The sequence below is a fragment of the Aulostomus chinensis genome, chromosome 4, assembly GCF_037954235.1.
Source record: "Aulostomus chinensis isolate RoL2024-O1b breed Wild chromosome 4, RoL_Achi_v1.0, whole genome shotgun sequence".
Taxonomy (NCBI): domain Eukaryota; kingdom Metazoa; phylum Chordata; class Actinopteri; order Syngnathiformes; family Aulostomidae; genus Aulostomus; species Aulostomus chinensis.
In genome coordinates, this window is record NC_141323.1 from 27123348 (window position 1) to 27192165 (window position 68818).

The 68818-nt window shown below is 43.3% G+C and overlaps 19 non-coding genes and 18 pseudogenes across 19 annotated transcripts; 36 read left to right on the forward strand and 1 right to left on the reverse strand.

Moving 5' to 3' along the window:
* The first annotated feature begins 18674 nt into the window (after nt 1-18674).
* On the forward strand, nt 18675-18783 carry LOC147264731 (5S ribosomal RNA; annotated as a pseudogene).
* A 309-nt stretch (nt 18784-19092) lies between these two features.
* Nucleotides 19093-19211, forward strand: LOC147264732 (5S ribosomal RNA). Its single transcript, XR_015112672.1, has one exon. It is a non-coding gene; the product is annotated as a 5S ribosomal RNA (ribosomal RNA).
* Nucleotides 19212-19522: 311 nt separating this feature from the next.
* LOC147264733 (5S ribosomal RNA) lies at nt 19523-19631 on the forward strand (annotated as a pseudogene).
* A 311-nt stretch (nt 19632-19942) lies between these two features.
* LOC147264734 (5S ribosomal RNA) lies at nt 19943-20061 on the forward strand. Its single transcript, XR_015114930.1, has one exon. It is a non-coding gene; the product is annotated as a 5S ribosomal RNA (ribosomal RNA).
* A 309-nt stretch (nt 20062-20370) lies between these two features.
* LOC147264735 (5S ribosomal RNA) lies at nt 20371-20479 on the forward strand (annotated as a pseudogene).
* Nucleotides 20480-20790: 311 nt separating this feature from the next.
* Nucleotides 20791-20909, forward strand: LOC147264736 (5S ribosomal RNA). The gene has a single exon (XR_015112831.1). It is a non-coding gene; the product is annotated as a 5S ribosomal RNA (ribosomal RNA).
* Nucleotides 20910-21218: 309 nt separating this feature from the next.
* On the forward strand, nt 21219-21337 carry LOC147264737 (5S ribosomal RNA). Its single transcript, XR_015113417.1, has one exon. It is a non-coding gene; the product is annotated as a 5S ribosomal RNA (ribosomal RNA).
* Nucleotides 21338-21646: 309 nt separating this feature from the next.
* Nucleotides 21647-21765, forward strand: LOC147264738 (5S ribosomal RNA). Its single transcript, XR_015114943.1, has one exon. It is a non-coding gene; the product is annotated as a 5S ribosomal RNA (ribosomal RNA).
* A 311-nt stretch (nt 21766-22076) lies between these two features.
* Nucleotides 22077-22195, forward strand: LOC147264739 (5S ribosomal RNA; annotated as a pseudogene).
* Nucleotides 22196-22504: 309 nt separating this feature from the next.
* Nucleotides 22505-22613, forward strand: LOC147264740 (5S ribosomal RNA; annotated as a pseudogene).
* A 310-nt stretch (nt 22614-22923) lies between these two features.
* On the forward strand, nt 22924-23042 carry LOC147264741 (5S ribosomal RNA). Its single transcript, XR_015113310.1, has one exon. It is a non-coding gene; the product is annotated as a 5S ribosomal RNA (ribosomal RNA).
* Nucleotides 23043-23351: 309 nt separating this feature from the next.
* LOC147264742 (5S ribosomal RNA) lies at nt 23352-23460 on the forward strand (annotated as a pseudogene).
* Nucleotides 23461-23769: 309 nt separating this feature from the next.
* LOC147264743 (5S ribosomal RNA) lies at nt 23770-23888 on the forward strand. Its single transcript, XR_015115199.1, has one exon. It is a non-coding gene; the product is annotated as a 5S ribosomal RNA (ribosomal RNA).
* A 311-nt stretch (nt 23889-24199) lies between these two features.
* Nucleotides 24200-24318, forward strand: LOC147264744 (5S ribosomal RNA; annotated as a pseudogene).
* Nucleotides 24319-24627: 309 nt separating this feature from the next.
* On the forward strand, nt 24628-24736 carry LOC147264745 (5S ribosomal RNA; annotated as a pseudogene).
* Nucleotides 24737-25046: 310 nt separating this feature from the next.
* On the forward strand, nt 25047-25165 carry LOC147264746 (5S ribosomal RNA). Its single transcript, XR_015113311.1, has one exon. It is a non-coding gene; the product is annotated as a 5S ribosomal RNA (ribosomal RNA).
* Nucleotides 25166-25474: 309 nt separating this feature from the next.
* LOC147264747 (5S ribosomal RNA) lies at nt 25475-25583 on the forward strand (annotated as a pseudogene).
* Nucleotides 25584-25893: 310 nt separating this feature from the next.
* LOC147264748 (5S ribosomal RNA) lies at nt 25894-26012 on the forward strand. The gene has a single exon (XR_015113384.1). It is a non-coding gene; the product is annotated as a 5S ribosomal RNA (ribosomal RNA).
* A 311-nt stretch (nt 26013-26323) lies between these two features.
* LOC147264749 (5S ribosomal RNA) lies at nt 26324-26442 on the forward strand. Its single transcript, XR_015112832.1, has one exon. It is a non-coding gene; the product is annotated as a 5S ribosomal RNA (ribosomal RNA).
* A 309-nt stretch (nt 26443-26751) lies between these two features.
* On the forward strand, nt 26752-26870 carry LOC147264750 (5S ribosomal RNA). The gene has a single exon (XR_015113418.1). It is a non-coding gene; the product is annotated as a 5S ribosomal RNA (ribosomal RNA).
* A 309-nt stretch (nt 26871-27179) lies between these two features.
* LOC147264751 (5S ribosomal RNA) lies at nt 27180-27298 on the forward strand. Its single transcript, XR_015115200.1, has one exon. It is a non-coding gene; the product is annotated as a 5S ribosomal RNA (ribosomal RNA).
* A 311-nt stretch (nt 27299-27609) lies between these two features.
* Nucleotides 27610-27728, forward strand: LOC147264752 (5S ribosomal RNA; annotated as a pseudogene).
* A 309-nt stretch (nt 27729-28037) lies between these two features.
* LOC147264753 (5S ribosomal RNA) lies at nt 28038-28146 on the forward strand (annotated as a pseudogene).
* Nucleotides 28147-28456: 310 nt separating this feature from the next.
* On the forward strand, nt 28457-28575 carry LOC147264754 (5S ribosomal RNA). The gene has a single exon (XR_015113312.1). It is a non-coding gene; the product is annotated as a 5S ribosomal RNA (ribosomal RNA).
* A 309-nt stretch (nt 28576-28884) lies between these two features.
* LOC147264755 (5S ribosomal RNA) lies at nt 28885-28993 on the forward strand (annotated as a pseudogene).
* Nucleotides 28994-29303: 310 nt separating this feature from the next.
* On the forward strand, nt 29304-29422 carry LOC147264756 (5S ribosomal RNA). Its single transcript, XR_015113386.1, has one exon. It is a non-coding gene; the product is annotated as a 5S ribosomal RNA (ribosomal RNA).
* Nucleotides 29423-29733: 311 nt separating this feature from the next.
* Nucleotides 29734-29842, forward strand: LOC147264757 (5S ribosomal RNA; annotated as a pseudogene).
* A 310-nt stretch (nt 29843-30152) lies between these two features.
* On the forward strand, nt 30153-30271 carry LOC147264758 (5S ribosomal RNA; annotated as a pseudogene).
* Nucleotides 30272-30580: 309 nt separating this feature from the next.
* Nucleotides 30581-30699, forward strand: LOC147264759 (5S ribosomal RNA). The gene has a single exon (XR_015114228.1). It is a non-coding gene; the product is annotated as a 5S ribosomal RNA (ribosomal RNA).
* Nucleotides 30700-31010: 311 nt separating this feature from the next.
* Nucleotides 31011-31119, forward strand: LOC147264760 (5S ribosomal RNA; annotated as a pseudogene).
* Nucleotides 31120-31430: 311 nt separating this feature from the next.
* Nucleotides 31431-31549, forward strand: LOC147264761 (5S ribosomal RNA; annotated as a pseudogene).
* A 309-nt stretch (nt 31550-31858) lies between these two features.
* On the forward strand, nt 31859-31977 carry LOC147264762 (5S ribosomal RNA). The gene has a single exon (XR_015114886.1). It is a non-coding gene; the product is annotated as a 5S ribosomal RNA (ribosomal RNA).
* Nucleotides 31978-32287: 310 nt separating this feature from the next.
* LOC147264763 (5S ribosomal RNA) lies at nt 32288-32406 on the forward strand (annotated as a pseudogene).
* Nucleotides 32407-32714: 308 nt separating this feature from the next.
* Nucleotides 32715-32833, forward strand: LOC147264764 (5S ribosomal RNA; annotated as a pseudogene).
* Nucleotides 32834-33144: 311 nt separating this feature from the next.
* On the forward strand, nt 33145-33263 carry LOC147264765 (5S ribosomal RNA). The gene has a single exon (XR_015114477.1). It is a non-coding gene; the product is annotated as a 5S ribosomal RNA (ribosomal RNA).
* A 7948-nt stretch (nt 33264-41211) lies between these two features.
* trnaf-gaa (transfer RNA phenylalanine (anticodon GAA)) lies at nt 41212-41284 on the reverse strand. The gene has a single exon. It is a non-coding gene; the product is annotated as a tRNA-Phe (tRNA).
* A 3587-nt stretch (nt 41285-44871) lies between these two features.
* Nucleotides 44872-44953, forward strand: trnas-gcu (transfer RNA serine (anticodon GCU)). Its single transcript has one exon. It is a non-coding gene; the product is annotated as a tRNA-Ser (tRNA).
* Nucleotides 44954-68818: the final 23865 nt, after the last annotated feature.

Consider the following 68818-nt stretch of genomic DNA (forward strand, 5'->3'; position numbering starts at 1 on the left):
TGATTTTCCCTTCATACTTGAAACAACTTTCAATTCCTTTCACAATGCTCACAATGCAACCTAGAGTGTAGAGATCATTTGTTTCTATGTCTGCCTAGAATCAGCAAAGAAACTGGTCATCGCACATTCATATTTTCCTCAAGTCAATTTTATCATTTGGAAACCATCCATCCATCATTGTCTTCTGCTTATTCCTTACTAGTAAGGGTCGCGGGGGGGCTGGAGCCTATCCCAGCATCTACGGGTGAGAGGCGGGGTTCACCCTGGACAGGTCGCCAGTCCATCGCAGGGACTGCGTACAGAGTCGAACAACCATTCACACTCACATTCATACCTACGGTCAATTTAGAGTGTCCAATCAGCCTAGTCCCCAAATTGCATGTCTTTGGACTGTGGGAGGAAAGCGGGGTACCCGGAGAGAACCCACGCAGGCACGGGGAGAACATGCAAACTCCACACAGAAAGATCCCGCGCCCGAGCCGGGACTCGAACCCGGAACCTTCTTGCTGTGAGGCCACAGTGCTGACCACTGCACCACCGTGCAGCCCCATTTGGAAACCATCTTGAGGATATTTGGAGAAAGTTCAATCATTCAGCTGCAGTTACAGTGACTTACAACACTGCAAAAAAAAAAAAAAAAAACACCCCTCCACAAACACTCTTGTCCAACTTTTGTGCCCAAATTTTCTCCTCATGAGGCACCAAATCAAGTCAAGTCATTTTTATTTGTATGGAACCAAATCACAACAAAAGTTCTCTCATGACTCTTTACTAGTAGAGCAGGTCCAGCACCAAACTCCTTCAATGAATCTACACCCAACAATTCTCCATCAGCAAGCACATCCTGCAACAGCGGTGATGAAAACCTTCCTTTTAACAAACAGGAATGTCGAGCAGATCCAGGATCAGTGGGGACGGCCTTCTGCTTTGTCCGGTTGTATTTAAAGCTCCATCAGATTGGAACAACCTTTCCTCCTCACTTCGGTCTCTCACTTCCTTTCTCATCTTGAAATCATCAAGCATTTTCAAACATCTGCTCTTGTTTCTGATGCACCTCACCTTTTCTCTCCAGGATTCACTCTGTACTTGTTCTTGTTTGTTCTCTGTACTGTGCATATGTGGATATTTGTGTATGAATATGCATTGTGTACTTGGTGCATGGAAGCAGAATTTATTTAGATGGGTGTTTAAATGTATGAGTATGTGAAGACTTTACTTTGCAATGGGATCTCTGATCATACTTTGTATAATGCTGGATGGTGGCTTTGGGGAACATTGTTGACAGCATTCACCACTGGAGCCTACTTTGATTGCCAGTCAGGACAGGACAAAAAGAGTCTACACATTCAGATGTATGACAGAAAATGTAAATGATATGGCGCCATTTTCGGTTTTTGTGCTGTCTGATTTTCTAAACATAACATTTATAAATATTTGTAAGACGAAAATAAGAAAGACAACCTGCATCACCACAGTCATGAAGACCTCAACACGGTTAAAGAGAAAGTCTTGGGGTGGATTCTTGTGTTTTGCAGCATCCTTAATGTGTCTGCATAGAAACATTGGTGTTGTGGACCCACATCCACCAAGAGTGGAACCAAGAAAAGCAAGTGGAGAATGTTTCTGGAGCAGCTGGGAAATTCCCTGGTCAAGCCACACATTGAGAGAAGGGAACGGATGCCCCGAGACCCAGACACTTCAGCCTTGCTCAGACAGCTGCAGAGCTCACCCAGCACTCCATCCATGCCATCAGCAACACAGAGAGCATCCACGCCAGCATCCTCCTCAGCAGCCCTGCCTCAACACCAACCAGAACAGCCACAACCCACCAGATTCCAGAAGAAAGTAGGAGTCAGGTCTGCCCAAGCAGTCAGGACAGCAGGACAAACGGATTGTGGTTCAACTGCAAACGCACACGTTTTTGCACCAAGAGACTTTTCCTCAGTTTGTTTTTTACTGGTTTTGAACGAGTAGTTGGTTTGATTTGCTTGACCTTGCAAATCCATATTTTGGGTTCTGGCTTGTTCTGCTTTTCATGTTGTGTTTGTATTAACGTTCTGTTGCTGAGAAAAAATATTTGTCTTTTTCTTGAAGTAAATATATGAGGGTGGAAACTGACTGTCACACCCCGGACACGGGTATGGGTAGTGTGAGACCCAGACATTAAACCATTGATGGCAAAACACGACAGAGTTGCATAAGTTGTAACAATATTTATTTCCCCAGTTGTGATACACAAATATAATAAAGCAGCTATATACAGAAGGGACCAGAGGTCTGTAATAAAAATCATCAAAACTAAATAACGAGCTCAAAACAAAAGCATAACTCAGATACAAAGTAATTTAGCAAAATGCAAATCAAAATATTTAACGTTGATCAAACGCGTACATTCTATGTTTTAGCAGTATACTTTCAACAAGAATAAATCAAATATGCATATTCTATGTTTTAGCAGTCACAATACTTTCAACAAGAATAAGTCAATGCACATATCAACCATGGTTTACTCTTAACTTAATCAATAGAAAGAACATCATAACTTGGAAACAATAGAACTTTTGAGAAACAATATTCACCTCTGGACCTCAGCAATGAGGTCCCTAACCTAGCAGAGTTAACAGCAGACTGCCTTGTAAGCCCACTCTCACCCATTATATACTCTCATGGCCCCTCCCACCAGACAGACCAAAGACCAGTTAAGGGGAGTTGTATTGTTTTCCCAAATTGTTCTGTGTACCTTAACATACAGCAAAGAAACACCATGTCCTTCAATGACCATATATATCTGCTACTTTGCAATAAACAAATGTCCAGTGTCCTTCATTGACCAAACCCATTCACATGTCCATGTACTGTTCGAGTTCCCCTGTCTCCGGACAGGGAATGGTTCGCCCCAATTTGGGCGTAGCCTTCGACGCCTACTTAAAGGCTCCAGCCCCACCCTGACTCTTTTAGGATCCAGTTCAGAGCCCTGGTGAGGGAGAAGGCCGTAACCTGTTTGATGCATGGCCTTGCCGAACAAATGTCCTTCAACGTTGCTGGCCGTCTCCGGGTTTGTCCATGCTATCCCACCAAACAACTGTGCACTCATTGAGGTGGGCCAGGGACAAACAGTGACAGTGGGGTCTAGACTGTCACACTGACCCATAACACCATGGATGTTACAATAGTTAATAATATTAAAATGAAACAATAAATCAAACCAATCCATGTCAGAGATGTGTTCTAACACCCCTCAGTAATGGTCAGGAAACACAACAACCTTTTGTTTATTTCTATTATTTTCTTGAGGTTCATTTGAATATTTTTTAAACTGAAATCGAGGGTTTACTGACTAAAAAAAGGTCCAGAGGCCCACAACAAAATATTCCAATCAATATTTCCATGGATAAGGAAGCCTAACAAGGAAACCAAGAGATGGAAACAACTTGGATGATAGAAAATTGTTTTTAGTTTATTTTACAGCTGATTGAAGACGTGGGTCAAAACTGACCTGTTAACATCAGAGATGGGAACAGAAAGCTAACACAAGAGGAAGGTTGAAGCTATGAAAAAGGAGTTTGAGAAAAATCTTGAACTGACAGTAGAAATATCCTTTTGTATGTTTACCTTTGTTGACAGAAGTCACTTTAGCTTGGCAGTGAAAAGAATCACTGCTAGCTTGACAAATAAGTGGCACAAACTGGGTTCAAGCTGGACTTTGGACACTGGTATCTGCAACAACTCCCATCAACTCCTAATTTGTGTGTACAAAAAAATCATTGAGAAATCAAGGTGAGATCAAAGAAAGAATTCTAAGATCACCCAGGGATGATGAACAGGCTCTACTGGTGCTTAGGACTCTGTTGATCAGCTGCTGAGTTGCTACTTGATGTCAACATTGGTCTGTTTCATCCTGAGTAGTTTGATCATAGCAGAGTCTTTGCATCAATGAGCTGAATGTGGACGGACAGATTGACCCTCCACAGCAGACGCACGTGACAGATCTCTTGATGAGACGCCTCAGTCTTCAATTTAGTCGTCGTGTGTCATGCAGTGTTGAGGAGGCCGGCTGGCTGTGGGTAAAGTGGGGCTCATAGTTTGTGGAGTCGGCTCTGGGTTGAAGGGGGTCACTGATTTGTTCTCAGATGCTACAGCTCAGGTTAGTGAGGTGGTGGAGAAATGAGTGAGAACTCTGCCAGCTGGAGCCTCTTGGGTCCCGGGGGGCTTCACTCCTGGAGGTGGAAATGATGAGGAGTTTTAAAATCTGCTCCTCTTTCACGCTGACTTGTTTTCTTGGGTTCCCTCTTTCCTCCTTGTCTGCTGTAAACATGAACACATGCAAGGATCCTGCTACCTCTCACGTTAAGCTGGCACTTGACAGTGACAGCAGGAGAACAAAAAATCCCAGAGTGTCATCAACATTTCCTGTAAACTAAATGATAGAAGCTGTTGAATTTCTGTGTCAGAACAAGGAGAAAGGAGCCCCAATGAAAGAGTGGTGTGTGTGTGAATGAGAGGACATTGTTCAGTCCACAGACCTGAGCATCGCTGCTCTGACTACCACGTTACCTCCTGGTTATCAGTGTGAAGTCAATGGTGAGGTAGTCAGTTGTTCCTTGTGTTTTATTCCAGAGGCCTGGTAGTAAAACGCTGAATTAAATAATTTTAATTCTTTACTTGAATTTTCATGCTGTTTTGCTGGAAATGTTTGACAACTTCTTGCATGTTGGTGCCCCATCACACAAAAAAGGTGCAGTTGTACTCTTTTCACCTCTGACCCACAAACATTCCACCAGTGAACGTCCAGAAATTGAAGCATAAACAGTTCAGCAACAACAAATTCTTCAAATCATCCTCTGAACCGAGAGCCACAGGCTCCTCCCAACATATGCAACACTGCCATTGAACTCTGCTTCAGTGTAACGGTGGTCGAAGGGTCAACATTGAACCTGTTGTATGACTTGAAAATTGTATCAGAAATCTGTGAGCAGGGCTAAATATATGAAAGTGTTGTCATTAACAGGTTGTGCATTTCTGTAGGTCCAAACATATCCTGGAGTCCACCAATGCCAGTTGTGACCTTGTGGGCTCCGGCTCCAGCACTGTCAGTGAAAAATGACTGACAATCCATTGTCTCCTGGTGAGTCCTGCTGTGTTGGTAGGATGCATCAAATCACTGTGGGAACAAGAGACACAGTGACTGAACTGTAGCCCATCCATCCATCCATCCATCCATCCATCCATCCATCCATTCATCCATCCATTCATCCATCCATCCATCCATCCATCCATTCATTCATTCATCCATCCATCCATCCATCCATTCATCCATCCATTCATTCATTCATTCATCCATCCATCCATTTTCTTCCACTTATCCTGTTAAGGGTTGTGGGGTGGGGGGACCTGTCTCCCCAGCTTTCAGCGTGAAGTGGGTTCACCCTGGAGGGGTCGCCAGTCCATTGCAGGGCCAACACATAAAGACAGACAACCATTCACACTCACAGTCACACCTAGAGTCAGTTTAGAGTATCAATCAGCCTCGTCCTCATTCTCATGTCTTTCCCACTGAAAAACTTCCACACCTGAAGTGTGAAGCATCGATAAAAGTTAATTTGACAGCACAACAGAAAATCCTAGTATATCACTGACATATTCTGTAAAAGAAATGATAGAAGCTGTTGAATTTTTAGAATGAGAAAAAATGTCCCCCAATGAAAGAGTGATGATTCTTTATTTTGATTTTGTTCTTCACTCCTACACAAGAGAGGGAAAGTGTCGGCTGGCCAGGAGCAACTGCCTGCTTCAGAATGGGAGGAGCCTCAGGACTTTCCAGTGAGAGCTGCAAACTTCCACCAGCGCCCACTGCCAGCACGTCTTCATGATGGAGCTGAGAAGAACACAACAACACAAGAGCACTGGAGAGGAGCACAACACTTCTTTGCTTCCTTGTCACTCTCATATCTGTCTGTACCATCTGGAGCTGGGGGGAGGAGCTTCACGTTTTTTTTCTTGTTTTTTTTTCCAAAAGGGAATGACATGACTTACTCTGTATATTAGTATATGAACTACTGAGAATGTTCATCCCCAGTTTTAAGTTAGAATTAAATGTTAAGTAGAAAAATCTTCCCTCTTCAATCCTGTCACTCAGTGTTGTAAACTGTTTCAAACAAATTCGACTGTTCAACAGTTCAAGTGTTTCTAATGAAGCTGAATGTGCTCTCTTATACTTTCCTCAATTGTGTTTCTTTCATGTCCTCCTGAGATCAAAGACAGAATTCTAGGTACTGTCAAAGCCCTGATGACATCATCAGGAATTCTGACTTTGATCTGGAAACTCTTGCTTTAATCTGAATTTGATCTGACTGAAGTTTTAGTTTAGGTTGCATGAGACTGATGCCCCCCCCCCCCCCCCCCCCCCCCCGTGACCCTTAAAGGATAAGAATAGAAAGAGGATGGAGGGATGGACTGAACACTGAAATCAGCTGATCTGATCCACATTCTAATTTTTCCTTTCCCTCTTTAGGAGTCAATGAGAATAGTAGTGTATATAATAATGTATATACAACCTTGGAGTATCTTTCCAAAGCTTTTAGTATTTCATCTTGTTTCTACTTGTAGTTTTAGTGTCTGGATCTTTTCTTTTTATATCCTGCTGTCTGCTCTTTGCTTTTGGAGCTTCCTTCAACAACTACCAAGCCTCCTGGGTACTGTAGGAAACATGGTCAAGTTCTTCTTACTTTTGCAGTCACGTCCTGCTCACATTGGTCTGTCTTCATTTTGACTCCTCCCACTGCCACAATGACCAGCCTTTATACACTTGGTGACTGGGGCCCTGGTTGCTGCAGGCCTCAACACCAGCCTGTGGTTGTGAGCAGGGCAGAACAGAACTGACAGTATCTCACATGCAGGACCTGGGTCAGTGCCTGGTGCCAGCTGGGGCACCGCTTTAACCTGGACGCCCTGGAAGATCTTCTCCAGGAAGTTGCCTTTTGGTTCCATCAAGGCCTGTGAGGATGGTGAAGAGTGATCCACCACCAGGCAGCAAAGTCAGCAGCAGCCATTTTGTTCCACTAGAATCAAGTATGATAGTGAAAGACTGGTGAGTACTTGCTAACTAACACTTCCTGTTTTTATTGCTATTCTTCCATGAATGTGCTCATGTTGGCTTGTCCCCAACCACAGTTTCAAAGCCATGATGACATCTTTCATTAACAATCAGACTTATTTTTTCTCTATTTGGACAAATAAGGTTTCAACTGACACGGCTGGCCAACGTCCTGGAGTTAATTCAGCCTGTAGAACCAGGTGCTGGTTCCTTCTTTTACCAGGCAGGAACAGGCAGCAGATCCAAGATCAGTAGGCGAAGATGTCTGCTTTGACTGGTAGGAGGAAAGAGAGCAGGAGAGCTGGTCAGAGACAAAGACAGATAATGAAGAAGGACTGCTGTATTCTGCTAGCACATGCTAGTCACAGTCAGAGATAATGAGTCTCAGCAGGTAAAGATTCATCACTGATTTCAGAAGATAATTGGACGTTCACTGGAAGATTATGAATGTTTGTGGGTCAGAGGTGAAAAGAGTACAAGTGCACCTGTTGTGTGTGATGGGGCACCAACATGCAAGAAGTTTTATACATTTTGAGCGAAAAAGCGTGAATCTTCAAGTAAAGAATTAAAATTATTTAAGTAACAATGAGGTCTCTGTAATAAAACAGAAGGGACAATGACTACCTCACCATTTCCACCCCTCTTTAACAGATTCACATTTCAAAACAACCAAGTTTATTTATTCCCTTCTTTTAGTAGAGGATGGTTTTGATCCATCAACCTCTGGGTTCTGAGCCCAGCACGCTTCCTCTGTAAATCCATATTTTGGATTCTGGCCTTTTCTGCTTTTCATTTTGCGTTTGTATTAAAGTTCTATTGCTGAAAAAAGGTTTTTTTGCCTTTTTAAACACACACACACACACACTTCCAGTGACTAACCCATATTTTCATCACTTAAACCACCACTGGAGTATTGAAAGAGATTCCACATGTTGGTCAACCAGAGAAGTTTCACCTGGTGACGCTCATCCAACCATGCATGAAGGTCAAGCTGCATTATCGGCTGTGCTCATTAGCAGGGGAATTAGCTGAAATGGTCAGTAACAGTAACAGGGTGACACTTTATCACAGCAGTGGACAAACATCAGCATTCATCACACAGCAGCTCCTCTGATCAACAGAACAAGCTGAAGTATTCTGGAGAATGAGGGCATGGATCCCTCTACCTCTCACATGCTAAGCTAGCACTCTACCATTGGAGCTAATTCCCCTGCTAATGAGCACTGCAAATAATGCAGCTTGACCTTCAGATTTGAGGGAAGAAAACCTTGAAACATTCATTCATCTTCTTCCACTTATTCCTGTTCAGGGTCGTGGGGAGCTGGAGCCTATCCCAGTGTCAACGGGCAAAAGGCAGCGTTCACCCTGGACCAGTCACCAGTCCATCACAGGGCCAACATACAGGGACAAACAACCATTCACACTCACATTCATACCTACAGTCAATTTAGAGAATCCAATCAGCCTTTTCCCCAAATTGCATGTCTTTAGACTGTGGGAGGAAGCCGGAGTACCAGAGAGAACCCACACAGGCACGGGGAGAACTTGCAGACTCTACACAAGAAGATACTGCGCCCGAGCCGGTACTTGAACCCAGAACTTTCTTGCTGTGAGGCCACAGTGCTAACCACTACACCATCCTGCAGCCCCCTTGAAACATGATGATGTTATTATTTATGTCTTTAATGCACCCAAACCTTTATTTTTCAGGGGTTTTGAGTGGTTCTGGGTCATGAATCAAAATTTGAATTGGACAAAAATTTCATGCAGGGTCACTGGGGCCACACGTTTCATGTTCTCAACAGATTGAAACTGTAGAGTGTGGGACATGTGGTGTGTTTGTCAAGTTCATCAAGGACAGTAAACATGAGCAGGTCTAGATTCACCTCCATCTTTGGAGGTTGTTGAATTTCCTCCTGAGGACCGTCAGGCTGTTTCCTTACTTTGCTGTGACACAACAGCAGACAGCAACAAGGACTGCTGTAGTGCACTTGGTAAAATCACCATTGTAGACTGGACCAATATGCTGATGTGATCCTTTGATTAGTTTCGGATCAGTCTGAGATCAAAGACTGAAGCAGGAGATCAATGCTCAGCATTCAGAGATCAAAGACTCCTGGAGCGTTGCCCTCTCTTGTCTTTGGTCCTGCATGTTAATGAATGTTTTACACATTTCTTTTTAAGAAAAAACTTGCATGACATTTCAAGGAGTTTTTCCTGCCAATACAGGACAACACCCACTCACAAACCAGTGCTGGACAAGTTCCTTCAAAGCTGTAATGCCTTATTTCTTACTTGTTACTGTCATTTTAAAATAATTGGTTCCATTACGATTGTGTCTGCCAGCGCTTGGTGACTGTACAGGAGGTCTGGGGACCGCAGGGCCACAACAAGCCCATTCCCTCAACTCTCCATTTAGTACAGAGGTCCCCAAGTACGGACCAGTGAGGATAAATGTGATCGTGGAGAAGTCTGTTTGTTCTTCAACTGGTCCAACTTGATGGTGAGATCTGTGACGCCATCTTGTGATAGTGGATTCATTCATCTGCTATTTCAACACATTCAAGTTCATTATCCCTACATGTCAAAATACATTTGGTGTGGAGTTTTACTTTCTGGCCTCAATCATAATGTGTGCATTTATTCTTCATGAACATTTCTCAGCTTTGTAAGTTTATGATATTTTGTCTTCCTCTGTTTTCTATTCCATTGTTGTTGATGATTCTATTGCAGGTTTGAGTTCCCTGTTGACTGAAGCAGAAACAGGAACAAAAAGCTGGAGGTGGTCAGAGCTCCAAGTTGGGACGCTGATATTAAAGTAGGAGATGAACACATCCAGGTTAGCCATCACTCTCAGAACCTGCTACTTTACCTCTTCAGAATGTAGCAGCATAGCATAGCTTCATCTCACCGGTTAGTGGCCCACTTTGATGTCTGGGATATGAGGTTAAAGGTTCTTTACAGCTCTGAATGAAGGGTTTATAAAGTGTTAACAATGCCATAAATAACACAAGCATTCAGTAATCCTTGATAAAAGGAGACTCACCATCAAGTTGGACAAGTTGAAGAACAAAAGGACTTCTACACTATCACATTTATCCTCACTGGTCCATACTTGGGGACCTCTGTACTCAATGGAGAGTTGAGGAAATGGGCTTGTTGTGGCCCTGCGGTCCCCAGACCTCCTGTACAGTCACCAAGTGCTGGCAGACACAATCGTAATGGAACCAATTATTTTAAAATGACAGTAACAAGTAAGAAATAAGGCATGACAGCTTTGAAGGAACTTGTCCAGCACTGGTTTGTGAGTGGGTGTTGTCCTGTATTGGCAGGAAAAACTCCTTGAAATGTTTTTTCTTCAAAAGAAATGTGTCCTTCTCATGTTGAGCTGTGGACATCAGCTGACTGCTTTTCTTGCCACTGCCTTGCTGGCAGGAAAAGCCTGAGCAGAAATGAAGAGTGAGTTCAAGGCAGTAGATTTCACTCCATAGTTTAGGCCTTCATCCAGCAAGGAACCATAAATGATGTCAGCACTCCTCCAGCACTGCGATGCAGCTTAGAGAGGTCGGAGAACCACATGACTTCTCTCACTGGTTATTGATGTTTATCTGTGTCTATATATAATTTATGTCATGTATATATTTGTATATTAATATGTTATTCATGTTACATAAAACATGTTAAACACGGAACGGTGTGGACACAACAAATGAACTGGTTCAGAGACACGAGGCAAAAAAAGCTGGATGAACTCTTCTTCATTCCAAAAATGACTTCACCCTTGAACACTGACGTCAGGTCATTTTATAGGGTCCTCCATTTTTTCATTTATGTGACGTTGCATATTGGGAAATAATTATAAAAAAATATATATTTTGATGAAAACTATATTTGATCAAGAAAACTACATTGGGTCAAATATATCCATCGTTAGTGACGGTGTTACTAATTTTAACTTTAGTGCTCTGGTGCTGATTGCCTCATTAAGATCTTCATGAAGTAATAAACTGAGATTTGTAAAAAAAAAAAAAAAAATTTTTTTTTTTTTTTTTTACAGAGTTGGCAGTTGTCTGAGCATTGAATCTTTCTTTGTGTTGAGAACAAACCCTCAAAGCCTTCATGTTTCAGTTTGCTTCACAGCTAACAGACAAACACCTCTTAGCCTGGTTCTGGTAGTCCAGGTTTAAACACCAACAAGGATTTTATGCTGATTTCTTCACATGCAGCTGAAATCTAGACTTCGAGTGTTCATGTGAGGTTCCAGCTTCACGCCTATTTAGTTTTCAACAAATATTAAGTCACTTTAATGCATTGAGCTCACGAACGAACTTTAGTCTCAGTAGCTGAATCTGTTAGAGGGAAGGCAGTGTGGACTGGCAGGAGCCTCCTACAAAATGCAATGGAGAGAAGAAGAAATCCTGAGGAGTCGCTATGAGATTGAAGTGTGAAAGACGTGGCTCCTTTGGTGGTGATAGGATTTGAGCTATTGACTCTATTTTTAGTTTATTTCAATGTTATTGCAAACATCAGCTGCTCACTTATCAGCTAGCAAGTAAACAACAGTATTGTTCAGTGTGCTAGCTGAAGTAGACCGAGCGGTCAGTTGAGTCTTTATTTCCATGTGTGCTCATGGTAGCAGGGGTTTAGATTTCTAAATGTAACCCTTTTACCACCGGCTCCAATATTAAAACCCACCTTAGGCTTACAGGGAACACTTTAACTCATTTCAAATATCTTGTATGGTAAAAGTCCCATCTGGAATAATTAATATCAATCTCGGGCAATGTATGATTCTCACTCTTAAATATTCAAATGGAGGCTATGGGGAGTACACTTGACCTTTAAACTCTGCTGTAAAGCTTCAGTAACAACACACAAATTCAATGAAACAACACAAGATTTCAGTTTAGAAAATGTATTAAAAGCTTGCAGAAAAACACATTCAACAAACAAGACTATAGAAAATAAAAAGAACCCCGGGGTATATTGTTTGTCTTTTTTTCAACTGTCTAATTTTATTTCGAGTGCACTCATGTTTACTTTCGTTGGCCCGCTTTAATTGGAGCTCATGATGGAAACCTTTACCAGATCCCCCCGTGTGTCGGTGAAGTCAACAATACCGGACCGCAGCCGATGAATCCCTCGCTCGTTATGGCAGCAACCGTCCCGCTCGCAGCAGCCCGCAGCAACAGACCTCCGTGACTCGGCAGCAGCGGCACATCCTCCGTTAACGACTCTCTCCCGAGGCGACTATCCGAAGCTCCTGTCCCGTCCTTGCAGCGGCGTCTCCCTTCAGCGTTGACAGCGTTAGCCTAGCTCCCGCTAGCTTCTGTAACTGGACTTGCCTGGTGCTCAAAACACAATCGGTGGCGGAGAATCCGACTCACGCACTCCGATCACGTCGGTCAATTACAGTTCACAGTCCGTTACCGATAAAAACTCCTCTCCGACGACACACAGTCACGAAACTCCGATAACGTTACGCCATTACACGATGCTCCTTCTTCCTCGCGCGCGTTTCTCCCGGAAGTGTAAACACTGAAGGTCATGAACTCACGCACGTAACCTAACGTAATAGAATTACTTTAACATTTTTTAAAGACATTCACACCCCGTGAAATGATGTTTTTTTGAAAGTTACTAATTTTAAACAAATTTTATTGACAGTTTAATATCTTCTTCATAACAAATACTTATTTATGTAAATTTTAAGTTAACCATGAACTGGCATTTTATTCTTAATTTATTCCTGTGAAAATCATGAAATAAATACCACTGATTTATCAGTATTACATCAACCTAGGATTAAATTAAAGCTGCAGTCAGCGTTGTTTGGGCCTGAGCCTCCTCCCGCCCACCGGGGCCGAGTAGCAGGGGTCGTCCTGAATCCAGTGATGAATTTTATGAAAGCGGTGGGACTTGTACACTGCAAGCAACTGCTGTAAATTTACTACAAGATTTCAATAGTATCACCGTTTATAAAAATACAGTACTTTGCTGTTAATTCTAATAGGAATCTGTTAAATTACACCCCATGACTGTTTAACAGAACTATGCTGTAATGCTAAAATACAGTTCTTCACTGTAAATAAAACAGTATCATGCAGTATCTTTGCCTTATGGACGCAAGGAGAATCTCCGGATCTGCACGTGAGGCCAGAGCCTTGGTTTACGCCATCCATCTCAATCTCAGTCATTTGGTGAGTAGCGATTGCATTTATTGTAGACACTGGCGCAAAGTCTGTAGGCCAGTGGAGGCTAAGTGAAGTTTCCAGTTTGTGTGGAGACACACACGAGAGGGGGGTGCACTTATTAAAATATAATAGTGACCAAAGCCGGACAACGCCACCTTGGGAATTTTGCCCAAGGAAATAGTTAACGTACCGACCAAAAGGCACTCACAGGTTCATTTACTAATTGGCAGGAGACGTGGTTCCATGACAAAAATATTTTATTGTAAACAGGCCAGCAGATTAAAAAGAGAACAAGAATAAATCTAAACAAGTCTGGAGCTTACCAGTGGGGGGGGAGGGATCCCAAGGCAGAAGACACCCTGATCAATTGGGACATCATTTAAAAACACACATGATTAAAGCAGAACAGGGGTGCACAGCACACAAGAGGAAAAGAGACGCCAGGACCGTGAGCTTCCAGTACCTGAAATGAAATGACAAGAATTATAATTTAACACCAAAACTAAAAAAAACACAAAAACCAGAACCAAACTCAAACCACAATTTAAAAATTAATTCGAGAAACAAGATTTAATTATTAAACACAAATTAGCAAGGAAAAATAATACAACCCAAAATAACCAGAAACGAGTTCATTTCTCCATTGCTAGACCAGGGAGCGAACAGATAGCCGTCCAGCAGCTTGCTACACCCTGAAGCCCAAGCGGAGGAATGGGAAACAATGCAGATCCAAACCTTCAGAGCACCATGAAGTACAGTTCAGTGGCGCCACACGGTGGACATCAGGATCTGGCAGACCCTGGTTAAACAAGGTGAATTACTGAAACAACCTCCAGTTCAACACACAGCGGATTCCAATTCGTTAACACAGAAGCAGAGCACTCCAGTGAACACAGTAAACAGTGAACAAACAAGCAAAACATGTGTAGATGGCCAGTAGGTCGCAGAACAGGCTAGTAGCAGAGCAGGCTAATAGAGCAGGAGCCTGTAACAAAGCAGGACAGTCTGTAGCCAAACAGTAGCCAGAGCAAAGCAGGATAGTCTGTAACAAACAGCAGCCAGAGCAAAGCAGGGTAGTCTGTAACAAACAGCAGCCAGAGCAAAGCAGGGTAGTCTGTAGCAAAACAGCAGCCAGAGAAAAGCAGGGTAGTCTGTAACAAACAGCAGCCAGAGCAAAGCAGGGTAGTCTGTAACAAACAGCAGCCAGAGCAAAGCAGGGTAGTCTGTAGCAAAACAGCAGCCAGAGCAAAGCAGGGTAGTCTGTAACAAACAGCAGCCAGAGCAAAGCAGGAGCATCTAGCAAAGCAGGATAGTCTGGCAAGACAGCGCCCGGTAGCAAAGCAGCAGCTAGTTCTTCCTCAGTGTCACGGCTCACCAGCTGTGCCAATCAGGTGTAGATCGCACTCATGCAGAGCAAAGGGTTTCACAGCTAGTATGCTGTGGCAAACAGCCTCTGCACGTCAGATCGGCGGGGGGGGGGGGGGGTGTTTCCCCACTAGCGGCGATTAAGGGACCGTGTCCCAAAAGCCGGACGCCTACAATTAAACATGTGAATATGAAAAACGTGCATGATCAGCATGCAACACGAGCTACAGGGAGCTACTGCTACATACCAGCAAAGACGGTGGCGAGAAGGCAGACGTGAGGCGATCAGAGGCGGAAGCGAGGTGACCAGGAAGTGGGAGGACCGCGGACCCCAAGAGCAAGAGATTGACCAGGTAGATGCTGCCCCTATTTATAGAGCAGCGCCACACACTGGTTGGCTAATGATGGTACAAGCCAAGTCAGGCATCACCAACCAGTCTCACTGCTAGGATGGGACCTCTCATCCTGCCACATTTGCATTGATAATTACACTCGGTGCACATCATGCTAGCCAGATTTAGCAGCTAGCCAAAATGTTGAAAATGCTTGCAAATTAATCCAAAAAACACAGAGAGTTGACTTTACTTTTTACATCTCGAGCCTCCACAAATTAATGTGTGCGACATCTGTATTTTGCCTGTGAATTCATGAAGCTTTCTGATAGTCTGAACCATTTTACAGTACACGCAATATACGTGTCACACAACAGTTAAGTCGGTTCATATTAAGATGAGTGCACACTGACTGTGTTTACATGCAATTACGTTCCTCCATCTTGTGCTAGGCTACTGCTCTGGCATGAGTCTGTCTGATGGCATGATTACAGTGTAGTTAAGGCCATAGATCAGAAGCTGTGGTTGTATTTGTTTAAAAAAGAGTGGTTTTAGCATCGTTCAAGTGCCTGCTCATTTGTGTTGATTTTTCTTTGTCTCTGATATTGCCTACAGATGCAGGAGCCTATTTTCCAGCTGCCCTGATCCTAGTAAGTACTTGCCTGTCCATCACATTTCACAGTTAATCAGTTATTTTTTCAGACCTCAAACATTGAAATAGACAACTGTGTTATCTGGTCAAAGAAGCTGTTTTTTTCTTCTTCTTCTTCTCTTCTCTTTTCTCCCTGTTTTTTTGGATCTCCAACACTATATCTACATGTATATATTTGATGGCTTATAATGTCTCATTCATCTGAGTGAGTTCCAACACTCCTTTTTTAGGTGCTTCATTGGAATAAATCCTGAGAGTGTCTGCATGTTTTCCCTGTGCTGGTTCTCTCCAGGTACTACAGCTTCCTTCCACAGTCCAAAGACATGCAAATGGAAATGCAACTCTAAATTGACCGTAGGTATGGCTGTGAGTGTGAATGGTTGTCTGTCAATATTTGTTGGCTGCGGTGGACTGCGATGGACCACTGACCTGTCCAAGGTAATGTCCCCTCTGGGATAGGCTCCAGCCCCACCCTGTGACCCTTAACAGGATAAGCGGAAAAATGGATGGATGGATGGATGGATGGACGGATGGATGGATGGATGGATAGATGGGTGGGTGATCACTCACAGGACTGTGAGTCTCTCACTCTGACCGCTTCATGCTATGGGACTTACACTGACGTAACCTGATTAGCTCAGTCAGTCGAGCATGAGACTCTTAGTCTCAGGGTTGTTGGTTCAAGCCCCATGTTGGGTGTTGATCTTAAACACCACTGCTTGTCCTCTCAGTTTTGAAAGCTTTGTTTGTAAATTGTCAGAAAAATCAGTGAATAAACAATACAAACAGAGGCTTTGTCAGAAATTCCATGCTTCCAAACTAACCAATATGAAAAAAACAAAAGGTGAGACTTTTTCGTGCATTCGAAAAATTTGTATGCCCTTCATTGTATCCGCTCTCTATACTTCCATGCATCCCAGCTTATTTCTGTTAAGGGTTGCAGGGGGAGGCTGGAGCCTTTCCCAGTGGCTTTCAGGTGAGAGGCAGGTTTCACCCTGGACAGGTAGCCAGTCCATTGCAGACAGAATACCCACGCAGGCACGGAGAGAACATGCACACACCACACAGAAAGAACCTGTGCTCGAGCCAGGACTTGAACTTGCTTTGAGGCGACACTGTTAACCACGGTACCACCGTGCCACCCATTGACTGTAACACATTGTAAACAATATTCACTCTTGTTATCATACAACACGTAGCCCTGTACAAAAAATCAAATAAATTACATCGCATAAAAAGCATAAAAAGATGTGTTCAAAAGTTCAAAAATAAATAGAGTTCATGATCTTTAAAATTGGTTATAATGTGAGCAGGTTAAAAGCATAAATATAATATGTAACATTTAAAAAGTAAAACTATTTACAGTTAAAAAATAAATTCATATAAAGGTCTTTAAGTTCTCTGAGTCTGTAAAAGATCAGTGATCTGAGAATAAGGAGAGGGGAAGAAGCCGTGTTTATATGTAACCTCAATTGTTACCTGTCAATCATTTCATTCCTGTCTTATCTTTGGGTGTATTAAGACCGCAAAAGCCAATGAGAGGAAAGTTACTGTGTAAGGGGTGGGACTAGTGGCGCAGGTTTGTGAGGTGAGTAGTTAGCGCGCATGGGGAGAGAAACAGAGGCAATGATCAGAGAGTTAAGAGGGGAGGCATCGTTTGTGTGGAGAGCATTTAAGTTTATTTTGGAGGTCGACGACTGGTGGTCCTGATGTAAACTTCTGTGTGACCTTCGAGAGGTGAATATTTATGCCTGTATTTGCGCTTTATCTAACTGTTATAGTGAAAAGAGACTGGATGTGTACATGGATAGCGACGTGCTAGCTAGGGATAGCATTCCGTGCTAATGTGCCAGCAGATCGTAGCTTTAGCGTTGTAATATTTTTGTAGCGAAAGTAAAGGTAATGCGAATTCGACACGAGATAATGTTTGATAATTGTGGCTAAATTAAGATAATATGCTTGAAGGAGACGGACATTGGAGAGAGAGAGACGGGTTTCCATCCGATGGCTCTGCTGTTCTGCTGTGCCCTGTCCTGCTGTGTTTTCTTCTTCGTGACTTTCGCTGTCCCGCCATTGCTTGTGAGTGTTTGGATTGTGACTTCCACCGCCATTGCCATTACCATTCAGACTCTCATCCTCCATTCCCGTTCTCTCCCTTCTAATAAAACCCTGGATTTGTGAGGAATAACATACACATGCACTTGCTTTTATTGTGTGCTCAGCTGCGAGTGAAGCGGCCATTACAGTTGTGAAGCCCCGACCGCACACGAGCTTCAATAAACAGGCCTGAAACAGGTAAAAATTTAATTTAAGGTGTTTCATATGAATGTGTGTGTGCCCACAGGTAAAATATTGAGTTTTAGTTGTTGTAAATTAAAAAATACCGTTTTAGAAGGTAACTTAAGGATTCTGAAAGGGATTAAATATGATGTATATTTTAAAAAAACTAAAGGGTTATCTTTTGTAGAGGAAACTTTTTCCTTACAATTGAGGTGTAAAGGATGACTTGAGGGTATTTTATGTGAAACTATCTAACTAAAAAAGATTTTTATTTTCATTGAAACGAAAGTTCAGAACCAAGAAAGACACTGTTTATTTTGTTTTGAAAATCCTCTTACTCATTGTTAATAATTTTGTTCGTTGTATTTTTATAATACTAGAATATATTCAATTTTTATTTCATCCATCTCTGTGAACAAGTACCTGTGAAGGATTAATTTGCAATTCTTTTAACTTCAGCTTGAGGAAAGGGCAGCTTTGAGTCTTTGGGGACCAGCATGAGCGACCTTCCCTCACACACTTCTTCTTGAAGCACCTTTCCGCAGCTTTGAAATTGAATGTCATGCAGCGTGTAATTTGAAGTCGACAGATGGCAGATGCAGTACTTTTCTCTCGATGACATCAACATTCTTTTCTTTATATTGACAGGACACCTATTTGGCGTGTGAGAAGTCCCTGAGGCTGTTGCGCATCACGTTTTTTCTGAGGTTGTAAAGTGAGTGAAATGGATATAGAGCCCATGTGTGTCAGAGTCAAGGGCTTACGGCCATACCACTCTGAACACGCCGGATCTCGGAAGCTAAGCAGGGTCGGGCCTGGTTAGTACTTTGATGGGAGACCGCCTGGGAATACCAGGTGCTGTAAGCTTTTTTGTTTCTTTGTGAGGAAAGGGCAGCTTTGAGTCTTTGGGGACCAGCATGAGCGAGCTTCCCTCACACACCTTTTCTTGAAGCGCCCTCCGCAGCTTTGGAATGGAATGTCATGCAGTGGTTAATTTGAAGTAGACAGATGGCAGATGCAGTACTTTTCTCTCGATGACATCAACATTCTTTTCTTTTATTGACAGGACACGTATTTGGCGTGTGAAAAGACCCTGAGGCTGTTGCGCATCACTTTTTTTCTGAGGTTGTAAAGTGTGTGAAATGGATACAGAGCCCATGTGTGTCAGAGTCAAGGGCTTACGGCCATACCACTCTGAACACGCCCGATCTCGTCTGATCTCGGAAGCTAAGCAGGGTCGGGCCTGGTTAGTACTTGGATGGAAGACCGCCTGGGAATACCAGGTGCTGTAAGCTTTTTTGTTTCTTTGTGAGGAAAGGGCAGCTTTGAGTCTTTGGGGACCAGCATGAGCGAGCTTCCCTCACACACCTTTTCTTGAAGCGCCTTTCTGCAGCTTTGAAATGGAATCTCATGCAGCGTGTAATTTGAAGTAGACAGATGGAGGATGCAGTACTTTTCTCTCGATGACATCAACATTCTTTTCTTTGTATTGACAGGACACCTATTTGACGTGTGAAAAGACCCTGAGGCTGTTGCGCATCACTTTTTTTCTGAGGTTGTAAAGTGAGTGAAATGGATATAGAGCCCATGTGTGTCAGGGTCAGGGGCTTACGGCCATACCAGTCTGAACTCGTCTGATCTCGGAAGCTAAGCAAGGTCGGGCCTGGTAAGTACTTGGATGGGAGACCGCCTGGGAATACCAGGTGCTGTAAGCTTTTGTGTTTCATTGTGAGGAAAGGGCACCTTTGAGTGTTTGGGGACCAGCATGAGCGAGCTTCCCTCACACACCTTTTCTTGAAGCGCCTTTCTGCAGCTTTGAAATTGAATGTCATGCAGCGTGTAATTTGAAGTAGACAGATGGCAGATGCAGTACTTTTCTCTAGATGACATCAAGATTCTTTTCTTTTATTGACAGGACACCTATTTGACGTTTGAAAAGACCGTGAGGCTGTTGCACATCACATTTTTTTTAGAGGTTGTAAAGTGAGTGAAATGGATATAGAGCCCATGTGTGTAAGAGTCAAGGGCTTACGGCCATACCACTCTGAACACGCCCGATCTCGTCTGATCTCGGAAGCTTAGCAGGGTCGGGCCTGGTTAGTACTTGGATGGAAGACCGCCTGGGAATACCAGGTGCTGTAAACTTTTTTGTTTCATTGTGAGGAAAGGGCCGCTTTGAGTCTTTGGGGACCAGCATGAGCGAGCTTCCCTCACACACCTTTTCTTGAAGCGCCCTCCGCAGCTTTGGAATGGAATGTCATGCAGTGGTTCATTTGAAGAAGACAGATGGCAGATGCAGTACTTTTCTCTCGATGACATCAACATTCTTTTCTTTTATTGACAGGACACGTATTTGGCGTGTGAAAAGACCCTGAGGCTGTTGCGCATCACTTTTTTTCTGAGGTTGTAAAGTGTGTGAAATGGATATAGAGCCCATGTGTGTCAGAGTCAGGGGCTTACGGCCATACCAGTCTGAACTCGTCTGATCTCGGAAGCTAAGCAGGGTCGGGCCTGTTTAGTACTTGGATGGAAGACCGCCTGGGAATACCAGGTGCTGTAAGCTTTTTTGTTTCTTTGTGAGGAAAGGGCAGCTTTGAGTCTTTGGGGACCAGCATGAGCGAGCTTCCCTCACACACCTTTTCTTGAAGCGCCTTTCTGCAGCTTTGAAATTGAATGTCATGCAGCGTGTAATTTGAAGAAGACAGATGGCAGATGCAGTACTTTTCTCTAGATGACATCAAGATTCTTTTCTTTGTATTGACAGGACACCTATTTGGCGTTTGAAAAGACCGTGAGGCTTTTGCATGTCACTTTTTTTCTGAGGTTGTAAAGTGAGTGAAATGAATATAGAGCCCATGTGTGTAAGAGTGAAAGGCTTACGGCCATACCACTCTGAACACGCCCGATCTCGTCTGATCTTGGAAGCTAAGCAGGGTCGGGCCTGGTTAGTACTTGGATGGGAGACCGCCTGGGAATACCAGGTGCTGTAAGCTTTTTTGTTTCTTTGTGAGGAAAGGGCAGCTGTTAGTGTTTGGGGACCAGCATGAGCGAGCTTCCCTCACACACCTTTTCTTGAAGCGCCCTCCGCAGCTTTGGAATGGAATGTCATGCAGTTGTTAATTTGAAGTAGACAGATGGCAGATGCAGTACTTTTCTCTCGATGACATCAACATTCTTTTCTTTTATTGACAGGACACGTATTTGGCGTGTGAAAAGACCCTGAGGCTGTTGCGCATCACTTTTTTTCTGAGGTTGTAAAGTGTTTGAAATGGATATAGAGCCCATGTGTGTCAGAGTCAAGGGCTTACGGCCATACCACTCTGAACACGCCCGATCTCGTCTGATCTCGGAAGCTAAGCAGGGTCGGTCCTGGTTAGTACTTGGATGGAAGACCGCCTGGGAATACCAGGTGCTGTAAGCTTTTTTGTTTCTTTGTGAGGAAAGGGCAGCTTTTAGTCTTTGGGGACCAGCATGAGCGAGCTTCCCTCACACACCTTTTCTTGAAGCGCCCTCCACAGCTTTCGAATGGAATGTCATGCAGTGGTTAATTTGAAGTCGACAGATGGCAGATGCAGTACTTTTCTCTCGATGACATCAACATTCTTTTCTTTTATTGACAGGACACGTATTTGGCGTGTGAAAAGACCCTGAGGCTGTTGCGCATCACTTTTTTTCTGAGGTTGTAAAGTGTGTGAAATGGATATAGAGCCCATGTGTGTCAGAGTCAAGGGCTTACGGCCATACTACTCTGAACACGCCTGATCTCATCTGATCTCGGAAACTAAGCAGGGTCGGGCCTGGTTAGTACTTGGATGGAAGACCGCCTGGGAATACCAGGTGCTGTAAGCTTTTTTTTTCTTTGTGAGGAAAGGGCAGCTTTTAGTCTTTGGGGACCAGCATGTTCGAGCTTCCCTCACACACCTTTTCTTGAATCGCCTTTCTGCAGCTTTGAAATTGAATGTCATGCAGCGTGTAATTTGAAGTAGACAGATGGCAGATGCAGTACTTTTCTCTAGATGACATCAAGATTCTTTTCTTTGTATTGACAGGACACCTATTTGACGTTTGAAAAGACCGTGAGGCTGTTGCACATCACATTTTTTTTAGAGGTTGTAAAGTGAGTGAAATGGATATAGAGCCCATGTGTGTAAGAGTCAAGGGCTTACGGCCAAACCACTCTGAACACGCCCGATCTCGTCTGATCTCGGAAGCTTAGCAGGGTCGGGCCTGGTTAGTACTTGGATGGAAGACCGCCTGGGAATACCAGGTGCTGTAAACTTTTTTGTTTCATTGTGAGGAAAGGGCCGCTTTGAGTCTTTGGGGACCAGCATGAGCGAGCTTCCCTCACACACCTTTTCTTGAAGCGCCCTCCGCAGCTTTGGAATGGAATGTCATGCAGTGGTTCATTTGAAGAAGACAGATGGCAGATGCAGTACTTTTCTCTCGATGACATCAACATTCTTTTCTTTTATTGACAGGACACGTATTTGGCGTGTGAAAAGACCCTGAGGCTGTTGCGCATCACTTTTTTTCTGAGGTTGTAAAGTGTGTGAAATGGATATAGAGCCCATGTGTGTCAGAGTCAGGGGCTTACGGCCATACCAGTCTGAACTCGTCTGATCTCGGAAGCTAAGCAGGGTCGGGCCTGGTTAGTACTTGGATGGAAGACCGCCTGGGAATCCCAGGTGCTGTAAGCTTTTTTGTTTCTTTGTGAGGAAAGGGCAGCTTTGAGTCTTTGGGGACCAGCATGAGCGAGCTTCCCTCACACACCTTTTCTTGAAGCGCCTTTCTGCAGCTTTGAAATTGAATGTCATGCAGCGTGTAATTTGAAGTAGACAGATGGCAGATGCAGTACTTTTCTGTAGATGACATCAACATTCTTTTTTTGTATTGACAGGACACCTATTTGGCGTTTGAAAAGACCGTGAGGCTTTTGCACGTCACTTTTTTTCTGAGGTTGTAAAGTGAGTGAAATGAATATAGAGCCCATGTGTGTAAGAGTTAAAGGCTTACGGCCATACCACTCTGAACAAGCCCGATCTCGTCTGATCTCGGAAGCTAAGCAGCGTCGGGCCTGGTTAGTACTTGGATGGGAGACCGCCTGGGAATACCAGGTGCTGTAAGCTTTTTTGTTTCTTTGTGAGGAAAGGGCAGCTTTTAGTGTTTGGGGACCAGCATGAGCGAGCTTCCCTCACACACCTTTTCTTGAAGCGCCCTCCGCAGCTTTGGAATGGAATGTCATTCAGTGGTTAATTTGAAGAAGACAGATGGCAGATGCAGTACTTTTCTCTCGATGACATCAACATTCTTTTCTTTTATTGACAGGACACGTATTTGGCGTGTGAAAAGACCCTGAGGCTGTTGCGCATCACTTTTTTTCTGAGGTTGTAAAGTGAGTGAAATGGATATAGAGCCCTTGTGTGTCAGGGTCAGGGGCTTACGGCCATACCAGTCTGAACTTGTCTGATCTCGGAAGCTAAGCAGGGTCGGTCCTGGTTAGTACTTGGATGGAAGACCGCCTGGGAATACCAGGTGCTGTAAGCTTTTTTGTTTCTTTGTGAGGAAAGGGCAGCTTTTAGTCTTTGGGGACCAGCATGAGCGAGCTTCCCTCACACACCTTTTCTTGAAGCGCCCTCCACAGCTTTCGAATGGAATGTCATGCAGTGGTTAATTTGAAGTCGACAGATGGCAGATGCAGTACTTTTCTCTCGATGACATCAACATTCTTTTCTTTTATTGACAGGACACGTATTTGGCGTGTGAAAAGACCCTGAGGCTGTTGCGCATCACTTTTTTTCTGAGGTTGTAAAGTGTGTGAAATGGATATAGAGCCCATGTGTGTCAGAGTCAAGGGCTTACGGCCATACTACTCTGAACACGCCTGATCTCGTCTGATCTCGGAAACTAAGCAGGGTCGGGCCTGGTTAGTACTTGGATGGAAGACCGCCTGGGAATACCAGGTGCTGTAAGCTTTTTTTTTCTTTGTGAGGAAAGGGCAGCTTTTAGTCTTTGGGGACCAGCATGTTCGAGCTTCCCTCACACACCTTTTCTTGAATCGCCTTTCTGCAGCTTTGAAATTGAATGTCATGCAGCGTGTAATTTGAAGTAGACAGATGGCAGATGCAGTACTTTTCTCTAGATGACATCAAGATTCTTTTCTTTGTATTGACAGGACACCTATTTGACGTTTGAAAAGACCGTGAGGCTGTTGCACATCACATTTTTTTTAGAGGTTGTAAAGTGAGTGAAATGGATATAGAGCCCATGTGTGTAAGAGTCAAGGGCTTACGGCCAAACCACTCTGAACACGCCCGATCTCGTCTGATCTCGGAAGCTTAGCAGGGTCGGGCCTGGTTAGTACTTGGATGGAAGACCGCCTGGGAATACCAGGTGCTGTAAACTTTTTTGTTTCATTGTGAGGAAAGGGCCGCTTTGAGTCTTTGGGGACCAGCATGAGCGAGCTTCCCTCACACACCTTTTCTTGAAGCGCCCTCCGCAGCTTTGGAATGGAATGTCATGCAGTGGTTCATTTGAAGAAGACAGATGGCAGATGCAGTACTTTTCTCTCGATGACATCAACATTCTTTTCTTTTATTGACAGGACACGTATTTGGCGTGTGAAAAGACCCTGAGGCTGTTGCGCATCACTTTTTTTCTGAGGTTGTAAAGTGTGTGAAATGGATATAGAGCCCATGTGTGTCAGAGTCAGGGGCTTACGGCCATACCAGTCTGAACTCGTCTGATCTCGGAAGCTAAGCAGGGTCGGGCCTGGTTAGTACTTGGATGGAAGACCGCCTGGGAATCCCAGGTGCTGTAAGCTTTTTTGTTTCTTTGTGAGGAAAGGGCAGCTTTGAGTCTTTGGGGACCAGCATGAGCGAGCTTCCCTCACACACCTTTTCTTGAAGCGCCTTTCTGCAGCTTTGAAATTGAATGTCATGCAGCGTGTAATTTGAAGTAGACAGATGGCAGATGCAGTACTTTTCTGTAGATGACATCAACATTCTTTTTTTGTATTGACAGGACACCTATTTGGCGTTTGAAAAGACCGTGAGGCTTTTGCACGTCACTTTTTTTCTGAGGTTGTAAAGTGAGTGAAATGAATATAGAGCCCATGTGTGTAAGAGTTAAAGGCTTACGGCCATACCACTCTGAACAAGCCCGATCTCGTCTGATCTCGGAAGCTAAGCAGCGTCGGGCCTGGTTAGTACTTGGATGGGAGACCGCCTGGGAATACCAGGTGCTGTAAGCTTTTTTGTTTCTTTGTGAGGAAAGGGCAGCTTTTAGTGTTTGGGGACCAGCATGAGCGAGCTTCCCTCACACACCTTTTCTTGAAGCGCCCTCCGCAGCTTTGGAATGGAATGTCATTCAGTGGTTAATTTGAAGAAGACAGATGGCAGATGCAGTACTTTTCTCTCGATGACATCAACATTCTTTTCTTTTATTGACAGGACACGTATTTGGCGTGTGAAAAGACCCTGAGGCTGTTGCGCATCACTTTTTTTCTGAGGTTGTAAAGTGAGTGAAATGGATATAGAGCCCTTGTGTGTCAGGGTCAGGGGCTTACGGCCATACCAGTCTGAACTTGTCTGATCTCGGAAGCTAAGCAGGGTCGGGCCTGGTAAGTACTTGGATGGGAGACCGCCTGGGAATACCAGGTGCTGTAAGCTTTTTTGTTTCATTGTTAGGAAAGGGCACCTTTGAGTGTTTGGGGACCAGCATGAGCGAGCTTCCCTCACACACCTTTTCTTGAAGCGCCCTCCACAGCTTTCGAATGGAATGTCATGCAGTGTGTAATTTGAAGTAGACAGATTGCAGATGCAGTACTTTTCTCTAGATGACATCAACATTCTTTTCTTTGTATTGACAGGACAACTATTTGGTGTGTAAAAAGACCGTGAGGCTGTTGCACATCACATTTTTTTTGAGGTTGTAAAGTGAGTGAAATGGATATAGAGCCCATGTGTGTCAGAGTCAAGGGCTTACGGCCATACCACTCTGAACACGCCCGATCTCGTCTGATCTCGGAAGCTAAGCAGGGTCGGGCCTGGTTAGTACTTGGATGGAAGACCGCCTGGGAATACCAGGTGCTGTAAACTTTTTTGTTTCATTGTGAGGAAAGGGCCGCTTTGAGTCTTTGGGGACCAGCATGAGAGAGCTTCCCTCACACACCTTTTCTTGAAGCGCCTTTCTGCAGCTTTGAAATTGAATGTCATGCAGCGTGTAATTTGAAGAAGACAGATGGCAGATGCAGTACTTTTCTCTAGATGACATCAAGATTCTTTTCTTTGTATTGACAGGACACCTATTTGGCGTTTGAAAAGACCGTGAGGCTTTTGCATGTCACTTTTTTTCTGAGGTTGTAAAGTGAGTGAAATGAATATAGAGCCCATGTGTGTAAGAGTGAAAGGCTTACGGCCATACCACTCTGAACACGCCCGATCTCGTCTGATCTTGGAAGCTAAGCAGGGTCGGGCCTGGTTAGTACTTGGATGGGAGACCGCCTGGGAATACCAGGTGCTGTAAGCTTTTTTGTTTCTTTGTGAGGAAAGGGCAGCTGTTAGTGTTTGGGGACCAGCATGAGCGAGCTTCCCTCACACACCTTTTCTTGAAGCGCCCTCCGCAGCTTTGGAATGGAATGTCATGCAGTTGTTAATTTGAAGTAGACAGATGGCAGATGCAGTACTTTTCTCTCGATGACATCAACATTCTTTTCTTTTATTGACAGGACACGTATTTGGCGTGTGAAAAGACCCTGAGGCTGTTGCGCATCACTTTTTTTCTGAGGTTGTAAAGTGTTTGAAATGGATATAGAGCCCATGTGTGTCAGAGTCAAGGGCTTACGGCCATACCACTCTGAACACGCCCGATCTCGTCTGATCTCGGAAGCTAAGCAGGGTCGGTCCTGGTTAGTACTTGGATGGAAGACCGCCTGGGAATACCAGGTGCTGTAAGCTTTTTTGTTTCTTTGTGAGGAAAGGGCAGCTTTTAGTCTTTGGGGACCAGCATGAGCGAGCTTCCCTCACACACCTTTTCTTGAAGCGCCCTCCACAGCTTTCGAATGGAATGTCATGCAGTGGTTAATTTGAAGTCGACAGATGGCAGATGCAGTACTTTTCTCTCGATGACATCAACATTCTTTTCTTTTATTGACAGGACACGTATTTGGCGTGTGAAAAGACCCTGAGGCTGTTGCGCATCACTTTTTTTCTGAGGTTGTAAAGTGTGTGAAATGGATATAGAGCCCATGTGTGTCAGAGTCAAGGGCTTACGGCCATACTACTCTGAACACGCCTGATCTCGTCTGATCTCGGAAACTAAGCAGGGTCGGGCCTGGTTAGTACTTGGATGGAAGACCGCCTGGGAATACCAGGTGCTGTAAGCTTTTTTTTTCTTTGTGAGGAAAGGGCAGCTTTTAGTCTTTGGGGACCAGCATGTTCGAGCTTCCCTCACACACCTTTTCTTGAATCGCCTTTCTGCAGCTTTGAAATTGAATGTCATGCAGCGTGTAATTTGAAGTAGACAGATGGCAGATGCAGTACTTTTCTCTAGATGACATCAAGATTCTTTTCTTTGTATTGACAGGACACCTATTTGACGTTTGAAAAGACCGTGAGGCTGTTGCACATCACATTTTTTTTAGAGGTTGTAAAGTGAGTGAAATGGATATAGAGCCCATGTGTGTAAGAGTCAAGGGCTTACGGCCAAACCACTCTGAACACGCCCGATCTCGTCTGATCTCGGAAGCTTAGCAGGGTCGGGCCTGGTTAGTACTTGGATGGAAGACCGCCTGGGAATACCAGGTGCTGTAAACTTTTTTGTTTCATTGTGAGGAAAGGGCCGCTTTGAGTCTTTGGGGACCAGCATGAGCGAGCTTCCCTCACACACCTTTTCTTGAAGCGCCCTCCGCAGCTTTGGAATGGAATGTCATGCAGTGGTTCATTTGAAGAAGACAGATGGCAGATGCAGTACTTTTCTCTCGATGACATCAACATTCTTTTCTTTTATTGACAGGACACGTATTTGGCGTGTGAAAAGACCCTGAGGCTGTTGCGCATCACTTTTTTTCTGAGGTTGTAAAGTGTGTGAAATGGATATAGAGCCCATGTGTGTCAGAGTCAGGGGCTTACGGCCATACCAGTCTGAACTCGTCTGATCTCGGAAGCTAAGCAGGGTCGGGCCTGGTTAGTACTTGGATGGAAGACCGCCTGGGAATCCCAGGTGCTGTAAGCTTTTTTGTTTCTTTGTGAGGAAAGGGCAGCTTTGAGTCTTTGGGGACCAGCATGAGCGAGCTTCCCTCACACACCTTTTCTTGAAGCGCCTTTCTGCAGCTTTGAAATTGAATGTCATGCAGCGTGTAATTTGAAGTAGACAGATGGCAGATGCAGTACTTTTCTGTAGATGACATCAACATTCTTTTTTTGTATTGACAGGACACCTATTTGGCGTTTGAAAAGACCGTGAGGCTTTTGCACGTCACTTTTTTTCTGAGGTTGTAAAGTGAGTGAAATGAATATAGAGCCCATGTGTGTAAGAGTTAAAGGCTTACGGCCATACCACTCTGAACAAGCCCGATCTCGTCTGATCTCGGAAGCTAAGCAGCGTCGGGCCTGGTTAGTACTTGGATGGGAGACCGCCTGGGAATACCAGGTGCTGTAAGCTTTTTTGTTTCTTTGTGAGGAAAGGGCAGCTTTTAGTGTTTGGGGACCAGCATGAGCGAGCTTCCCTCACACACCTTTTCTTGAAGCGCCCTCCGCAGCTTTGGAATGGAATGTCATTCAGTGGTTAATTTGAAGAAGACAGATGGCAGATGCAGTACTTTTCTCTCGATGACATCAACATTCTTTTCTTTTATTGACAGGACACGTATTTGGCGTGTGAAAAGACCCTGAGGCTGTTGCGCATCACTTTTTTTCTGAGGTTGTAAAGTGAGTGAAATGGATATAGAGCCCTTGTGTGTCAGGGTCAGGGGCTTACGGCCATACCAGTCTGAACTTGTCTGATCTCGGAAGCTAAGCAGGGTCGGGCCTGGTAAGTACTTGGATGGGAGACCGCCTGGGAATACCAGGTGCTGTAAGCTTTTTTGTTTCATTGTTAGGAAAGGGCACCTTTGAGTGTTTGGGGACCAGCATGAGCGAGCTTCCCTCACACACCTTTTCTTGAAGCGCCCTCCACAGCTTTCGAATGGAATGTCATGCAGTGTGTAATTTGAAGTAGACAGATTGCAGATGCAGTACTTTTCTCTAGATGACATCAACATTCTTTTCTTTGTATTGACAGGACAACTATTTGGTGTGTAAAAAGACCGTGAGGCTGTTGCACATCACATTTTTTTTGAGGTTGTAAAGTGAGTGAAATGGATATAGAGCCCATGTGTGTCAGAGTCAAGGGCTTACGGCCATACCACTCTGAACACGCCCGATCTCGTCTGATCTCGGAAGCTAAGCAGGGTCGGGCCTGGTTAGTACTTGGATGGAAGACCGCCTGGGAATACCAGGTGCTGTAAACTTTTTTGTTTCATTGTGAGGAAAGGGCCGCTTTGAGTCTTTGGGGACCAGCATGAGAGAGCTTCCCTCACACACCTTTTCTTGAAGCGCCTTTCTGCAGCTTTGAAATGGAATCTCATGCAGCGTGTAATTTGAAGTAGACAGATGGAGGATGCAGTACTTTTCTCTCGATGACATCAACATTCTTTTCTTTGTATTGACAGGACACCTATTTGACGTGTGAAAAGACCCTGAGGCTGTTGCACATCACTTTTTTTCTGAGGTTGTAAAGTGAGTGAAATGGATATAGAGCCCATGTGTGTCAGGGTCAGGGGCTTACGGCCATACCAGTCTGAACTTGTCTGATCTCGGAAGCTAAGCAGGGTCGGGCCTGGTAAGTACTTGGATGGGAGACCGCCTGGGAATACCAGGTGCTGTAAGCTTTTTTGTTTCATTGTGAGGAAAGGGCACCTTTGAGTGTTTGGGGACCAGCATGAGCGAGCTTCCCTCACACACCATTTCTTGAAGCGCCCTCCACAGCTTTCGAATGGAATGTCATGCAGTGTGTAATTTGAAGTAGACAGATTGCAGATGCAGTACTTTTCTCTAGATGACATCAACATTCTTTTCTTTGTATTGACAGGACAACTATTTGGTGTGTAAAAAGACCCTGAGGCTGTTGCACATCACATTTTTTTTGAGGTTGTAAAGTGAGTGAAATGGATATAGAGCCCATGTGTCTGAGAGTCAAGGGCTTACGGCCATACCACTCTGAACACGCCCGATCTCGTCTGATCTCGGAAGCTGAGCAGGGTCGGTCCTGGTTAGTTCTTGGATGGAAGACCGCCTGGGAATACCAGTTGCTGTAAGCTTTTTTTTTTCATTGTGAGGAAAGGGCCGCTTTGAGTCTTTGGGGACCAGCATGAGCGAGCTTCCCTCACACACCTTTTCTTGAAGCGCCCTCTGCAGTTTTGGAATGGAATTTCATGCAGTGGTTAATTTGAAGAAGACAGATGGCAGATGCAGTACTTTTCTCTCGATGACATCAACATTCTTTTCTTTGATTGACAGGACACGTATTTGGCGTGTGAAAAGACCCTGAGGCTGTTGCGCATCACTTTTTTTCTGAGGTTGTAAAGTGTGTGAAATGGATATAGAGCCCATGTGTGTCAGAGTCAAGGGCTTACGGCCATACTACTCTGAACACGCCTGATCTCGTCTGATCTCGGAAGCTAAGCAGGGTCGGGCCTGGTTAGTACTTGGATGGAAGACCGCCTGGGAATACCAGGTGCTGTAAGCTTTTTTGTTTCTTTGTGAGGAAAGGGCAGCTTTGAGTCTTTGGGGACCAGCATGAGCGAGCTTCCCTCACACACCTTTTCTTGAAGCGCCTTTCTGCAGCTTTGAAATGGAATTTCATGCAGCGTGTAATTTGAAGTAGACAGATGGAGGATGCAGTACTTTTCTCTCGATGACATCAACATTCTTTTCTTTGTATTGACAGGACACCTATTTGACGTGTGAAAAGACCCTGAGGCTGTTGCGCATCACTTTTTTTCTGAGGTTGTAAAGTGAGTGAAATGGATAAGGAGCCCATGTGTGTCAGAGTCAGGGGCTTACGGCCATACCATTCTGAACTCGTCTGATTGCGGAAGCTAAGCAGGGTCGGGCCTGGTTAGTACTTGGATGGAAGACCGCCTGGGAATACCAGGTGCTGTAAGCTTTTTTCTTTCTTTGTGAGGAAAGGGCAGCTTTGAGTCTTTGGGGACCAGCATGTTCGAGCTTCCCTCACACACCTTTTCTTGAATCGCCTTTCTGCAGCTTTGAAATTGAATGTCATGCAGCGTGTAATTTGAAGTAGACAGATGGCAGATGCAGTACTTTTCTTTTGATGACATCAAGATTCTTTTCTTTGTATTGACAGGACACCTATTTGACGTTTGAAAAGACCGTGAGGCTGTTGCACGTCACTTTTTTTCTGAGGTTGTAAAGTGAGTGAAATGGATATAGAGCCCATGTGTGTCAGAGTCAAGGGCTTATGGCCATACCACTCTTAACACGCCCGATCTTGTCTGATTTCGGAAGCTAAGCAGGGTCAGGTCTGGTTAATACTTGGATGGGAGACCGCATGGGAATACCAGGTGCTGTAAGCTTTTTTCTTTCTTTGTGAGGAAAGGGCAGCTTTTAGTGTTTGGGGACCAGCATGAGCGAGCTTCCCTCACACACCTTTTCTTGAAGCGCCCTCCGCAGCTTTGGAATGGAATGTCATGCAGTGGTTAATTTGAAGAAGACAGATGGCAGATGCAGTACTTTTCTCTCGATGACATCAACATTCTTTTCTTTTATTGACAGGACACGTATTTGGCGTGTGAAAAGACCCTGAGGCTGTTGCGCATCACTTTTTTTCTGAGGTTGTAAAGTGTGTGAAATGGATATAGAGCCCATGTATGTCAGAGTCAAGGGCTTACGGCGAAACCACTCTGAACACGCCCGATCTCGTCTGATCTCGGAAGCTAAGCAGGGTCGGGCCTGGTTAGTACTTGGATGGGAGACCGCCTGGGAATACCAGTTGCTGTAAGCTTTTTTGTTTCTTTGTGAGGAAAGGGCAGCTTTTCGTGTTTGGGGACCAGCATGAGCGAGCTTCCCTCACACACCTTTTCTTGAAGCGCCCTCCGCAGCTTTGGAATGGAATGTCATGCAGTGGTTAATTTGAAGAAGACAGATGGCAGATGCAGTACTTTTCTCTCGATGACATCAACATTCTTTTCTTTTATTGACAGGACACGTATTTGGCGTGTGAAAAGACCCTGAGGCTGTTGCGCATCATTTTTTATTCTGAGGTTGTAAAGTGTGTGAAATGGATATAGAGCCCATGTGTGTCAGAGTCAAGGGCTTACGGCGAAACCACTCTGAACACGCCCGATCTCGTCTGATCTCGGAAGCTAAGCAGGGTCGGGCCTGGTTAGTACTACGATGCAAGACCGCCTTGGAATACCAGGTGCTGTAAGCTTTTTTGTTTCTTTGTGAGGAAAGGGCAGCTTTGAGGCTTTGGGGACCAGCATGAGCGAGCTTCCCTCACACACTTTTCTTGAAGTGCCCTCCGTAGCTTTGGAATGGAATGTCATGCAGTGGTTAATTTAAAGAAGACAGATGGCAGATGCAGTACTTTTCTCTCGATGACATCAACATTCTTTTCTTTTATTGACAGGACACGTATTTGGCGTGTGAAAAGACCCTGAGGCTTTTGCGCATCACTTTTTTTCTGAGGTTGTAAAGTGTGTGAAATGGATATAGAGCCCATGTGTGTCAGAGTCAAGGGCTTACGGCGAAACCACTCTGAACACGCCCGATCTCGTTTGATCTCGGAAGCTAAGCAGGGTCGGGCCTGGTTAGTACTTGGATTGAAGACCGCCTGGGAATACCAGGTGCTGTAAGCTTTTTTGTTTCTTTGTGAGGAAAGGGCAGCTTTTAGTCTTTGGGGACCAGCATGAGCGAGCTTCCCTCACACACCTTTTCTTGAAGCGCCTTTCTGCAGCTTTGAAATTGAATGTCATGCAGCGTGTAATTTGAAGTAGACAGATGGCAGATGCAGTACTTTTCTGTAGATGACATCAACATTCTTTTCTTTGTATTGACAGGACACCTATTTGGCGCTTGAAAAGACAGTGAGGCTTTTGCGCATCACTTTTTTTCTGAGGTTGTAAAGTGAGTGAAATGAATATAGAGCCCACGTGTGTAAGAGTCAAAGGCTTACGGCCATACCACTCTTAACACGCCCGATCTCGTCTGATCTCGGAAGCTAAGCAGGGTCCGGCCTGGTTAGTACTTGGATGGGAGACCGCCTGGGAATACCAGGTGCTGTAAGCTTTTTTGTTTCTTTGTGAGGAAAGGGCAGCTTTGAGTCTTTGGGGACCAGCATGAGCGAGCTTCCCTCACACACCTTTCCTTGAAGCGCCCTCCGCAGCTTTGGAATGGAATGTCATGCAGTGGTTAATTTGAAGTTGACAGATGGCAGATGCAGTACTTTTCTCTAGATGACATCAACATTCTTTTCTTTGTATTGACAGGACACCTATTTGGCGTTTGAAAAGACCATGAGGCTTTTGCACGTCACTTTTTTTCTGAGGTTGTAAAGTGAGTGAAATGGATATAGAGCCCATGTGTGTAAGAGTCAAGGGCTTACGGCCATACCACTCTGAACACGCATGCGCCAATCAGACGGTACGCTGACAGCACGACACACGGAGGTCGCGGACTCCGCTTTTCCCATTTCTTTCGTTTTTTTCAGCCTTTTTCATTGTTCTTCCTTATTTTCCGTGCATTTTTGGTTCGTTTTTAGAGTGAACATTTTTTCCCCCCGACAGTTTTTATCCTGATCGGGGGAGGTCAATTTGAGTTTTTTTTTTTTCCTAATGGAAAACTTTCGGACGGACCAAATGGATTTGAACTCTGCAAACGGAATTCAGATTACGAGCATGGAAAATGGACTTGACATAAACGCACAAACAGGTGAAGAAAATGAAAAATGGTTGCTTGTTAAAAGAAACAATCAGAAACTAAACATGAAGAAGTCGGAAGGAAAACTGCCGGAGGGAAATGCGAGAGCGGCTTCCGCAGCGACAGCGGGGGAAAGACGGCGAGCAGCGGCTGATTCAGAGGAGATGTGTGGAAGGAGCGCTGGAGCCGGTCCACAGGCAACGAGAGCTGGTGGCCTGAAGAACAGAGCTGAAGACGTGGTTCCGAGAAGACCTGGGCAGCGAGGAGCTACTGGAGAGGCGACGGAGAGTGAGAGAGAATTGGCGGCGGAAAGAGATGCGGCGTCTGGTGGGGAAAGGCAGCTGCAGCAGCGACATGGAGCGGCGAAATCTGCGGGTGGCGACCACAAGTATGACAGAGAACTGACGGTCAGTGTCGAGGTAACTGGGCAGGATGAAGTCCCAGTTCTCGAATTAATGAGATGCATAAGAGCACTGTGTGGAGGTTTAGTAGCCTGTAGGGCGACAGGGCCGCAGAAATATGAAATTACCATGTCACACATCAAAGGGAAAGAGAGAATCCTAGATGGTTTCAAAATTGGGGACAACACAGTGCATGTCAAAGATCTGTGTAATGATGAACTCATGGTTTCTTTTTTAAGCTTACCAGCTTACATCAGAGATGAGGAAATTTTACAAAAGCTAGAAGGGTGGGGAGTCTCAGCTGCATCAACTATAAGGAGGAGGATGTGGCCGGGTACGCAAATTGCTGATGGGACGCGGTTTCTCAAAGTAAAATTTACAGACAAGGTCCAATCTCTGCCTTATTCAGCACGGTTTGACACAGCAATAGGACCGGAATATTTCAGGGTCATACATGATAGGCAGGCTAGGGTGTGTAGGATGTGCCTCCAGCCGGGGCACATCCTAAGGGACTGTCCTGAGTTCTCCTGCCATAAGTGTGGTGTCCAGGGGCATTATGCAAGGGAGTGCAACAGGAAACCTAATAAGATACAGAAATGTGAGGTGTGTTGGAACAAAATTGATGAATGTAATTGTAATTATAGTGATGAGGATATTGTGGTGGAATCTGGATCTGAGGAGCTGTACAGTGAGATGGAAGGTTTAAGTGAGGGAGGAACGGAGGATGAGGAGGAAGATGACGAGGTGGGTAGTGGCGCCGCCAAGCAGGCTGCTGGTGAGGGTTACGCCCCTCAGAGAACCCAGAGCCCTCCTAAAGTGGTGCAGAGCCCAGGCACAAGGCTTGGTTCAAGTCTGAATGACATGAGCACTGACTCAGGCCCACAGCAGAGAGGAAAGGATGGAGGAGGAAACGGGTCCAAAAAGGAGCCGGAGCCTTCTCAACTCCTGGAATCAATGGAGGTGGGGGATACCCCAAGAGAATTGCAGCCGGCGGCAGCCACATCCACCAGGGTACCTACCTTAAATGTGCCCTCCACCTTCCCTCCTCAGAGTAGATCAAACAGTGACTCGGAAATGGACTTTGCCACAATAAAAAATATTCGGAAAAAGCACACCTCAATAAAAGATGCTGCGATGAAGAAAAAACAGAAGAAAGAAGGAGGGAGAGGTAAAAAATCTTGAGGGAAAATTGGCTGTTTAAAGGTTTTTTTGGTCTGACCATGTTTCTGCTGCACTCCCTTAATGTCAGTGGACTCCGCACTTATGGCAGGATGACCGCCATTTTACTTAAAAGCAAGTGTGACATTCTCTGCTTACAGGAGACAAGGTGGGAAGGGGATAGCGTGGCGGCAGCAAGCAAAATGTGGGAAGGAGATGTCTTTTTTAGCAACGGCACAAGTAAATCTTGTGGCGTAGCTATTTTAGTAAAAAAGACTATAAGTACCAATAGCAAGTTAATATATCATGACAAGAAAGGTAGAATACTTATTATAGATGTTTGCATAAACAATAGAACATACAGAATTGTTAACATATATGCCAGTAACTGTGAAAAGGAAAGGAAAATGTTTCTAAATAGTATAAGCAGATGGATAGATCATAGAACCATAATAATAGGAGATTTCAATATCGCATTAACTAAGGATGATATATCAATTAACAATGTATACAAGAATGACACAAGCAGAACTGAGCTATATAATTTAATGAATATTCACAATTTGACAGATGTATGGAGAATTCACAACCCATTCAAGAAAGAGTACTCCAGAAGACAGGTTGTGCAGGGAAAAATGAAACAAGCCAGAATAGATTTATGTCTAGCGGCCCCTGAAGCAACAAAACAGATCAATAAAATACAATATAATTATAACGCATGGAGTGATCACGCAACAATTGAGTGTTACTTGGGTGCTGCAGGAGGTTTCAGGGGGGGAGGTACCTGGTGCCTCAACTCCAGCCTCCTGGCAGATTCAACTTACGTTAAAAAAATCACAAAACTGCTTGATTATGCAAAAATTGAAATGAAAATAGAAAATAATTTTATAGAAAAGTGGGAAATTCTAAAGCAAAGAATTAAAAGAAGTAGTATAAATTATAGTAAAGAGAAAAAGTGGAGAGAGGAGCTGGAAGAAAATCGACTAAGAAAATTAATCAATCATGAAATAGCATTATTTGATAAAGAACCGAACAGAAACACAGAAAACTATAAATTATATAAAGCAAAACTAGGAAACATAGAAAAAATAAAATGCAGAGGTGCAATGATAAGAAGCAGAGTTAAAAATTTAGTAGAAGGAGAAAAATGCACCGCATATTTTTTGGGGCTCGAAAAGCAAAAACAAAACAAAACTATCATAGAAAAAATCAACGATATAACTGGAAAAGAATATGACGATCAAGAAAATATACTAAGAGTAACTACAGAGTTTTATAAAGAATTATTTGATAATGGACATAGCAATAGCGAAGAGGTAGACAAGTTGTTATCAAATATCCAAACTAGTATTTCAGTGGAGGATAAGGAATGGTCCGATGCACAAATTACTATTAATGAGATAAAGACGGCAATAGATAGCTTAAATAAAAACAAAAGTCCAGGGGTAGATGGTTTAACAGCAGAATTTTATATTTGTTTCAAAGAGCAGATAGCTCCCCTGTTGCTGTCATTGTACCACTCAATGGAACGGGAACAGAGAACATCCAATACATTCACTGCAGGAATAATTTCACTTATCTACAAAAATAAAGGTTCAAAACAGGATATAACAAACTATAGACCAATAAGTTTACTCAATACAGATTACAAGATACTGACCAAAACACTGGCAAACAGGCTTAAACTTACAATAGGAAACATTATTGGTAATACACAGGCATACGGCATACCAGATAGAGACATCATAGATACGATCCTTACAATAAAGGATACCGTCAGGACAATGGCAGCACAGGGGGGGTATCTGCTCGGAATTGATTTGGAGAAAGCATTCGACAGAGTAGAACATCTTTTCTTATATAAAACTTTAAAAAGATTTGGATACGGTGAAGGCTTTATTAGATGGATTAAATTATTATACGATAACGCATACAGTCAAATAAAGATAAATGGACAACTAACAGAAAAGATCAAATTAAAAAGATCGGTAAGGCAAGGATGCCCGCTTTCGGCTCTTTTATACAGTATTGTTGCTGAGCCACTAGCTTTAAGTATAATGAATGATAAGAATATTATAGGTATAAAAACATATAGAGACAAAGTCGTTAAAATAGCACAATTTGCGGATGATATCAATATAATGTTTAAAAATGAAGAAAATTTAAATTATATTATAAAACATCTAGAAAGATATGAAAAAGCATCAGGAGCTAAGGTTAACAGAAATAAGTCAGAAATGATGGAATTCGGTAAAAATAGTTTAAAAAATAATTGGGGTTTTAGCACTAAAAAATACAGGAAAATACTGGGTGTATACATTGGTAAAAATGAAGGGCAAGCCAGGGACTTAGGGTGGAGAGAACTTGTAAAAAAGGTAGAAAATACACTTAATTTATGGAGAAGTAGGGGTTTAAGCCTGAGAGGAAAGGTAATTGTCATCAATGCCTTAATACTGTCAAAAATTAATCATGTTTTGGGGGCCTGTGAGCTACCGCAGTGGGCACTAAATTCGCTAAATGAAGCGATCTCCTCCTTCCTTTGGAGGGGAAAGGGAAATTCGATCGCTCATCGGGTGATAATTGCGAATAAAAGGGAGGGGGGATTAGGACTAATTGACATCAGTGCAAAAAAAGATGCACTCAGGGCCAAATTAGTTAGAAATTTTCTCGATTCGAACAGGCAGTACCCCTGGGAGGACACAATGGCGGGCTACCTGGCTGAGTACGGGGAGGGGGAGAAACTCCCTCTTTATCACCTCCTTCCTGGGAAAAGCCATGGCTCGCTACCGATGTTCTACCAGGAGGTGCTAGAGGCATGGGGCAAATTCCTGCCCCACCTCAGGCCTAAGTGCAGTCAGAAAAGTCATGTGCTGCAGTTACCTTTTCTCGAAAGCACCTTTTTCACACACAATGGTAGGACACTTAAATGCAGGGCACTTCAGCAACATAATATAACAAGGGTCGGTCAAGTGGTGGGGGAAAGGGGTCTGTTCAGTCTCAGGAAAGTCACAACCCAACTCAAAAAAACAGGGACACCGTGCAGAAAGGATTACCTAAATGGACTAGGTAACAAAATCAACAGAAACATAACCTCACTGTGGAGAAACTTAATCATCACGGACAAATCGAGAGCAGACCCCGAACTCCCACCGCTTGAGCTTGTCACACAGTACACAGGGAAAGAGCTGTCACAGGTGAAAACAAAGGACTGGTACACCATAGGGATTAACTCAATGAAACGCACTCCAAAAGCAGAAAAACACTGGGCACAATTATTCAAGGGAATACCGATAGGAAAAATCTGGCAAAACCTTAACATACCTTACATGGACAGCAATACTTTCAAGCTAGAATTCAATATCAGACACAGGAGAATTTTCACAGGAATCAAATTACACCAGATTAATAAGGAAAACTACAGTAGGACATGCCAAATCTGCAATAAAGAACCGGAAGACCAGGAGCATCTATTCATCAACTGCAAGGAATCGGATAAATTCAGGAATTTCATAAGGATGCTACTGCAAGAGCACTGCAATTTCAGTTTGACAGATGAAACACTATGGACATGGACTCTTCTCTTTGGTACAACACTGAAACAAAAGGATCAGAACAGGACTCTCATAAATACCATACTCATTTTTGCAAAAAAATCAATATGGACAACTAGAAACTACGCTCTCTATGAAAAGAAGAAAATAAACATATTTGGGGTTTTTTACACAACACTCTTGACGCACCTACAAATCTTACATGACATGGACAAGGATATTTTTGAAAACACTTTCTGCAGGAAAAACACATTTTTCAACAGAGCAAATGGCAAAATTGAAATAAACAAGATTGACAATGGTATGTTTTCTCTTCAAATTCCCAGCTAAGTAGTCTCTTTTTTTTTATAAAGCAAAGTATTTTTCAAATTTAATAAAAGGGGTGAGCAAATTGGGTGGTTTATGTTTTTGGTGTGTTTAACATTTCATTTTGATAAAATTTCATTAAAAAAATAAAAAAAAATTTGTGTGTGTGACACTTCACGACAGGAATTTGTTCTTTTTAGTCCCATGAGTTTTTTTTGTCTCTCTTTAATTTTTATTTATTTTTTTTGGAATGACCTGCATTGCTCCAGTGGCTGTAGGCACATAGTGTTGGTTTATTTGTCTAAATTTAACTTAATTTAAAAAAAAAAACAAAAACAAAACAAAACTCTGATGGTGTTTTCATCAAGTTCGAGGTGTATCAAGGGTGGGGGTTTTTTTTTGGTAAGATTTCTTTCCTGAAGGAATTTATTTTTTATATAATTGTTAAATTTTGTCATGTAAATAAGAATGTACAGTTGGTAAAAATGTATGATGTATTTTTGATAATAAAAGACAAAAAAAAAAAAAAAACACGCCCGATCTCGTCTGATCTCGGAAGCTAAGCAGGGTCGGGCCTGGTTAGTACTTGGATGGAAGACCGCCTGGGAATACCAGGTGCTGTCAGCTTTTTTATTTCTTAATGAGGAAAGGGCAGCTTTGAGTCTTTGGGGACCAGCATGAGCGAGCTTCCCTCACACACCTTTTCTTGAAGCGCCCTCCACAGCTTTGGAATGGAATGTCATGCAGTGGTTAATTTGAAGTAGACAGATGGCAGATGCAGTACTTTTCTCGAGATGACATCAACATTCTTTTCTTTTATTGACAGGACACCTATTTAATTTGAAGTAGAAAGATGGCAGATGCAGTGTACTGGGCTTCTCTCTACTCCTCTCTCTCCTCCTATATGTGTCATACATTAATTATACTCATAGGTATTACTAACTTGTCTCCTTTTCTGGAGCCTTTTTGGCTCCTCTCATTCCAGATCTGGGTGGTGCTGGAGGAGGCTGCAGAGCTGAAGAGGCTCAAGCTGCCACCCGTAGCTCCACCTACTCACATCACCGTCTTTCCATCAGTCTCTCTCTCTCTTTATCTCTGTCCCTCTCTTTCCTTCTACATATCCGTCTTCCTCCATTATCTGTTTTGTTCCTGTTCTCTTTCCCCCCAATCGGTCAAAGCAGAAGGCCGTCCCCATTGAGCCTGGATCTGCTCGATGTTCCTGCCTGTTAAAAGGAAGGTTTTTGTCGCCGCTTTTGCAGGATGTGCTTGCTGATGGAGAATTGTTGGGTGTAGATTCATTGAAGCAGTTTGGTACTGGACCTGCTCTACCTGTAAAGTGTCATGAGATAAGTTTTGTTGTGATTTGGTGCAATATAAATAAAATTAACTTGACCAGTGTCATTTGTGGTCTTTCGTTAATTGCATGCCACATGAAATTATTATTAGTCACTTTTATCTCACATTTGACCTGCAGCTACAGTCTCACAGTGGCAAGACAAGAACACTTCTACTTCTGATGATAACAGTTTGTTCAACAATGAACTTCATCCAGTACCATGTTGTTAAACACTGGAACACCAGCATAGCACCTGAACAGGGACTTTAACCCTGGACCCTCAGATTAAAAGTCTGATGCTCTACCGTCTGAGCTACTCAGGCTCTTCCTTCAGCATTTAGACAGGAAAAGAAACACCTGTGAAGGTCAAACTGCTGCTTTCTTGACTTGTTCAATCCTCCATGTTCAAGTCCACCATGCTTTTGATTGGTTCTGATTCTCTGTGGCAAAATCCAACAAGAGGCTCCAAAAATGTCTTGAATGTCATAAGAATGCACAGGACAAGATGTTCGTTTCCTTCATGTCTGCAGTTCCTCCACTGGAAAGTAAAGTCAATGCTGTTCCTCTGCTGAAACCTGGGATCGGACCAGGGACCTTTAGATCTTCAGTCTAACGCTCTCCCAACTGAGCTATTTCAGCTCTGAGGGAGGGCCCTGCTTCTCTCATTTTATAATCTCTTCCACTCTCACTAGAACTTAGAGAGGATTTGAGCTTCTGAAGTCATGACACATTGAACAGTTCGACAGGACCATTTTTGATGAATGTCTGAATCAAACAAGCCTCTTTTGTTTGTCTTCTTCCCAGTTGCCTCAACATTGTGTGAGCCAATAATTCCACATCTGTACCAGACACACCTCTGGTTGGTGGGTTTTATGGATCTTTCTGTTCTAACAGTGTCTTTTATCTTAAATATGCCACTTTCACATGAAAACATCAATAACAGGACAATATCAAAACTATTATTGCTGCTGTTGCTGTTGTTGGTTGTGTGTCTGTCTTCCATCCCCCTGTCCCCCTGTCTTTCTCTCTGCTTGTCTTTCACCCTCATCTTGTTCCCATCTTTTTGTCATTCTCTCCCTCATTTCTCTCTGTCTTTTGTCTTTTCTTCTCTATATTTGTCTTCTGCTGCTCCAGGATCAGCTCCTATCACACAGTGGTCCAGAACCATTATGAAGCCTGATCATGAATGTGAGCAAAGCTCTTCGAACAGGCCTGCTGCCACCACAACTAAGATCCTGCAGGTCACTAGAAACTCCAGTGTCCAGCTGACAAGTGGACTTTCCTCTGATCTGTGGTGGTGCTGAGTTTAGCAAACATCTCCAACAAGAAGATGAAGGAGGCCATCAACTCCTCCAAGCTCAACATCTATACTGGCTTTACTGGGAGATCAGGAGGTCAAAGCAGATCTTCACCCTCCACCTCAGATGGTTTCTACTCACAGAGATGAGGGACCAGTTCAAACCAGCTACCTGGAGCTCCCTTAAGCCATTGTCCCCATCAGCTAACATCTAGATCTGGACCTGCACCGGTGCTGACTTGTGTCTTGAGTCCCCAGAGTTTGTTGAACCAGAGAAGCTTCAACTGGTGACGGTCGTACAACCAAGTGTGAAGGTGAGCCTGCATTGTCTGATCTGGAGCTAACAGGGGAATTAGCAAGTGCTCTGACTGTTCTAGAGTTGCTGCTTAGTTGAATTTGAATTTATTTGTTGAAATGTTCCAGTTTCTATGAGGTCAGGGAAGATTGGTGTGGATCTAAAGGTCCCTGGTTGGATCCCAGGACATTGTTTTGGCTCATTTGAACATTTTCAAACCCTCGTTGCTCAGATTTTACATGAATTTGATCATGACTTTTGGACAAATGTCTTGTTTATTAATTAAATAATCACTTCAGTTATGAATTTAGTGAGTCACCCAGACTTGGTCAATAACAAAAATTAGTCTGGTTATTATTCAGTTTCCAGTCAGTAGGGACACACGCACACACACACACACACACACACACACACACACACACACACACACACACACACACACAGCCTGTCTTTGGTATAAAATGGTCTGTCACGTTCACGTTGGAAGATTTCTCTGACTCCATTGTGAATAAAGAGATTCTTCATCTGACACCTGAGTCTTGATCCACTGATTCCTCTGATCCACCTCTTTCTGCTCCAACAAGGCTGACATGGATCAGGTGGGTCCATGTCATCCAATCAGTAGGTTTCTCTTCTCAATTAATTTTCTTCATCCCAGTTTAGATTGATTCTTCTCAGCCTCATGAAGGAGCATCTGATCAGGTGTTTGACTGCTTGTTGGTTGTAATTCCATAGATTTTAATCTCAGATGTTATAGAATTAATAAGAACATCTTAAAGACCTTTGTCCAACACTTGAAACTCACCTGTCTGTGGAGGCCCAACTGGCCTTTGGTCGTGAGGTGGTGGATGCATGTGAATGAAATGAGGCTCGTGTTGCTGTGAGGAGCCACTAGAGGGAGACACCTGTCGTTCCTCCCAGCTGACAATGAGGCTTCACAGCTGCATTTGAAGCTGTCCTTTATGAGTCACAACTGTCTTGAGCTCAGGAGCCAAACTCACCGAAAAAATATGCAAGTGGCTTTGGACAAAAGCATCTGCTCAATGAAATTGTAGGATTGTAGAATTCTATAAATGTATAATATAATTGTAGAAATGCTCTCTCTCACCACCCCCCAAAGTCTGTGCCAGGGTCTCTGGCCAGTGGTCAATGGCTCCTATCACCTGCCCAGGATGGATCCAGCTTGCTTGTCTTTGTAATTCTGCACTTATTAGAGACCTGGAAACAAAGGAATGCGGAAAAAGAGAAAATAGGACCTCACACAAATGGGCTTGTGACACAATTTTAAAGAGTTGTGTCAATGTGAATCTTTTACAAATGTGTGTGTGAATGTGGTTGTTGTGGCCGAGTGGTGAAGGCGATGGACTAGAAATCCATTGGGGTCTCCCTGCTCAGGTTGGAGTCCTGCCAACAACGTTAAAGTGTTGATGTTCTGGAGGAGACAACATCTGATCTTTTTAGATCCACGAGTCAAAGGTTTTCTTTAAAGTGCTGCAGCAGCTGAGGATGAGGGAGAGACAGAATTTCAAACCATCTTCGTGAGGACATTTTGAAAAATGATGATATTTGCCACAGTTATTATTGACTTGGAACACTGCAAAAATATCCCCTCTCCAAAAACCCTCCTCTTCAACTTTGTACCCAAGTTGTCTCCTCATCAGGCACCACAGTGTCCAGGATGTTCAGTCAAAAAGTCATTAATGATTTTAAAAATGTCCATCAAACACAAAATAAGGCTTCAAATAGGTAAAATCACCATCTGTAGACTGGACCAATATGCTGATGTGATCCTTTGATTAGTTTAGGATCAGTCAGAGATCAAAGACTGAAGCAGGAGATCAATGCTCAGAACCCAGAGATCAAAGACAGAATTCAGACATCAGAGAAAGAATTCAGACATCAAACACATACCTGATGGAGGCTCCACCCCCCCCCCAGACAGTTTCCATGTAAGTCGTAAGTTTTATTTTTAAAGCGCCAAATCACAACAAGTGTTATCTTCTTTTTATTCTTTTTATTAAAGATTGAAGCTCCATACAAGACAGTTTGTAGACAAGAACATCACAGCCTGGGAAGCTTTCACTTCTTTTGATGGACAGCTTTGATTTCAGGTTCTACCTCTGTAAAATTGAAAGTAAAGTAAATGAAGCACCTGTGAAGGTAAAACTGATGATGTCATGACTTGTTCAGTCCTCCAACGTTAAAGTCCAACAAGCTTTTGATTGGCTCTGATTCTCTGTGGCAAAATCCAACAAGAGGAAACAGAAAATCTTGAGGTTGTCTCACTTTTTTTTTTTAAAGAAACTCTGCATAGGACAGTGATAGGATGATTGTTTCCTTGGATGAAAAAGTCTGGTACTCTCATCTTCTTAAACATTTACTTGTTCAATCAGGACAAGAGAATCTGAGCTTGGATGTCATTTTGTAGTAAAAGGTGAATTAAACTTGTAAACATCAGCTGGTGTTCACTCTGATGATGTATCGATGGTCTGTATTCTGCCTTCTGTAGCACGATGCTGCTGGGAAGAAGCCTGATTATGTCAGAGTTGTGTTCAGTGGCTCCTGCTGGGTCCATTTCTGACAAATAGGCTCCAAAGAGTTCAGGTGTTTAAAAGCTCAGGGTTGCTGTCAGCAGACGAGGTGGCCGAGTGGTTAAGGCGATGGACTGCTAATCCATTGTGCTCTGCACGCGTGGGTTTGAATCCCATCCTCGTCGTGAGCGACTCTGGTTTCTACTCCAACATTATGGAATTACTGTGAGGCTTTTAACTGACACAGATACCAGTTGAGTCAACTTCCCTTTCACAACCTGACCAAAACAACTCAGACACCCAGAGCTCACATGTGTCAATCACCTCTGTAGAAGGTCCCGCCCCCACAGAGCTATAAATCCTCCCATCAGTGAAGAAAACTGAAGACGCCTCTTGGATGAGAGCTGAAGCATCTTCAAGAAACCTGAAATAGTCCACTTGGTACATTTAAATAATTCTACAATTTCTTTCAGCTTTCGTCCAAAGCCACGTGCATGTATCACATGTATATAATATATATGTGATACTCTTTCATCTACTCATGAACCAAAAATGCAGTCTAATACCAGTAAATTTGTGCAGAAAAATGTCATTTGTGCTCCTTCTTTTATTTATTTGTTTATTTAGTATTTTTTAATGTATTTTCTTTCAATTCACATTTTGTCCATTAACTTCATAATCAGAGTCGCCATCTCATCACATGACTAAAGTTTGGGTTCTGTATTGGTGGTAAAATATCCTTCCATGCCCCTCACTAGTTTGCACACAGAAAAGCATATTTTACTGGTTTCAAATCTCTTAGCGTGTTCTCTCTCTTAAAACAGCTGTGGCAGCTTTCATTGTGTGATTGATTTTAAAATATAAATATGGAACAGAACCATTGGAAGAAGATGTCAGGACATTTGAAGGAATGTAAATCTCCTCTTGAAATGTTGCAGTGTGCAGCTGAGACTCTCTGGCAGTGGCACAAGGAGCCACAATGGCAGAACCTGGACCCTCCTGGAGGAGAACCACAGGTGAGGGCCTTCTTGGCTCCAGATTGATGGAAATCAAGTGTCTGAGGCTGTTAGCAGCCATGAAGTTGATCTGGTTGGGCACTGGTATTTTTTCTTGCTGCAGCTCAGGAGTGATTCAGGAGAAGAGTTTCAGAACAGCCAAGGTTGGGGACTGGAATTTTCAAATTTCCCCTGGAACCAGACAAACTTGGGAGGTAAAACCTCCAATCATAGCCACTGAGATGCAGCAGCAGAAAGAAGCTGTCATCTACCCTGACAGTCAGAGCATCAAGTCAAGAAAACATCAACCATCTTGTAGTTCCAAACCTTCACCTGTCAGATTCAGCTACTTCTTATTGTGGGACTTTAAATTTGAACACAATGGAATTTGGACAAGGAGTTTTCCTTCAAGTCAGAACATCATCGTCCAGCCTCCAACCAGAGGTCCATCAGTTATCATGGGAGCCACATGTGGAGTCTGGATTCTTTTCTAGAATGTGACGGCAATGACAGTCCTGCCAAGTGACATCACTGACATGAATGGATGACTTCAGTCACATGAATGGATGACTTCAGTCACATGAATGGATGGCTTCAGTCACGTGACTGGATGGCTTTAGTCACGTGACTGGATGACTTCAGTCACATGACTGGATGATTTGAAAATTTTGTTGTGGGCCTCTGGACCTTTTTTAAATCAGTAGTTGACCACAGGTAGCTTAGCCAACTGTTAACTAATTAACTTTTAGTCCAGACAAAGAATGTGGGTTGACAGTTATTCATACAAAGTCTTTGGTTTCAGATGCAGCCTCAACTGAGACTCATGGTTCAGAGGATGGGTTTGTTTGCTGTCAGGTTGCCACCTTTTAGAAATGAAAATCAGGGACGCCCACCACGGCTCCTGGGGGCCATGACCACCAGGGGCCTGACTCCCATGAGGTGGGTGCCCACAGCAGTGGTGTGTTTTATTTTGTAGGTGTTATTAGTCAAGGGGTGATCAAGAAAGCAATTCCTCCTACTTAAAGCTTGAAATGCTTTATCACCAATAAACACATTCTTTATTGTTCAACACTGAACTGCACATTTAAGTTTTAAAATACAAACTCAATAAATGGAGAACTTTATGTGACTTAAGTTCATAACACATCAGCAGGTTTCCCTCCCTTCTTTTTCCAAGTCTCCTTCTTGTTCCTCCTTGCAGCTCTGGGGAACTCTTGGTCTCTCAAAGCCCTGTTGGAAAACTCTGAACAGGACTGCTCAAAGTTGAGAGTGATCACTCCTTTGAGCTCCATGGAGCTCCTGTTCCTGCAGTCACTCCATTTCTGCTTTTCATTTTGTGTTTGTATTAAAGTTCTATTGCTGAAAAAAAAGAGAATTTTTTGCCTTTTTGTTGAAGTAAATATATGAGGGTCGAAACTGACCCATAACACCATGGATGTTACAATAGTTAATAATATTAAAATGAAGAATAAATAAAACCAATCCATGTCAGAGATGTGTTCTAACACCCCTCAGTAATGGTCAGCAAACACAACAACCTTTTGTTTATTTCTATGATTTTCTTGAAGTTCATTTGATCATTTTGTAACTGAAATCGAGGGTTTACTGACTAAAAAAAGGTCCAGAGACCCACAACAAAATATTCCAATCAATATTTCCATGGATAAGGAAGCCTAACAAGGAAACCAAGAGATGGGAAACAACTTGGATGATAGAAAATTGTTTTTAGTTTATTTTACAGCTGATTGAAGACGTGGGTCAAAACTGACCTGTTCACATAAGAGATGGGAACAGAAAGCTAACACAAGAGGAAGGTTGAAGCTATGAAAAAGGAGTTTGATAAAAATCTTGAACTGACAGTAGAAATATCCTTTTGTATGTTTACCTTTGTTGACAGAAGTCACTTTAGCTTGGCAGTGAAAAGAATCTCTGCTAGCTTGACAAATAAGTGCACAAACTCGGTTCAAGCTGGACTTTGGACACTGGTATCTGCAACAACTCCCATCAACTCCTAATCTAGCATCTCTGCTGTGCTCAAACTATTTTACAGAACATTTGACAGACCTGTGGAGCAGTGAGGACAGACATGAGTTGATCCACATGATCCACTGAAGCGCCATTTTACCCTGCCACTGAGGTCACCAACATGAGCTGGAGTTGGGACTCTTGAACTGAACCTGGTATCACAGCGACACCTACTGCTGCTAAATGGAACAGCAACATTGAACCCAAGTGCAGGATTGGAGGGAGACTGATGGTTGCTGTTTGGGTTTTTGAAAAACAAGGAGGGCGTTGGTTCAAGCTGGATTCTCAGAGACTATTTCCCCAACCTCTACATTGGCATCTACACTGTCATCCAGTCACATGACTGAAGTCATCCATTCATGTGACTGAAGTCATCCAGTCATGTGACTGAAGTCATCCAGTCATGTGACTGAAGTCATCCATTTATGTCAGTGATGTCACTTGGCAGGACTGTCATTGCCTTCACATTCTAGAAAAGAACCCAGACTCCACATTTCCTCCTATCTATTATTGTGTCCCACCTTCCTGGTCCTTACTCTGAATTCTCAGAGTTTATATCCAGTTCAGTCCTCAAAACAGATGAAGTCATGAGTGTTGATCAATTTCCTTTTCTCCACTGATTATATGTCAAGGTTTGTGTGTGGGGGTGGAGCCGATCCCAGCAGCCTTCGGACAAGAGGCGGGGTTCATCCTGGACATGTCACCAGTCCATCACAGGGCCAACACACATAGACAGACAACCATTCACACTCACAGCCACACCTACAGTCAATTTAGAGTATCAATCAGCCTCGTCCCCTCTTGATGTCTTTGGACTGTGGGAGGAAGCTGGAGTACCAGAGAGAACCCACACAGACACAGGGAGAACATGCAGACTCCACACAGCTGGGGCTCAAATATGGAACCTTCTTGCTGTGAGGCCACAGTGCTGACCACTGCACCATTGTGTCCCCTGAAAATGCCACCAGATCATTTGGATTGTCTATAAAATCAAGTACACATGAACATGAAGAGGTTTTCACAGGGCTGGTGGTGCAATGGATAGCATGACTGACTACTGTCAGAAGATTCTAGGTTCAACTCCTGGCTCGCTCACTTAAAATTTTATACTGAGAAGCTTTCACACCTGAAGTGTGAACCACTGCTAAAAGTCCCTGAAATCCTCCAAGGTTTCCTCCTTGTCTGCTGTAAACATGAACACATGCATGGATCCTGCTACCTCTCACATGTTAAGCTGGCACTTGACAGTGACAGCAGGAGAACAAAAAATCCCAATGTGTCATCAACATTTCCTGGAAACTAAATGACAGAAGCCAGTGGCGGCTGGTGAAAAAAATTCTTGGTGGGGCTGGTGTGCCAAAAACATTTCCGTGCCTAGTCTAGTATAATCATTCAAAAAGAGCAGCCGGACAATTATTAAATGTTTTAAAATAGTATTTACTTTCCTTCTTAAAATCGACAGTTTCAAAGACAAAAAAAAACAACAACAATTTACAACTACAGTAAATTTTATGCGATCAAATATTATACAATGATGTTAACTTTACAGAAGGTGATTTGAGCTTAATCTATACAATACAAATCAACAATGTGTGTGTCTCTCTCTCTCTGTCTCTCTCTTTGTTCATCTGTGTCTGTCTCTGTCTCCTTCTCTGTGTCTCCATCTTTGTGTCCTTTTCTCTGTGTGTCTCTATCTCTGTTTGTCTGTCTCTTAGTGTGTGTGTCTCTCTCTGTCTCTCTCTCTTTGTGTCCGTCTCTCTTTCTCTCTTCGTCTACCTGTCTCTCTCCCTCTGTCTCTCTGTCTATTTGTTTCAGTCTTTCTGGGTGTGTGTTTGAATTCAGCAGTTATTTGTACAGGAACTTTGCTCGTCTCTCTTTCTGGGAGGCAAATTTCTCAATGACCCTGGTGTTGAAACCAGGAATGTTTCGTGTCAGTTTTTTCTCAATGGAGAGCATAGCCAGAGCGTTGAGCCGATCTTGTGCCATGGTATTTGTAAGAAAAGTTTTTATCCTCTTCAAAGTGGAGAAGCACCTCTCAGATTCTGACGTTGTCATTGGTGTGGTGATGAGGATGTTGAGCAGACTTACAGTTTCAGTGAACGTGTCTTGAAGGTTATTTTCCATCAAAACCTGATAGAGAGCCAGTGCACCACTGCAACTCTGAAACTCTTCGTTCCCGTAGATCAGAGACAGCTCTGTTTGAAGTCTGGCCTTGTCCAATGAGGGATAGGCTTCCACTGTGGTTTTCAGTGCTGAATCTGGGAACTTTCGGCTGTGCTGTGGGAACAGGTCTCCTTGCAGGAGTGTGGCGCTGACAAGATGCTTGGTGAAACTAAATCTCTCCTTGGCATGGCTCACAATGGTGTCACATACCTATGCAATGATATAATTATACAAAATAGGAATTATTGCATCTTCACTTGTCTTAATACATTGACCTGATGAGCTAGCCTATATTATGTAATAAACATACTGTAATGATTCATATCATCATAAAAGAATATACATTTAAGTCTGGACCACTGTATCATATGGCCAACATCTTATTTTGATTTTATTTAATAATGTGATTCAAATCACACTAAGAAGCAAGTTCTTACCTCCAGTGCCAAATGGTGCAGTGTGTCTTCTCCCAAGGTTCTGCGTCTCTTTGCGGGTGGCTCCTGAGCAGGTCCCCTGAACTCCTCATCCTCAGCCAGAGTAGGCACATCCTCCCTGACCCAACACATAAGTTTCATGAGTAAGTTCTAAAAACTGGTTAGGGATACATTAACAAAACCAAAGGTGGATATCATTACTGTCAATTATATTATACAGAAAAATCAATTCTTTAAATAAGATGATATATAAGCATTTAAGTCTACATATACAGAGAAATTGAGGTTAGGCTACAAATTAATTAATTTAGCATACCTGATAGCCTGCATGTGGTCAATGAATGTCTGGGTGACTCCTGCCATGTAGACAGCATCAATGTTTCTCTTCTGCAGCTGGTTGTAAAGGATGTCCACATGTGGCATGATTTTGTGGAACAGGGCCAGTAAAAAACAAAAAGTTTCATCTTCCAGCATTCTCACATAGCCACCAGCTTCTCTCTTTGTCTGGCTATCAAACCCTTCACTGTTCCGGATAGCCTGAAAGCAATTCACCAGATCCTTCTTGTGCTCATAAACTGTGTTAACACGACTGTTGAAGTTCCAACGTGTTGATGATGCACTTGGAAGTCGGTGCGCAACCATCTCATCAAGCACTGCAGTTCTCTTGCTTGACTTAGAGAAAAGAGAAGCAAATCCCCCCATGTCAGAAAAAAAGTGACTGCTATGAGGGATGTGGGAGGTTGCTTGCTGCATTATCAGGTTTAACTGATGGGCATAGCAGTGAACATAGTGAGCGTTTGGATAGATGTCTTGTACCTTTCGCTGCACTCCTCCTTTGGCACCCCTCATCACAGCTGCCCCATCACAGGCCTGGGCAATCAGCTTCTTTTCTTGTCCCTCAGAAAGGATGCTGTGCAGCCTCTCCAATAAGGCACTGGCTATTGCATCCGCACAGGTGTTGGGCAGTTTCAAAAATTCAAAGAACCGCTCTTGAATATTGTGGCGGTCGTCAATGTATCTCAGAACTAAGACTAACTGACACTGTGTTGAAACGTCAGTAGTTTCATCAGCCTGGATCGCTAAAAAGTCTGCCGATTTAACTTCATCCAGGATCTGTTCTCTCAAAACTGCCAGCATACAGTCCACGAGCTCGTTCTGTACTGTCTTCGAGGTGCCTTTAAAAACGGTTGCATTTTCAAGGTGCTCCCTCAAGTACCGATCAATGGATGCCATCAAGTCAACTGGACCTCTGAATATTCCAGCGTTGTCAGAGGTATCACTTTCGTCATGTCCCCGCAGAGCCAGTTCAAAAGCACCACCGAATTTAACAGTTAATTATCTTAGATAAGATGTTACGGTTCTTATCTACGTCATCATTGTGCTTCCTTACAGCGATGCGGTGACTGTCATCGAGCTGCGTTGCTATGCTAATCTCCCCAAGAACCGCTAGCTTCACGCAGTTTTCCATGTGAATTTTCGCTCTTTCGTGTTTCTTAATCCGCTCGGAGAGGTGCTTTAGGTCAGTGATTCCTGTCTGTGTCCATGCTGAATCACACCGGTCACTCCTGAAAGGGATGTAGGGGAAGCAAAAAAGTGCGTTGGCTGCTCCACAACCCGTCAGCCACGGCTTGCGCTGAAACCAGCTCCGGCAAAAAGTCCTGTTGTAGGATTTAGCCTTTTCCTTGGACTGCTGCTGGATGTTGATTTCAGGCTTGTCCGGTCCCAGCTCCTTAACGCGGATTTTTTCCGCCATGGTCCTCCTCGCAAAAGGGAAATTTAAAAGGGATCTCACCGAAATCGGTGGAAACTGCTGCTCTTGAACTTCGATCGTTGTTGTCGCCATTTTCTCTCTCACTCACTTCTCGCGGTATTTTTTTTCGTAGGGCATCGGAAATCTGGGAATCTCACTACGCAAAAAGAATATCGCGGGCTCCTCAGCTAGCTTTCGCAATCCAAACCTTCACGCATTTTACGTTGGCGTAGGGGCGACTTTTCCGGCGCCCCTACGCCGTTAAATTTGGCGATGTTGATTGGCCAATTATTCATTATTTTTCCCTAGCAACCATACAGGATTGGCTAATTAATTGCAGGTCTGGGGCGCTTTGACAAGCGCCCCTAAAGACAAATTATACAGTCTATCAGAGTAAATTCACTATTAATTGAATGAGTCAGTTGGCGTAAATGTTGTTTAAATGACCCATATTGCATGTAGACACACACAATTAAGTAAGGCTGACATTGACGCTAAAAATTGTGAACATATGCACATATATATGTATAAATACATGTAGAGATTTTCCTCTCCACATCTGGTGGGGCGGCGCCCCAGCGCCCCCTATGAGCCAGCCGCTACTGGTGGATAATAAAAAACTTTCTCATTCAAGTTGAAACCTGCAAGAGGCAGCAGACAAGGTCAAATTAATTTGACACATCAAACTAAACAACAATAGGGGGCATACTGCCCTCTACTGACTAAAGCTGATAATGCTACCATGAACTATCAGGAAAAGAAAAGCACAAATTAAACAAAATAATACAGGACATTCACCCCCCCCCCCCCAAAAAAAAGAAAAAATATATTTAAAAAAATGTCCTCAAATAGTGAAGTTTCATCAAACCTTGTGTCTGTATGTTGTGATAGTATTTTATACACAAAATGACACTAAACTCACCTCCATGTTTGATGCAGTACAGAAAAAGAACATAGTTCCCTTTATTCTCCTGCCATTAAAGTTCATAAACTAGCAAGAATGTCAGGTAGCATTAGCATTAACTTCAGCTAAAGTCTACCAGCTTCAGGTACCTTTAACAATCGCCTTACTCGCTACTTAAGGCTTTATCGTCCATCGTTGTCTTCCGCTTATTCCTTACTATAAAGGGTCGCGGGGGGGCTGGAGACTATCCCAGCATCAACGGGCGAGAGGCGGGGTTCACCCTGGACAGTTCGACAGTCCATCGCAGGGCCAACATACAGCAATTGCTTGCAGTGTACAAGTCCCAAGACTTTCATAAAATTCATCACTGGATTCAGGACGACCCCTGCTGCTCGGCCCCGGTGGGCGGGAGGAGGCTCAGGCCCAAACAACGCTGACTGCAGCTTTAATTTAATCCTAGGTTTATGTAATACTCCGATAAATCAGTGGTATTTATTTCATGATTTTCATAGGAATAAGTTAAGAATAAAATGCCAGTTCATGGTTAAGCTAAAATTTACATAAATTAGTATTTGTTATGAAGAAGATATTAAAATGTATAAAATTTGTTTAAAATTAGTAACTTTAAAAAAAAACATCATTTCATGGGGTGTGAATGTCTTTTAAAAATGTTAAAGTAATTCTATTACGTTAGGTTACGTGCGTGAGTTCATGACCTTTAGTGTTTACACTTCCGGGAGAAACGAGCGCGAGGAAGAAGGAGCATTGTGTAATGGCGTAACGTTATCGGAGTTTCGAGACTGTGTGTCGTCGGAGAGGAGTTTTTATCGGTAACGGACTGTGAACTGTAATTGACCGACGTGATCGGAGTGCGTGAGTCGGATTCTCCGCCACCGATTGTGTTTTGAGCACCAGGCAAGTCCAGTTACAGAAGCTAGCGGGAGCTAGGCTAACGCTGTCCACGCTGAAGGGAGACGCCGCTGCAAGGACGGGACAGGAGCTTCGGATAGTCGCCTCGGGAGAGAGTCGTTAACGGAGGACGCGTCACTGCTGCCGACGGAGTCGGAGGACGGCTCGTGGTTGCCGACGGAGCCGGAGGATGTGCCGCTGCTGCCGAGTCACGGAGGTCTGTTGCTGCGGGCTGCTGCGAGCGGGACGGTTGCTGCCACAACGAGCGAGGGATTCATCGGCTGCGGTCCGGTATTGTTGACTTCACCGACACACGGGGGGATCTGGTAAAGGTTTCCATCATGAGCTCCAATTAAAGCGGGCCAACGAAAGTAAACATGAGTGCACTCGAAATAAAATTAGACAGTTGAAAAAAAGACAAACAATATACCCCGGGGTTCTTTTTATTTTCTATAGTCTTGTTTGTTGAATGTGTTTTTCTGCAAGCTTTTAATCCATTTTCTAAACTGAAATCTTGTGTTGTTTCATTGAATTTGTGTGTTGTTACTGAAGCTTTACAGCAGAGTTTAAAGGTCAAGTGTACTCCCCATAGCCTCCATTTGAATATTTAAGAGTGAGAATCATACATTGCCCTAGATTGATATTAATTATTCCAGATGGGACTTTTACCATACAAGATATTTGAAATGAGTTAAAGTGTTCCCTGTAAGCCTAAGGTGGGTTTTAATATTGGAGCCGGTGGTAAAAGGGTTACATTTCGAAATCTAAACCCCTGCTACCATGAGCACACATGGAAATAAAGACTCAACTGACCGCTCGGTCTACTTCAGCTAGCACACTGAACAATACTGTTGTTTACTTGCTAGCTGATAAGTGAGCAGCTGATGTTTGCAATAACATTGAAATAAACTAAAAATAGAGTCAATAGCTCAAATCCTATCACCACCAAAGGAGCCACGTCTTTAACACTTCAATCTCATAGCGACTCCTCAGGATTTCTTCTTCTCTCCATTGCATTTTGTAGGAGGCTCCTGCCGGTCCACACTGCCTTCCCCCTAACAGATTCAGCTACTGAGACTAAAGTTCGTTAGTAAGCTCAATGCATAAAAGTGACTTAATATTTGTTGAAAACTAAATAGGCGTGAAGCTGTAACCTCACATGAACACTTGAAGTCTAGATTTCAGCTGCATGTGAAGAAATCAGCATAAAATCCTTGTGTTGGTGTTTAAACCTGGACTACCAGAACCAGGCTAAGAGGTGTTTGTCTGTTAGCAGTGAAGCAAACTCAAACATGAAGGCTTTGAGGGTTTGTTCTCAACACAAAGAAAGATTCAATGCTCAAACTGCCAACTCTGTAAAAAAAAAAAAAACAACATTTTTACAAATCTCAGTTTATTTCTTCATGAAGATCTTAATGAGGCAATCAGCACCAGAGCACTAAAGTTAAAATTAGTAACACCGTCACTAACGATGGATTTATTTGACCAAATGTAGTTTTCCTGATCAAATATAGTTTTCATCAAAATATTATTTTTTTATCATTAATTATTTCCCAATGTGCAACGTCACATGAATGAAAAAATGGAGGACCCTATAAAATGACCTGACGTCAGTGTTCAAGGGTGAAGTCATTTTTGGAATGAAGAAGAGTTCATCCAGCTTTTTTTGCCTCGTGTCTCTGAACCAGCTCATTTGTTGTGTCCACGCAGAGAGAGAGAGAGGATAAATGTGATCGTGGAGAAGTCCTTTTGTTCTTCAACTTGTCCAACTTGATGGTGAGTCTCCTTTTATCAAGGATTACTGAATGCTTGTTATTCATGGCATTGTTAACACTTTATAAACCCTTCATTCAGAGCTGTAAAGAACCTTTAACCTCATATCCCAGACATCAAAGTGGGCCACTAACCGGTGAGATGAAGCTATGCTATGCTGCTACATTCTGAAGAGGTAAAGTAGCAGGTTCTGAGAGTGATGGCTAACCTGGATGTGTTCATCTCCTACTTTAATATCAGCGTCCCAACTTGGAGCTCTGACCACCTCCAGCTTTTTGTTCCTGTTTCTGCTTCAGTCAACAGGGAACTCAAACCTGCAATAGAATCATCAACAACAATGGAATAGAAAACAGAGGAAGACAAAATATCATAAACTTACAAAGCTGAGAAATGTTCATGAAGAATAAATGCACACATTATGATTGAGGCCAGAAAGTAAAACTCCACACCAAATGTATTTTGACATGTAGGGATAATGAACTTGAATGTGTTGAAATAGCAGATAAATGAATCCACTATCACACAACAAGATGATGACCCACTACCACAAGATGGCGTCACAGATCCTGATGCTCTGAGCAGGAAACACCAAGCAAAACATGACTAAAAAGCTCCTGTTGTTCCCTCCATGAAAAACTGTGGCACTGATGAGAAGAAGGATCCCAGCATCCTCTGAGGATCCATCGCCGCACCATTCGGTAGAAGGATGATAGGGTCGGCACCAGGAGAAACCCTTGTGTCTCCGATGCAGGGAAGATGGAGCACTGAAGAGGACACATTGTGGCGTCCTGAAGAGGACATTTGGTGGAGCCTGAGACAGCAAACATCATGCCGCCCTTCATCAGAAGAACCACAGCACCAGAAGAAAGAATCCTGGCAGTGACGACAGGGAGGATCAGGGTGTCCTCCTCACCACCACCTTTAAACCTTCAAATGAACTTTCAAAAGCTTCAGAGTGGTGAATGATTTTTTTTTAAACCTTTTTGTTTTTCCTTTAATTCTCATTTGTGCGATTGTCTGATTCATTAGAAATAAACACTGTCTGCTGGGTTTAAGTTGACTGTGATTCTCTTTTTGCGTGCAAGTTGAAAGTTATGCCAATAAAAACCACAAGTATTTGAAGACCAAAGGAAGAACCCCCAAGGTCAGGACCCTGAGATCAAAGTGATCGCTCTGATCTCAGAGGTTTGGGATATTTCACATCCCATGGCCCTTCAAATAAGAGCCCTGTGTCACTGTCTACAAGTTTTAAACCGTATTTGTTTGTGAAAATTAAAACCAGACGACCACTGTGGTCCTTTTTACACGGTAAGTAAAGCCCAGATGCCATGGTGGACCTGTTAGCACCCTGGACTTTGAATCCAGTGACCTGAGTCCAAGTCTCAGTTCCAGCAGGTTTCCTGCAGCCTTCAGAAGAGCTGCTATGTTTCTCTGTAGTTAACTAAGTGATGCTCTCAGCAGGTTGAGGGCACCACCAACAAGTGAGGTTATGAACCTCTGACTTGTAGGAAGAAGGTAGGAGATCTCCAACAGGATCCTTCTTTCCTCTGTCCTCCTTGGATCTCATGGATCATCACAGTCAAGTGGAGACCCAAGCTCCTGGATGGATGTGGCACTCAGGAATTGCTGAGTTTTCCAGTGGATTTTGTTCCATCCATGGTTCAGGAGCAGGATTCCTCCTGGTTAACCTTGTATCTATCGACCCCAACTGTGTGGTTTTGGAGAATTTTTCATGTCATGTCAAGAAATCAGGCTGGTGGGTTTTTCAATGAGAGAAATTCAGGTAACTTAATTATGTGGCATGTTTGTTGAAGCAGTAATTAACTGATAAATTAAGGAAGGCCTGGCCAGTCTTTCCTCACAGGTCATACGATGTCGTTAGAAAGTCCTGAATAAATCTGGAGTTCCATGATTTCCTTGTGGTTCATGTTCCTTTTGGCAATGTAGTCTGGAACAAGAGCAAGATGAACCTCCAAATAGCAACAGTTTGGATTGCAGGTGATGTCAAGTTGTATTTTGAGGAAACGCCTCCTTGTGTTTGGTTCCATGGTGAAATGGTGAGCACTCTGGACTCTGAATCAGTGATCAGAGTTCAAGTCTCAGGGGTACCTTCCTGTCTGGAATGTGTCCCATGGAACAAACTGATAAAGAGATATTATGTGGTTCTAATGTTCTGGTTCATTTCTTGTCCTTTAGAAAAATGAAATTCATTTCTTACTGCCATGAACACAGACTGTGTGTTTAATGTTAACAATAAATGCAACAACTCAGGAGCCAGTTGCTCCTGTGGAAAAATTCTACTTTGTCAATGAATTAATTCATTTCATATTGCAGTCTGCAACTTTAAGTTTCTGTCAGGATGGCCGAGCGGTCTAAGGCGCTGCGTTCAGGTCGCAGTCTCTCCTGGAGGTGTGGGTTCAAATCCCTCTTTTAACAAAGGATGTTTTCTCCACATTCCTATGTATCCACAATAGAAACTTCCAAACCAAGTTGAAGCTGCTCTCCACTGATGGGAGTGAGTGGTCGTCTGCCAAAGTTGGTTGAACTGGCAGCAGAGGAGGCAAACGAGTTTCCCTGTGACGTTCCAACATCAGCCTGGTTTCCTCCAACATGGAGCAGCCACCAAAATCTAACTACAAATGTTGGATCAAAGTCTACTGAAGAAATGCATTTTCTTTCAATTCACATTTTGTCCATTAACTTCATAATCAGAGTCACCATCTCATCACATGACTAAAGTTTGGGTTCTGTATTGGTGGTAAAATATCCTTCCATGCCCCTCACTAGTTTGCACACAGAAAAGCATATTTTACTGGTTTCAAATCTCTTAGTGTGTTCTCTCACTTAAACCAGCTGTGGCAGCTTTCATTGTGTGATTGATTTTAAAATATAAAGATGGAACAGAACCATTGGAATAAGATGTCAGGACATTTGAAGGAATGTAAATCTCCTGTTGAAATGTTGCAGTGTGCAGCTGAGGCTCTCTGGCAGTGGCACAAGGAGCCACAATGGCAGAACCTGGACCCTCCTGGAGGAGAACCACAGGTGAGGGCCTTCTTGGCTCCAGATTGATGGAAATCATGTGTCTGAGGCTGTTAGCAGCCATGAAGTTGATCTGGTTGGGCACTGGTATTTTTTCTTGCTGCAGCTCAGGAGTGATTCAGGAGAAGAGTTTCAGAACAGCCAAGGTTGGGGACTGGAATTTTCAAATTTCCCCTGGAACCAGACAACCTTGGGAGGTAAAACCTCCAATCATAGCCACTCAGATGCAGCAGCAGAAAGAAGCTGTCATCTACCCTGACAGTCAGGGCATCAAGTGAAGAAAACATCAACCATCTTGGAGTTCCAAACCTTCACCTGTCAGATTCAGCTACTTCTTATTGTGGGACTTTAAATTTGAACACAATGGAATTTGGACAAGGAGTTTTCCTTCAAGTCCAAACATCATCGTCCAGCCTCCAACCAGAGGTCCATCAGTTATCATGGGAGCCACATGTGGAGTCTGGATTCTTTTCTAGAATGTGACAGCAATGACAGTCCTGCCAAGTGACATCACTGACATGAATGGATGACTTCAGTCACATGACTGGATGACTTCAGTCACATGACTGGATGACTTCAGTCACATGACTGGATGACAGTGTAGATGCCAATGTAGAGGTTTGGGAAATAGTCTCTGAGAATCCAGCTTGAACCAACACCCTCCTTGTTCTTCAAAAACCCAAACAGCGACCATCAGTCTCCCTCCAATCCTGTACTTGGGTTCAATGTTGCTGTTCCATTTTGCAGCAGTAGGTGTCGCTGTGATACCAGGTTCAGTTCAAGAGTCCCAACTCCAGCTCATGTTGGTGACCTCAGTGGCAGGGTAAAATGGTGCTTCAGTGGATCATGTGGATCAACTCATGTCTGTCCTCACTGCTCCACAGGTCTGTCAAATGTTCTGTAAAATAGTTTGACCACAGCAGAGATGCTAGATTAGGAGTTGATGGGAGTTGTTGCAGATACCAGTGTCCAAAGTCCAGCTTGAACCCAGTTTGTGCACTTATTTGTCAAGCTAGCAGAGATTCTTTTCACTGTGTGTTAATTTTGACAAGAATTTTTCCTTTTGTTTTAGTTATCGTCAGTCATCAAAGACTGGATTCAGTTAAATTCCCATCTTAGCCTTTTAGTTTAGAACAGTTTTAGTTTAAATTTAGTCTTTTGTCTTAAGTTTTAGTCTCATTTTAGTCTGAAGCAATGTTTCATTTTCCTGAGATGTTGCAAAGGGATATGTGATGTTCTATAAAACTCCATACAAAGCAAACATGAAACTGTCATTTAAACTGAGATTGAAGCACATTGCTCTTGTCAATAAGGATCATGATCATAATAATGAAACGTCAGAAGCCTGTTAGAAAAAGTGCAAGTTCTTGTTTATTTTCTGTATTTGACTGACAAGCCACAAGAGTAAAGCTCCAGCTGCGGGATGGCGGGCCTTCAGGTGTCTTTTCAAACTGGTCGTGTTTTTTCCACTAATCTAAGATCCACAACGCTCCCCATCCTTGTCAGGAACAACACACTCCGTCTTCTGTTCAGCAGGATGATAACAGAAATGCGTCCATAAATCCGCTCGTCTTTTTCTTCCAACTTTCCACGCTGCCGCCACAGGTGAAGGTCTGCTGCTCGTCTACACAGCGTCTCTGCAACGTGCACTGACACACCGCGGAGGGCGGGGCGGGTGTGGGGTCGGGGCCGCCAATCAAAAAGTCGGACTGAGAGGTCAAATTAGTTTTGAGATGATTAATTGGTTAAAAAGAAAAGAAATCAAGGCATTAAGGATGGTTGTAACCCTGAGAGTCCGGCCGGCCACCGTCATCCCTTTCATCACGTTTTTACTCGTCAGCTTATAGTGAACAGCTATTTTGTTTTAATTTTCGTTGTCAGTACTTATTAGTATAGTATAGTATTTAAGTTAAATAAAGTGTAGTCAATGAAAAATTTTCCTTTCAAAATTAACACTGCTGCCAAGCTAAAGTGACTTCTGTCAACAAAGGTAAACACACAAAAGGATATTTCTACTGTCAGTTCAAGATTTTTATAAAACTCCTTTTTCATAGCTTGAACCTTCCTCTTGTGTTAGCTTTCTGTTCCCATCTCTGATGTTAACAGGTCAGTTTTGACCCACGTCCTCAATCAGCTGTCAAATAAACTAAAAACAATTTTCTATTATCCAAGTTGTTTCCCATCTCTTGGTTTCCTTGTTAGGCTTCCTTATCCATGGAAATATTGATTGGAATATTTTGTTGTGGGCCTCTGGACCTTTTTTTAGTCAGTAAACCCTCGATTTCAGTTAAAAAATGATCAAATGAACCTCAAGAAAATCATAGAAATAAACAAAAGGTTGTTGTGTTTCCTGACCATTACTGAGGGGTGTTAGAACACATCTCTGACATGGATTGGTTTTATTTATTCTTCATTTTAATATTATTAACTATTGTAACATCCATGGTGTTATGGGTCAGTTTCGACCCTCATATATTTACTTCAAGAAAAAGGAAAAAAGTATCTTTTTCAGCAATAGAACTTTAATACAAACACAAAATGAAAAGCAGAACAAGCCAGAACACAAAATATGGATTTGCAAGGTCAAACAAACAACAACCAGTCAAGCAAACCAAACCAACAGAAACCAACTACTGGTTCAAAACCAGTAAAAAACAAAAATAGAGGAAAAGTCTCTGTGTGTAAGAACATGCATGTGTATGTGTGTGTGTGTTTAGATGTGTGTGTGTCAAAAACTGACACACTTTATTTTTTGACAACATGAGCCAACAGTGGTGGTGTCTGTCAAAGAGGTGGAGCTCTGTCCTTCACCTGCAAGATTTCAGCAGGCAGCTCAGGTCCAGTTTTCTTCACTGTGCCACCATGATAAGTTTCCTCCTGAGAAGTTCTTGTCCAAGGTCATAGCTGGTAAAAGAATTGTCACAGTGATACTGGGACCCTGCAGTCCAGTCGTCATATCCAGGACCACACTGGACATGGCCGTCTTTGTTTGTTTTGTTGTTGTGCAGGTCGATGGGAAAACGAGGCCAAATGAGAATCCCCTGAAGCTCCCATGACTGGGAGAGGAGCTGCTGTCAGTGGGTTGCTGACAGTGCACTTCTGACGTCAGGTTTGGCTCTAATTGTTGCTTTATCATCTTATTTTGATCACTGGGTCCAGACAGACCCTCACTATTTTATCATTCAGTGAAAAACATTTGTTTGTTTTATTTTGTTGAACTAGAGGTTCCTGCCAAAGTCAGAAAGCCTTGATGCAAAAAACAAATTGATGTGCTTCTTTGATGCATTTAAAACCTCCAAACAGGTCACACAGGAGGAAGGTGAAATCATGTGACCATCATTCTAACAGCTGTTGACCTTGTTTGAACTATTTGATGGTGCTAAATATTGACAGCTTGCTAACATTAACTAGCTAACGTTAGCTAGCTAGCTAATATTATTTTCTAACTTCAGGCCTAAATTTGGGATTGATTGTTAAAATTGTTCACCTCACCTTTGTCAGCACCAGGTTTTGTCTTGATGATGTCATTGTAACTGCCTTTCTGATTCTAAAATATAATGCATCCAAGAATAAAAATGTAAAACTGCCCCTCCATGGAAATATCATATTTAATATATTGCAATATTCTTTTCCAGTATACTACACTATACTTTTGTTTTATCAGAGAGACTTTAATGTCTGTCTTTGGTTTCTAAACTCTGACTCTCCTGTTATTGGTGCTGACTGAATTCTACCACCTGACAGACTGGGAAGGCTCATATTTGTGATGGATCCATAAATATAGGAAGGTCTTGTTTCAATGAATTCGTGTGAGATAACTTGTTATTTTGTTTGTGGTTGTCATGGTGACTCGTGGTGTCGGGGCTCCATTGACGATGGCATTTTGTCATGGTTGTGCACGTGTGCAACTCAAGATGAACGTACTCACAGTTGATTGAAGCAACTCAGATCAGCTGTTCTGGAACCAGATACTCAGAGTTTCCCATCTCAGAGTGTCAACTCAGGAGTGATTGAGGAGAAGAGTTTCAGAACAGCCACAGTTGGGGGACTTCCATCCAGCCATCCATTTTCTATCCCTGTGAGGGAGTTCAGGGATCTGGAGCTGCTTCGTTCAGGTGGATCCAGAACACAAGATGGGTGTCAGTCAGGACACCAGAAGGAGACCAGCATCTGGAAGGTGAAGTGCTTTAATCTGACACCGTTGTGTCAACAGTTCTGAAATAAGAACAAAAATAAACAGTATTATTTCCACCTCATACTCCTGCATATATTCAAGTGAACAGGGAACACAAATTCATGCACAACTTCTCCTGTGTGTTCATCCACAGTCACTAAATAACAACCAAACCAAACAAAAGGGGGTTTGCTAGCATGGCGTGCTGAGGTAGAAAGGAGCTGTACAAATTGAGTCCTTTTACCATTTCTTTCCTGGCTGCTTCTAGCAGCGCTGTCGTCACTTCCTGTGACAGTGGGAGGGAAAGGGGTCCCCCTTCAGAATAAGTTTTATATCATTATGTTACTTCCTCTTCAACATGCCTTTAGCAGACCAACTCCCTGAATAGCACAGTGAGGTGGTGTGGCCAAGCGGTTTAAGGTGCTGGATGAAGACTCCAGTCTCTGAGGAGACACAACTTCTTGCATGTTGGTGCCCCATCACACACAACAGGTGCACTTGTACTCTTTTCACCTCTGACCCACAAACATTCCACCAGTGAACGTCCAGAAATTGAAGCATAAACAGTTCAGCAACAATGAATTCTTCAAATCCTCCTCTGAAATAAGAGATGAATCTTTACCTGCTGAGGCCTGCTTCAGAGAAAATTATGAAACCTTCAACACTCACATTCCTGTTCTTGTCACAATCCTGCTCTCCTCAATCAAGGCCTGTTCAATAAATGGTAGAGCAGAGTGGAGCAGAGGAAGCGTGCTGGGCCAAGAACCCAGAGGTTGATGGAACAAAACCATCCTCTGCTGAAAGAAAGGAGCAAAATAAACCTGATTGTTTTGAAATGTGAGTCTGTTAAAAAGAGGTAGAAATGGTGATGTAGTCAGTTGTTCCTTTTGTTTTATGACAGAGGCCTCATTGTTAATTAAATAATTTTAATTCTTTACTTGAAGTTTCATGCTGTTTCGACTGAAAAAGGCGAGTTCCTGGAGAAGATCTTCCAGGGCGTCCAGGTTAAAGCGGTGCCCCAGCTGGCACCAGGATCTGACCCAGGTCCTGCATGTGAGATACTGTCAGTTCTGTTCTGCCCTGCTCACAACCACAGGCTGGTGTTGAGGCCTGCAGCAACCAGGGCCCCAGTCACCAAGTGTATAAAGGCTGGTCATTGTGGCAGTGGGAGGAGTCAAAATGAAGACAGACCAATGTGAGCAGGACGTGACTGCAAAAGTAAGAAGAACTTGACCATGTTTCCTACAGTACCCAGGAGGCTTGGTAGTTGTTGAAGGAAGCTCCAAAAGCAAAGAGCAGACAGCAGGATATAAAAAGAAAAGATCCAGACACTAAAACTACAAGTAGAAACAAGATGAAATACTAAAAGCTTTGGAAAGATACTCCAAGGTTGTATATACATTATTATATACACTTCTATTCTCATTGACTCATAAAGAGGGAAAGGAAAAATTAGAATGTGGATCAGATCAGCTGATTTTAGTGTTAAGTCCATCCCTCCATCAACTTTCTATTCTTATTCAGATGAAACAAGAGTCTCCAGATCAAAGTCAGAATTCCTGATGATGTCATCAGGGCTTTGACAGTACCGAGAATTCTGTCTTTGATCTCAGGAGGACATGAAAGAAACACAATTGAGGAAAGTAGAAGAGAGCACATTCAGCTTCATTAGAAACACTTGAACTGTTTAACAGTAGAATTTGTTTGAAACAGTTTCCTACACTGAGTGACAGGATTGAAGAGGAAAGATTTTTCTACTTGAAATTTAGTTCTAATTTCAAAGTCAAGTCAAGTCAATTTTATTTAAAAAGTGCTTAATCACAACAGAAGTTATCTCATGACACTTTACAAGTTTATCTAATGAGATCGGTACCCTGGAAGGTATCACCTTGGCCCACAACACGACCCTAAGGAACCTAGGAGTTCTCTTTGATGAGGATCTGTCCTTTAATGCCCACATTAAGCAAATTTCAAGGACTGCTTTCTTTCATTTGTGAAACATTGCTGAGATCAGACACATCCTGTCTCAAAAAGATGCAGAAAAACTAGTCCATGCCTTTGTCACTTCCAGGCTGGATTACTGCAATTCCCTCCTATCAGGCTGCACCAGTGGGTCCCTAAAGACTCTCCAGCAGGTCCAAAATGATGCTTCCCACGTGTTGATGAGAACTAGTAGAAGAGACCATGTCTCTCCTGTTCTGGCTTCTCTGCATTGGCTCCCTGTTAATTTAGAAGAGAATTCAAAATTCTCCTTCTAACATACAAAGTCCTCAACAGTCATACCTGACAGAGCTCCTAGTCTCCTATTATTCAGCTAGAACCCTTCGCTCCCAGGATGCAGGGTTACTGGTGGTTCCTAGAGTTCTAAAAGTAGACTGGGAGCCAAAGCCTTCAGCTATCAGGCTCCGCTCCTGTGGAACCGTCTCCCAGTTTCTCCAGGATGCAGACACCCTCTTGACCTTTAAGAGCAGACTAAAGACCTTCCTTTTTGATCAGGCTTATAGTTGGGCTGCTTAGGCTGGCCCTTAGATATGCTGCTATAGGCTTTGACTGCTGGGGGATCTCCCATGGTGCACTGGGCTTCTCTCTACTCCTCTCTGTCCTCCTATATGTGTCATACATAAATCATAATCATACATATTAATAACTCGTCTTCTTCTCCGTAACCTTCAGGCTCCTCTCATCCCAGATCTGGGTGCTGCTGGAGGAGGCTGCAGACCTGAAGAGGCTCAAGCTGCCACCCGTAGCTCCACCTGCTCACCGTCTGTCCATCAGTCTCTTCCCTTCTCTTGCTCTTTATCTCTGTCCCTCTCTCTCCTTCTGCATATCTGTCTTCCTCCATTATCTGTCTTTGTCTCTGCCCCGCTCTCCTGCTCTCTTTCCCCCCAACCGGTCAAAGCAGAAGGCCGTCCCCATTGAGCCTGGATCTGCTCGATGTTCCTGCCTGTTAAAAGGAAGGTTTTTGTCACCACTGTTGCAGGATGTGCTTGCTGATGGAGAATTGTTGGTGTAAATTCATTGAAGGAGTTTGGTACTGGACCTGCTCTACTAGTAAAGTGTCATGAGATACGTTTTGTTGTGATTTGGTGCAATATAAATAAAATTAACTTGACCAGTGTTATTTGTGGTCTTTTGTTAATTGTATGCCACATGAAATTATTGTTGGTCACTTTTCTCTCACAGTGGCAAGACAAGAACACTTCTACTTTTGATGATGACAGTTTGTTCAACACTAAACTTCATCCAGTACCATGTTGTCAAACACTGGAACATCCACAGCACCTGAACAGGGATTTGAACCCTGGACCCTCAGATTAAAAGTCTGATGCTCTACCGTCTGAGCTACTCTGGCTCTTCCTTCACCATTTAGACAGGAAAAGAAACACCTGTGAAGGTCAAACTGATGCTTTCTTGACTTGTTCAATCCTCCATGTTAAAGTCCACCATGCTTTTGATTGGCTCTGATTCTCTGTGGCAAAATCCAACAAGAGGCTCCAAAAATGTCTTGAATGTCATAAGAATGCACAGAACAAGATGTTAGTCTCCTTCATGTCTGCAGTTCCTCCACTGGAAAGTAAAGTCAATGCTGTTCCTCTGCTGAAACCTGGGATCGGACCAGGGACCTTTAGATCTTCAGTCTAACGCTCTCCCTACTGAGCTGTTTCAGCTCTGAGTGAGGGCCCTGCTTCTCTCATTTTATAATCTCTTCCACTCTCACTAGAACTTAGAGAGGATTTGAGCCTCTGAAGTCATGACACATTGAACAGTTCGACAGGACCATTTTTGATGAATGTCTGAATCACACAAGCCTCTTTTGTTTGTCTTCTTCCCAGTTGCCTCAACATTGTGTGAGCCAATAATTCCACATCTGTACCAGACACACCTCTTGTTGGTGGGTTTTCTGGATCTTTCTGTTCTAACAGTGTCTTTTATCTTAAATATGCCACTTTCACATGAAAACATCAATAACAGAACAATATCAATACTATTATTGCTGCTGTTGCTGTTGTTGGTTGTCTGTCTGTCTTCCATCCCCCTGTCCCTCTGTCTTTCTCTTTGCTTGTCTTTCACCCTCATCTTGTTTCCATCTTTTTGTCATTCTCTCCCTCCTTTCTCTCTGTCTTTTGTCTTTTCTTCTCTATATTTGTCTTCTGCTGCTCCAGGATCAGCTTCTGTCACTCAGTGGTCCAGAACCATTCTGAAGCCTGATCATGAATGTGAGCCCAGCTCTTGGAACAGGCCTGCTGCCACCACAACTAAGATCCTGCAGGTCACTAGAAACTCCAATGTCCAGCTGACAAGTGGACTTTCCTCTGATCTGTGGTGGTGCTGAGTTTAGCAAACATCTCCAACAAGAAGATGAAGGAGGCCATCAACTCCTCCAAGCTCAACATCTATACTGGCTTTACTGGGAGATCAGGAGGTCAAAGCAGATCTTCACCCTCCACCTCAGATGGTTTCTACTCACAGAGATGAGGGACCAGTTCAAACCAGTTACCTGAAGCCATCCCCCCCCCCAACACACACACACACACACACACACACACACACACACACACACACACACACACACACACACACACACACACACACACACACACAATTTCTGCAAATTGCGGCTTCAGTTTCTTTGATTCTAGTTTCTTATTTCATGGTTCAGTTGTTGACACTCAGTCTTTTCTCAGCGTTCCTGTTATCTTGTCTCTCCTGCTTCATGTAAATTAAAAGAATATTTTTCAAGTTGATCTGAAACTAAGCTGAGACTAGTTAGACTGTGGAGGACCGACACTCTCTGGGTTTAGCAGCAGCTCAGCCACCTGATGTGATTGAACTACTGTGTTTGTACCAGCACACTACAACTGGAGAACAGTCCATTTATTTGACTTCTTGACATACGGAATACAGACCATCAGAGCAGTTGAGGGCCGACTGGAGCAAACAGTGAGGGAGTCAATCCAGAAATGCAGCTGCTGCCTCCAGGACATGAGCCAGTTGATTCGAGCCGTTTCAAACACACGTCTATCTGAACCATGCAGATCAACAACACCTCCAACAGGAAGCCTACCTGAGCTCCACAGCACCAGCAGCACCAGCAGCACCAGCAGCACCCTGCCATCCATGTCCAGTGTCAAGCTCCTCCGATCGTCTGCTACTAGTTTCTTCACTCTTATTTCCTCATCAGGACTCTTAAGTGCAGCTTTTCATGTCCGTGTCAACAGCTCCTGATGTGCTGAAGTGATACAAAGATAAAGCTGAGGGTCGGACACGTCATCCACATCAGAGTTGTGACACTCATGATCTTCTGATCAGATGAGCAGTTTCCTCTCCTTCACTGCTGCAGACGCACCAGATTGTCAGCACCACATCTCCTGTTTCCTGATATAAAACGACACCTACTTCATAAAACAAGCCTGACCAACTTAACACATTTCATGTCAACTGCATTTAACAACACCGAGATGTTTTGTTAAATCCTACTAGAGGTGAATCTCATCCATGATTCTCCAGACATTTTTTAGGACCTCTGACAGTTTCAGCATCTGAGGAGGCAGACGACAGCGTGTCTGAAACAGAGGGTTTCAAAGTGAAGTCCTCAGATAAATTAGCTGAGTTTCACTGGACTGCTAACGAAGGTCAGAGGAGAGAGAGAGAGAGAGAGAGAGAGAGAGAGAGAGAGAGAGACAGAGAGAGAGAGAGAGAGAGAGAGAGAGAACAAGCAGTGTACATAAGAATGAAATTTCATTCCAGAGGCAAAAACACAACACTGGAAACAAAACAGTGAACCCTCCTGAGCTCAGGATGAAAGCAAGCTTTTCCCAGGCATTTAATAAAAGTAAAATCTGACAAAATCTCTGATCTGACTTTTAAATCCATTTATCAA